This window comes from Leguminivora glycinivorella, chromosome 25, assembly GCF_023078275.1.
Source record: "Leguminivora glycinivorella isolate SPB_JAAS2020 chromosome 25, LegGlyc_1.1, whole genome shotgun sequence".
Classification (NCBI taxonomy): Eukaryota; Metazoa; Arthropoda; class Insecta; order Lepidoptera; family Tortricidae; genus Leguminivora; species Leguminivora glycinivorella.
Window position 1 is genome coordinate 29,529 of NC_062995.1, and position 66,042 is coordinate 95,570.

General features: G+C 40.0%; 4 protein-coding genes across 4 annotated transcripts; 1 reads left to right on the top strand and 3 right to left on the bottom strand.

The window, feature by feature from the left end:
* Positions 1-5,465: 5,465 nt before the first annotated feature.
* Positions 5,466-11,749, bottom strand: LOC125239316 (gastrula zinc finger protein XlCGF26.1-like). The gene is made up of 4 exons (XM_048146860.1): positions 11,226-11,749; positions 10,367-10,546; positions 9,988-10,206; positions 5,466-6,826 (listed from the first exon to the last, which is right to left on the bottom strand). The coding sequence occupies exons 1-4, from the start codon at positions 11,422-11,424 to the stop codon at positions 5,670-5,672; spliced, it is 1,755 nt and encodes a 584-aa protein (XP_048002817.1). The 5' UTR covers positions 11,425-11,749; the 3' UTR covers positions 5,466-5,669.
* Positions 11,750-20,216: 8,467 nt separating this feature from the next.
* LOC125239366 (gastrula zinc finger protein XlCGF26.1-like) lies at positions 20,217-24,447 on the bottom strand. The gene is made up of 4 exons (XM_048146927.1): positions 24,291-24,447; positions 23,400-23,579; positions 23,036-23,254; positions 20,217-21,648 (listed from the first exon to the last, which is right to left on the bottom strand). The coding sequence occupies exons 1-4, from the start codon at positions 24,337-24,339 to the stop codon at positions 20,525-20,527; spliced, it is 1,572 nt and encodes a 523-aa protein (XP_048002884.1). The 5' UTR covers positions 24,340-24,447; the 3' UTR covers positions 20,217-20,524.
* A 5,432-nt stretch (positions 24,448-29,879) lies between these two features.
* On the top strand, positions 29,880-44,967 carry LOC125239271 (zinc finger protein 665-like). Its single transcript, XM_048146807.1, has 4 exons — positions 29,880-30,070; positions 39,979-40,158; positions 40,304-40,516; positions 44,083-44,967. Exons 1-4 carry the CDS (start codon positions 30,025-30,027, stop codon positions 44,901-44,903), a joined length of 1,260 nt encoding a protein of 419 aa, XP_048002764.1. The 5' UTR covers positions 29,880-30,024; the 3' UTR covers positions 44,904-44,967.
* A 2,419-nt stretch (positions 44,968-47,386) lies between these two features.
* Positions 47,387-58,410, bottom strand: LOC125239287 (pancreatic triacylglycerol lipase-like). Its single transcript, XM_048146828.1, has 8 exons — positions 58,290-58,410; positions 57,751-57,931; positions 56,498-56,646; positions 52,360-52,461; positions 51,350-51,496; positions 49,810-50,002; positions 48,693-48,830; positions 47,387-47,864 (listed from the first exon to the last, which is right to left on the bottom strand). The coding sequence occupies exons 1-8, from the start codon at positions 58,333-58,335 to the stop codon at positions 47,807-47,809; spliced, it is 1,014 nt and encodes a 337-aa protein (XP_048002785.1). The 5' UTR covers positions 58,336-58,410; the 3' UTR covers positions 47,387-47,806.
* Between the last annotated feature and the right edge of the window lie 7,632 nt (positions 58,411-66,042).

Here is a 66,042-nt window from a genome sequence, read left to right on the forward strand (position 1 = left end):
ACTTCCCGAAGATGTGGAAGAAAGCTGCAGTCGTCATACTCAGGAAGCCGGGAAAGGACGCGTATACTACCCCAAAGTCCTACAGACCAATAGGATTGCTGCCGGTGCTGGGGAAAATATATGAAAAGATGCTTATAAATCGCATCAAACATCATATACTACCCAGGATCAGCACCCACCAGTTTGGTTTTATGCCCCAAAAAAGCACAGAAGATGCACTAGTTGCCCTCATTAAGCATATTAAATCAGGAATAGCAGAAAAGAAAATTGTTACCCTGATTTCATTGGACATTGAAGGCGCTTTTGACAGTGCCTGGTGGCCAGCAATTAAAACCAGACTGGCGGAGGAAAAGTGTCCGATAAACCTGCGCCAAGTCATCAGCAGCTACCTAAAAGACAGAGAAGTGGAAATTAGATACGCAGGGGCGCAGTTCGGCAGGAAAACGGAGAAAGGATGTGTCCAAGGATCAATAGGAGGACCAATACTATGGAACCTGCTAATAGACCCTCTTCTGAAGCAGATGAAGGACCGGGGGGTGTATTGCCAGGCGTTTGCGGATGACGTTGTGCTAGTGTTTCTCGGCAAGGAAGCCCGAGAAATCGAGAGACAAGCCAATGCAGCCCTCGAACATGTTCGGGAGTGGGGTGTCAAAAATAAGCTAACTTTTGCTCCGCACAAAACACACGCGATGGTTATCACCAAAAAGCTCAAATATGACACACCACGCCTGAGTATGGGAGGTGTGGACGTTGGAATGTCCCCAGAAATAAAAATACTCGGGCTGACCTTAGATGATAAGCTAACATTCAATGCACACGTGTCACAAGTGTGTAAAAAAGCTGCAAATATTTATAAGCAACTGACGAGAGCAGCCCGCGTAAACTGGGGACTCAGTTCAGAGGTCATCCGCACAATTTACACAGCGGCAGTGGAGCCCGTGATCCTCTATGCTGCAGCGGCATGGGCACCAGCAGCCAGGAAACTCGAAGTCCGTAAAAAGCTCAACGCCCTTCAAAGAGGATATGCCCAAAAAATGTGCAAGTCGTATCGGACAGCATCTCTGAATTCCGCACTAATACTCACGGGGACGCTCCCACTAGATCTCCGGGTACTGGAGGCAGCGTCACTGTATGAAGCCAAAAAAGGAGTTTCACCTCAATACCAGCTGGCCGATAGGGAAGTCGAAAAAATGGCACAAAAAATGTCAGCACCACATCCAGCAGAGCAAACCGGACTACAGTTCGAAAATCTGGAAGACGAGGAACAATACTCGCGTCACAGTGACTACGCAGTACGCATATTTACAGACGGGAGTAAGATTGAAGGCAAAGTGGGAGCGGCGCTGTCAATCTGGAAAGATGCCGGAGAAACCAGGGCCATCAAACTTACTCTCTCACCGTACTGTACAGTCTACCAAGCAGAACTGCTAGCAATAACCAAGGCCACAGAAGTCGCTCTGAAAAATAAAGAGACGAGCATCGGCATATACAGCGACTCAAGATCGGCACTACAGAGTGTGACCAACACAGGTTCCACCCACCCTCTGGCAGTCGAGGCCAGGAGCAATTTGAGAAATTGCAGACTTCAGAATAAAAATATATCCTTATTCTGGATAAAGGCACACGCAGGGTTGGTGGGTAATGAAAGAGCCGACGATCTCGCTAAAGACGCAGCCTTAAAAAGCAAGAAAAGGCCGGAGTACGACAAATGTCCCATATCGTATATCAAGCGAGAAATTCGTGCTGAAACCATAAAAGAATGGGAAAACAGGTACAAAATCGAAGAAACGGCCTCGACCACAAAAATTTTCTTTCCGAATGTGAAAACATCCCTCAGAACTGTGCGTAAAATCCAAATTGATGGAGTCACTACACAGCTGCTCACTGGCCATGGAGGATTCTCCTCATACTTGTACCGATTCAAGTGTAAGGAGGACCCTTCATGCATCTGCGAACCTGGGACAGAAGAAACTGTCCAGCATGTCATCCTGGATTGCCCCGTCTTTGCACTCCAAAGATTTAACTTAGAACAGTTATTGTGTATAGAGCTCAAGGCGAATAACTTGGCAGAAATTATAAAAAGTAAAGACAGATATATATTTTTAGATTATTGCAAGAAATTAGTAACTAAAGTAGTCAATAGAAACAAAGCATAGTAAGAGTATATGACTATATATATTTATATATATATAAGTATAATATACAAATTGTTAAACAGAATAGAAATAGATAAAATGCAGTACTAAAATAGAAAACTCCCTGTAATAATAAAACAAAGATATAAAAATGTAATGTAAATAAAATAAAGAAAAGTGTAAATTCCTTTCCCCCAAACGAATAAATAAATAAAGAACAAATTAGATAAGTAGTGTAGCTGAGAGCTCCCACTCAGATAAGTACGAAAGATGAAGAATGAATGAAAGATCAGTATGAAGCATGAATGTGCGAGCAGAAAAATAGCGAGAACTGGAATGAATGGAAATAGCTTAACACAGACTCCGATCATGTTGGAGGCATAGAAAAAAAAAAAAAAAAAAAAAAAAAACCTAACCTAACCTAACTCAAAACCTAACCTAACTCAAAACCTAACCTAACTCTAAACCTAACCTAACTCAAAACCTAACCTAACTCAAAACCTAACCTAACTCAAAACCTAACCTAACTCAAAACCTAACCTAACTCAAAACCTAACCTAACCACTCTATTTGTAAAAGTACCCCATGATTCGTATAAAAATTTTAATAGCGCCTTTTAACTCCGGCTTGGTTTTTTGAGTGGCGCCATCTATCGGATAAACGTTATATTTAGTTCTCAATCTTTTTTTTTTTTTTTTTTTCTACGAAACTTAAACCGGCCCGGCCTGGTATCTTTAAATCAAATTTTAATCGTCGACATTGAGGAACAATGGGGAGGCACACTCAAAGGTTATAACAGATGGCGCCACTCTATTAGAGTCTGACCAGCGAGTCGCTGCACAAGCATTTTTTCAAAATTATATATATAAAACTGACTGTTAACCTCTGTTAGGACAGAAATTCAACATTTGTCTCAGTGTATTTTTTACGGATGTTATAATGGCTAAACCGCGTCAGGAGCAGTGAAAAAAAAAAAAAAAAAAAAAAACACGAATATTCGGGTTACCAGCTAAAGATTTTTTTTGAATTTGCCGGGTTGTTTGTGCAGCGATTCGATGGCTGGACTCTAGTCCATACGTGAGAGCGAGAAGTTGATATATTTTTACTTTCTCTCACATATGAATGACACTTGCACAGGCGCCGCCTGGCGGGATAAAATGTCAGTGTGCCTCCTCATTCCGCCAACGTCAATGTTTAGGAAGGCGTCCGTGTCATAAAGACAATATTGGCCGCTGAGCAAACACATTTTTCACATTTGCCGCCTTTTATAATGTCACGAACAAAACGTGTTTTATTATTGATCACAGCCATCATGACACGACGTAAAGCGAAAGCAAAGAAAGAATAATAAATACCCTACAATTGTTAATTCTACGACAACTAGATGGCGATAGTAGTCCTTGATATCAATGGACACAATTTTATTTATTACAGTTAAAAAAAAAAAAAAAAATGCATGTTTCGTTTGGTGTACCTTTAATTTTCATTTGCTTGTACATACATACATAGATGTCGCTAGTAGGCCTATTATAATTGGCAGAACACCTAAGCAGTTTGTCTTATAACAAGATTTACAAGACAGTCATATTAGAGAGTGATATTGAACTTGCGCCTCGCCGGATCATTGCTGCAAATTAACAGTTTTTTTTTTTTTTCGGAATGGTCGATATGAATATTACCGTTTGTAAATTCTGTAAAACAATGTAATGGATTAAAACAAACATTGAACTTAAACCGTAATGTTCATGATAATTTGCATTTTTTTGAACTATCTCACTCTCAATCACTCACTCACTTTTATTGATCGCCACTCTTTTCAAACTTCCTATTTTCCGCACTTATATCGTAATGTTACAATGTAGTATTTCAGTACATATGGAGTTTTATTTCACCATAGTGCGCAAAGTAGTACATTTCTTGTCAGGTCGAAACTTCAAAGCACAGTGTTTTCAGTCAAAGGAAATAGTAAATCCGATGTACTTAGGATATGTTTAGGAAAATCAACGATAGGGGTGTGAAATACAATTATATGCCGTAGTGCAAGTTGTTCGCTAGATGTCACTGTTACCCCCGCAAACTGGGTAATGACTTGTTGTCGTAAAATGTATAAGTATTTTTTTGATGTCCAAATATTTCGCTAGATGTCGCTGTACCACCCGCAAACTAGCGAACAATATTCTATGGTTATTATTTCTAATTACATCGTAAGTTTTTGAAACTCTGTTGGTGTTTTTTGCTCTGATTTATAATGAAAAACGTCAAACCTATTTTAAAATTGCTTATTTAATGTTTTATGTGCAATAAGGAACCTTTCGAAATGGAAAGTCACATGAAAAGTTGTCGTAACTTAATAATAGATGGCGCTGCATTCGAAAATCTTGACTGATGATAACTCTATACCATACTATTCACTATACTCTATGGAATCGCCTGCTACATGCAACCTGAAGGTCAGGTAAGCCAGTACACAATATCATTCCCTTCTTCTTAGTTATTAGGCTTGTTCATAATGATGTAAAAGAAGTTCAGATGGCATCTTTGTTTGATTGTCGAGTTGATGCCGCTAATAGCTAGTGCTAATTTAATACTAATATTGGCCAATTTTAACATATCAAGTAAAGGACATGAGTCCAATAATATCAACGCTGAGGTTCAATGTTTTAACCCCTCGTATGCTTAGACACGGATCCGTGCGTGGGAATTGTAATATATTGTTCTAAAAGTCAAGGTCACTATTTCAATGATCAAAATTGACAGGCCGCACACGAGGGGTCCATCCTTTGTCGAGAGATGGCTCTCCTCCCTCGAGATTCGGAAGGCGGTTAAAAAAAAATAACAAAGGCATCGATTAACTCAACAATATGTGTGTATGTATGTCATCATAAAAATAAGTTTTATTGTATATGATTGAGCTATATTCCCGGTTACGGTACTAAGAGTTAAATAGTTTTATTTGATACTAGCTTTTGCCCGCGGCTTCTCTCGCGTTAGAAAGAGACAAAAAGTAGCCTATGTCACTCTTCATTCCTTCAACCATCTCCACTTAAAAAATCGCGTCTTTTTGTCGCTCCGCTCCGTTTTGCCGAGAAAGACGGACAAACAAACAGACACACACACTTTCCCAATTATAATATTAGTATGGACGACATTCGGAAAACTGCGGGGCACTTCTGGATGAAATATTAGCCCAGGACCGGGATGAGTGGCGTACACGAACGGAGGCCTGTGCCCAGCGGTGGGCGATTAATGGCTGAAATGATGATGATGAGTATGGATTCCTGCCTGTCATTTTAAGGATTAGTTCTATATGTAAATAAGGCTAGTTATCAACAAGATGTTTCATGTTTTATTAGAATATCTTACCATATTTTTGTAGCTTACCTGTTTTTACAATATAAATACATAAAAAAGTTTACAAAATAATATATATGTAATAATTAATAACGATGCTGTTATCACAATTTCTGTTGGCAATTTGGGTATAACTAAACATGAAACAGCCCCAGAGGGCCCGTACGTCCACACCAAGACTTTTCACAAGTGTGTAGCTTCGTGTCTCTTCAAGCTTTCTTTCTGCCTGCATCTGTACTCGCAGGAACTACACTTCCAAGGTTTATCCCCCGTGTGAGTCATCTCGTGATTTCGTAAAATATTTTTCCGCTTGCACTTGTACACACAGAAACGGCACTGAAAAGGCTTTTCTCCAGTGTGTTTCATCTCGTGGTCTCGTAGACTTGATCTCTGCCTGCACCAGAACCCACAAAAACTGCACTGAAAAGGCTTTTCCCCAGTGTGAGTCATCTCGTGATCTCGTAGATATGATTTCCACCTGCACCGGTACTCGCAATAATTACACTTCAAAGGCCTTTCCTTGTAATGGGTCATCATATGATTACGTAACTCTACAACATTCTCGCATTTGCATTTACAATATCTACACTGAAAAAATTTGTTCTCAGCGTGGCTCTTCTCGTGACTTCTTAAAGTTATTTCATGTATGCACTTGTATTCACAATATCTACACTGAGCTGTCTTCTCCCTAGTGTGCTTCATCTCGTGGAAGCGCAGGTACCTCTTCCGCCGGCACTTGTATTCGCAATAACGACACCGGAACGGCTTCAGGTCGGAGTGCGTCGTTTGATGACGCTGGAGGCTTTTCTTGGTTTTGCACTTGTAGCCACAGACACTACAGTCGAACGGCTTTTCCTCAGCGTGTGTCTTCACGTGATCGCTTAAGCCAGCCGCACGATGGGTTCTATAGTTACAGTGCTGACACCTGAACGGTTTGTCGCCGGTGTGTTTCCTCAGGTGATCTATTAAGTACGCCTTGCTCATGCACGCGTACTCGCAGTCGTTACATTTAAACACGGTTTCATCGGTGTGTCTCATCTCGTGAGTTCGCAGGGACTCTCGCTGCCGGGTCCTGTAGTGACAGTGCTTACACTTGAACGGTTTCTCGCCAGTGTGAATCATCATGTGAGTCAATAATGTCGATTTCTGCGTGCACTTGTACCCACAATCGTTACACTCGAAGAGTCTATCGCTAGATGTTGTACAGTCGCGTGTCGTCGGTCGGGAGTGTGTGTCTGCTCGGGTGGAACGCGTGGAGGGTGGTGTGGTGGGGTGAGCGCGCGCGTGTTTGTCCCGGGGAGGCCGCCCCCGCCCCGCCGCAGCGGAGACAGCAGCGGGCGCTGGAATATCATATAATTTGTTTTATAATAATTATCTTTAGGCATGCTCGGTGTCTATAGTTTCCTGTCTTGTCTTTGTTACATACGAGAGAGCGCAAACCTATTTATGTTTCTGTAATGTTCCTCTTCACTTAAGAGCCCTTATGTCCCACATACGTCTACAGGGTGTATTTTGACAGCGGCTCAGTAAGGGCAGCTATGAGATTCCGTGGTCGTACGCGAAAATGGTCTAAAGAGACCTTCCCTCGATTTCGAATTGATAAAAAGTGGCATTTTCAGATTTTGGAAAAACATACAAGTTGCGCAAAAGGGCATTTTTGACAAAAAAAAATCTATTCCAATCGATCCAATTCCTGTCTGAATCTAAAGCTTGTATGGGACCAAAAAAAATTCCGCGAAAAGCTTTTCCCATACATTTTGTATGAAAAAAAACTTTTTTTCACATGGTGTTTTTTTAATGCCAATCGATTCCATTCCTATTCAGTATCAATAGTTTCTTTGGCCTCAACTTGCGGTAATGTGCTTTTGATCCTGTTAGGAATGTGATCGACTAGGACGATTGGCGTCAAAAATCATTTTTCTCAGAAATGCCGTTTTTTTTCGCACGCTGTATGTTTTTTTACAAAATCTGTAAATGCCATTTCTCATCAATTTGAAATCGAGGGAAGGTCTCCTTAAACCATTTTCGCGTAGAACCAGAGAATCTCATATATAGCTGCTCGTACTTACCCGCTATCAAAATACACCCTGTATATCTACACTGGCTGTTTTCTGCGCGGGGCGAACGCTTCGCGAGGCCGCTCGGACAGTCTACACCCGCAATTAAGGTATTTTGAGGCTTGAATGATATGGATAAAAGTCAATATAAAAATATATTTTGACATTTAAGTATTATAGGACATGTATGAAAATTAGGATAAGTAAATACATACAATTACATATTGATATTTAGGTGTAACGAAACCAAACCGTCATGATGATACGAGTAGGTATCGGTGATATTCAGCAATGTGGTGTTTCAAATTCAAAATATCTTTATTCATGTAGGCCTAGTTAGGGTTGCAAAAAAACGGTTTTTTTTCTGGCTTGAAAAAAAAACATGAAAAAAAAAACCGTGAAAAAAAAGTTTTTTTTTCTGGAGTATGTTTTTTTCCTAAAGTACGAAATCTCAAAATTTGCTAAGTAGTTAATACTTTTATACAGTTTTTTAGACTTAATGTTAACTATTAAACGAATTTAATCAAATAACTTTAATTTCTGGTCTTATAAAATAAAACCGCCTTCAAAAATAAGCGCGTTACAAAACACGGAGAAACTAAAAAGCAAAAAATAATAAACCTTTGAATTCAGATTTCTTATCGGATTGCAATAATCTAAACATCCAAATTATAAACAAATCAATTACTTTTGTAGTCGGTACCAGACCTGTTAATCGCCTTGCTATTCCTGTTTGCACCACCCAACCATACGCAGGCTGGCACCGACTCCAAAAATAATTGATTTGTTTATAATTTGGATGTTTAGATTATTGCAATCCGATAAGAAATCTGAATTCAAAGGTTTATTATTTTTTGCTTTTTAGTTTCTCCGTGTTTTGTAACGCGCTTATTAGGGTTCCGTAGCCAAAATGGCAAAAACGGAACCCTTATAGTTTCGTCATGTCCGTCTGTCCGTCTGTCCGTCTGTCCGTCTGTCACAGCCGATTTACTCGGAAACTATAAGTACTACAGTGATGAAATTTGATGGGAATATGTGTTGTATGAACCGCTACAAAATTATGACACTAAATAGTAAAAAAAAAGAATTGGGGGTGGGGCCCCCATACATGTAACTGAGGGATGAAAATTTTTTTTTCGATGTACATACCCGTGTGGGGTATCAATGGAAAGGTCTTTTAAAATGATATAAAGTTTTCTAAAAAACATTTTTCTTAAAGTGAACGGTTTTTGAGATATCAGCTCTCAAAGTCGTAAAAAGTATGTCCCCCCCCCTCTATTTTTATAACTACGGGGTATAAAATTCTAAAAAAAATAGAGGTGATGCATGCTAATTAACTCTTTCAACGATTTTTGGTTTGATCAAAGTATCTCTTATAGTTTTTGAGATAGGTTGATTTAACTGTAATTTTGGTTAAGTTATTGGTTTATTATATTTGCTGCTACGGAACCCTTTGTGCGCGAGCCCGACTCGCACTTGGCCGGTTTTTTTGAAGGCGGTTTTATTTTTTGTTAAAAAGTTTATTTATTTGTTGATTTTTAGTGGTTCCTATTGATATTCTATGTATCAGTCCGAATATATGTACAGTAGTGAAAGAATTATCCTTTAACTCCTAACCATTGAGGAGTTGACCTTCCATCATCAGCTCAGCCACATAAAGTTATCACCATCAGGCGTAAATACTGGTATACCTTTGAAAAATACACTAAAAACACTACATGTGCCTATAACATTTGAGGAGTTCCCTCGATTTCTCCAAGATCCCATCATCAGACCCCGACTTGGTGCCAATGGGACCATCTCGGGGTTATACCTGAACGAATGAAAAAAAAAATTTTGAAAATCGGTTAATGATTCTCGGAGATATCGAATAACATACATACAAAAAAAAATTAAAAAAAAAACAGTCGAATTGAGAACCTCCTTTTTTGAAGTCGGTTAAAAAGTAACATTTACGAAATCTGTAGTTGGTAGTTATCACTACATATTTACTGTTGGAAACACCACCGCCTTTCCACGCTACACGCAGCATCGGGGATTCCCCAATAAACGTTTGTATACTGAATGTTAATTGAATTAAAATGTACGTTATTGTTATTGAAACACGTTACAACTCACGAAAAACCGTTACTGTCGTATTATTTGTTCACCTGAAAAAACCCATATTTAGAAATAAAACCATGGTGCTCGGTTTTTTTTTCATGTTTTTTTTTTCACAATTCTAAAAAAAAAAAATTTGGTTTTTTTTTCTATTTACAACCCTAGGCCTAGTTACAAGCTCTTATGAATAGTTCATTACATACGAGTATGTATATATTATGATCTTAATCTAACCTGTTCATAATAATATTGAGTCTATAATATACAATTTCATATAAAAATAATATATAATTAGGTATATGTATACATATATATACATGTGTGTTTACAAGAACCACACTCACCATGGACTGCCACCTCGGGCCTGCCCGCCGCCGCCGCCCACTCCATGCTCATGGGCACATGGATGTGCACCGCCACGTGGCGCAGCAACTCAGTCTTGGAGTGGAAGCGGTGTCCGCACAGGTCGCACACCGGCTCTCTGTCGTAGTCAGGAGTCTGGTGTACTGCTTGTTCAGTGTCCGAGTCTGCGTGTGGCGGAGTGGCGTGCCAGCCGGCGGTGTCTACAGGGAAATTACTTATGAATAATAATACATAAAACTAGAAGGTTCATATTGTAGGTTCATAGGTTGTAGGTACAGTCACCGCAATAACATTGCACGAAAAGAAGACTGCGAAAATATTTGACACAATGTTATGTGTAGAGCAGTAAATTGTAGTCACCTCTCGGCACCGGGGCGAGTACGGGGCGGTGCGGGTGCTCCGGGCCCAGCACCAGCTCGTCCTTCACCTCGTGGCCCGCGTACAGCCCGGCCAGCAGGGCCGCCGCGCTCACTCCGCACCCGGCCACGTCGTCCGCACACTCCTCTTCCTCTGCAGTGTCTGCTTCCACCTTCACCGTCACTGAAACATAATGCACATCATATAATCATAAAATACATCTTTATTAGACCATGGACACAGTATTTAATTTTTTTCTTGTGTTATTGTTCTGAGCCATTGATGATAGGACAGAGAAGAAGATAAGAAAGACATAGGCAACTATTATTGACAGTAGTATTCTAATGGCAAGTAGGTATTACATTTTTTTTTTACACTCATTTTTGTTTAATTATCCTGGTGCATTAGACCCGGCTTGTTGGGTGAAGGCCTCCTCCATCAATTTCCACATGTCACTATCTTGGGCAATTTGGATCCAACAACGATCCAATTTGGTGCAATGAAATACTCAATAGTATTTTTTACTGTCTATGAGTATATTAGAGCATAAAATACTCAATACTCCGTGTGCATGTCGAGGTCACCACGAGCACCTTCCCTCCCTTTACTGAGCCATTCATGAGGTCCATGTATTAAGTTGAAGTGTGGAGCAACTCTCGTAAGGGGTCCTTACTCACAGAATCTTTGATAAAGAAGTGATCATGAGTACTGTTAGTGCGATTTCATATTATCCGATCCGATATCGGATGTCGAAAGGATTTTAAAGGCAAAAATCAAAGATGGCGACTTAAATGTATGGGATATCGGTCCGACATCCGATATCGGATCGGATAATGTGAAAACGCACTTAGTGCGAGCTTACCTTCAAGAGTCCACTCGGCTTCCTGTTTCACACGCGCTGTTCCCTCCATCGTGCTTAAAGCCCTCGCTTTCCAATAATTATTTGTCAAACAAATAGAAAATACACAAACAAATAAAACACGAAATAACCACGCTTTCGCCGGCAAAACAAAACAATACCAATTTTTACCAGTGCAGTGCATGCAACTGACAGATGACATGACAGAGTGACAGCGCCAAAACTGACAAGTAACGTAATAGCCTCTCTAAGGGTGCGCGCACACGGGCAACAAAGTTGCTCGGCGACTTTCGTATTTGTGTGAAAAGTTGCGTCGCCCCGTGTGCGCACTTTCATACTAGGCCATGGCCGCGACAAAAAAGTCGCCGGCAACAGTTGCCCGTGTGCGCGGGGCCTAAATGCCGCGATAACCGCATGTGATTTGCGTTAACATTGCGTCTGTGGATTCGTATACAGCTGTAATTCTTAGTTAATTATTATTACTAAGAAAGTTATTATTAGCTATTATTTCAGGATTTTCTTTCATATTTACTACATATTGCAATATTACTCTTTCATTCGATTTTTATAATATTAGGTAAGGGCCCGCGCACACGGGGGCAACAGTTGCTCGGCGACTTTCGTATTTGTATGAAAAGTTGCGTCGCCTCGTGTGCGCACTTTCATACTAGGCCATGGCCGCGACAAAAAAGTCGCCGGCAACAGTTGCCCGTGTGCGCGGGCCCTAAAAGACATGGAGACAGTCCATTTTTATGTCTTTCCCATCACGGAACAATGGTGTTCCGGACCTTTGGGAGGCGTACGCGGGGCCGAAGCCAACGCGTAGAGGCCCTTTGACACTTTAATGAAATGTAAGGGGTACACCGAGCGGATGCTGCCCTTGCCCGTATCATGGGACACACGCAGAGGCAACACCCGCCAGGGTGTAAGGACTATTTGAGAGTTAATGGAATTTAAAATGAACTGGGCTATTTTGATGAAAGTGATGGACTAAATACTGGGCTATGGATAAAAAACCGCACGCCTGCCTAATAAAATGGTATCCAATTTTATTTCCGGCAGACGGTGACTCGTCCCCACAAGATGGGCCCCCACAAAAAGCGACATTCAAGATGGCTCAAGGGCAACACCGGTGTGGGAACTCAAGGGTGTTGAGAGGTGTACACCGCTTTCTGCCCAGTGGCTGTCAAGCCACTGTACCAACTCGCGTCTTATGCAAATTTTCACTTCCACCCCTGGAGCATATAGCCCTAACGACTCCACTCTGGACGGCCAGCCAAGGCAAGCCAGAGGTAGAGAGTACTGTCCCACCCACCCGCCTTACGGGTAACAGAACTCCCCAGGAGCACTCGGGTACGTGGGGTCGCTGTTCCCCAACAGCTCGCCACAAGCTGCCCTGCGTTGACTGATTGCACTGGTTAAACCAATGGGCGATGGGGTCGTCACATCCCTACGCCATTATTATTATTACTATTATTATTTGTAAAGCAGGCAGGTAGTTGTAGTAACTGATAAAGCCTGTATCCAGTTGTCGGTAGAGGTTTCAGGTGTTATGTGGAATTAGCACTGTGCTTGTCTAACTTATTCTTGAATTCGTTTACACTTTGGACCGATATTACATCCTCCGGGAGCTGATTCCAAGCTTTTACCACTTTACTACTAAAGAAATGTCTATGAGGATTGTTGTATGACCTGCGAGAGACCAGTTTATACTGATGACCTCTCAGACGGGTGTTGTTATTACGTTCTAGCATTTTATGAAAATCTTTGAGGTCATAATTTTTGGCTTCAATTTTTAACGTGTCAGGTAATTTTATAGAGCAGGTTTCTGGGCTCTATAAAATTACCGTTACGGAGTCGGGGACAAAGATAGAGATAGGGACGGGGATAAGAATAGGGATTGGGGTCGGAATAAACGGTCGGCAATCGATATCTAGGCAGTGTAAAATGCAGGTGGCTCAGTGGGAAGGTATTAAGTTCAAGTTCAAAGTGTTTATTTGTAAAACATAGGTGCAGTATACAGTGGTGGATAAAATTATAAATATGGTATCACTATGCTTTGCATTTTGGCGTACAAAAACATTGTCCTTAAGATAATTCTTACAATAACTTAACTAAGTATAAAATAAATCATAAAATATGTACAGTCTTAAAGATTCATAAAATCATTCATTAAAAAACAGAACATTTTATTATAATTTAAAAAAACAGAAAATTATATTATAATTATTAACATTCACGGGTCAAGATCATTTTTTTTTATATATACATATAATTTCATTCTTAATTACCTATAGTGTTTCACACGAAAAGAAGTCTGTGATTGAGTAAAAACATTTATCAACAAGTACTTGTGCTAGCTTATTCTAGTGTTGGCAATGATTTTATTCTATCTGGCAATTTATTATAGATTTTGCTCGCTAACCAAAATATGCTTTTACGTTTCAACGCGGTGTTTGCGCGTTCTGTGAATAGGTTTTTACCATACCTTGTACTTCTGGGAAATACTTCAGATACCGTTTTAAAGAGGCCTAAGTTTGCTTTGACGAAGAGAGCAGCTTCAAGTATATAGTCTATATACTTATAGAGGCATGGAAACGTTAATATTTTTAGTTCCTTGAAATGTGGCTCACAACTGTCTTCACGTTTGAGTCCACAAATTGCTTTTACACATTTTGAGCCTTGAAGACAGTCTTTCTGTTTGTAGAGTTCCCCCAATATATAATGCCGTAGCGTAAGGTCGATGCCACGAACCCATGGTAAGCCGTCATGACAGTCTCAACACTTGCCCGCTTGGCAAGCTTATATAAGGCGAAAGCAAATTGGTTCAATCTTTTACAAATGGCGTCGGTTTGAGATCTCCATGACAGCCCACTGTCGATTTGAAGCCCTAAAAATTTCGTTTGGTTCACTGCTTCTATTATAGATCCTTGATAAGCGCAATTAATGGTGCTGATTGGTGATCGTTGGTTAAAATGGATAATTTTCGTTTTGTTTAAGTTAATTAATAAATTATTATTTTCAAGCCATTCAATTATATGTCGCAATGTATTATTAATTTCAAGTTCATAAATATCGGCATTCCTACTCTCGATAACTACTGTGCTGTCGTCTGCAAAGAGGACCATTGGGTATTTGATATGCCGCGGGAGATCATTAATAAACAGGAGGAACAGAAGCGGCCCTAGAACGCTGCCCTGGGGAACTCCATATACAGTATTGCGTTTTGTAGATGTATAAGTTACCTGCACTTTTTTATTTACGTCTAGTTGTGTTAGCTCCGTATACTGTTCTCTATTGCTTAGAAACGACTCTGAGTTTCGTTTGATATTTCGTCATATCCATAAATATGGCGCATATTGGCCCTGTGTTATCCATGGCATTGATAACCGGATGCAGAAGGTCATACACTGCCATATCTATGGAAGTATGCTTGCGAAAGCCTTTCTGCTCGGGTGCTAGTAATTTATATTTCTCTAGAAAGCTGTACAGCGATTCGTATATGACTTTTTCGAAAATCTTAGAGAATATGGATACAAGAGCGATGGGCCTATAATTCGCCATATTAGTCTTATCATCCCTTTTATGTAGTGGTTTAATAATGGTTATTTTTAACTTCTCTGGGTAGACGCCTGACGCTATGCTAAGGTTTATTACATGACTTAAAGGCGATGCGATAATGTCTGACACATACTTAATAATTTTTGTACAAATTCCATCATGTCCTACACTGTTAGATTTTTTTAGCGACTTGATAATAGTAGTTATATCGCAAGGAATGGTAGGTCTCATGTAGATAGTTTGTGGACAGTTAACACTCACATTTTGGAATTTCGAGTGTTTGTGACTTTGTATTTGGTCAATGAAAAAGTCATTAAATGAATTCGCAACATTTTCGGCCCCAGACACAATCTTATTATCTTTCCTTACATGTATTATAGGCTCTTTTGGAAAACACTGGTTATTTTGGTTGATAACTTGCCATGTCGCCTTGGATTTATTTTCGGATGTATTTATAAAATGATTATTCTGGGAAAGTTATGTAAGTTTTATATTTTTTTTTAATTTGGCGTTATAATTTTTATGCGCAATTTTATTTGCATGCGTAGGGTTAAATCTAGACTGCCATAATAACTGTCGACATTTTTTGCTGCACAATTTGATACCTCGAGATATCCACCGAGGTTTTTTATATGTTTTTAGGGTAATGATTTTAAAGGGGAAACATAAGTTATAAAGAGACTGAAAGTCCTTTAGAAAAGCATTATATGCCATGTTAGGATCATTACTACTTATAGTTTCTGTGAAAGAAAGCTTTTCTAATTGGTTCCTAAAGCAAATTAAGTTTACATTACTGTAATCCCTTTGTTTTATTTTCCATGTGGTTATGCTACATTAGTAAGTAGGCATCGGCGAGTATCCTGCATCCGTAATAACTATTACATTCAATGTGCTGTAAGAAGATCGTTGTTTGCTTGCCTTTTATATGTTTACGTTTGCAGTAAGTATAAGCAAAATGGAAAAAATTGTAAGCGATAATGCAAGGAAGTACTTTTTACCCTACCGACCATAGCGTCGAGATACTGGCTATGTGGGTTGTATGAAGTTTCCCCAGTATAAATATTTATATAGGTAAAATACATACATATTCGTACCTACTACCTACGCTGTGGTCGCTGTGTAACAATTCTACAATCATTGCAAGAATTTATTTAAAAACAATAGTAATATGTGTAAGGTACAGTCAGCCAAAACCGGACCGTACAGCAAATAGATCAGTTACAATGGCCCTCCAGTCGAAAATTGCCCCGCTTTACCTTAATCTAAATAATCGCGGACAGATGTACCTACAAAGAAACCTACGGATCCAAATGAAAATCTTATTTTTTGTAAACGTTTCAATTTATTACGCGGGCGAAGCCGCGGGTAAAAGCTAGTTTAATATAAAAATCGATCTTAAATATTTTTTTATTATTTTTCTCAGAGTCAGAAAACCATTGTCTATCACATATATTAAGAGCGTTATAACATTTCGGCGTCGGGCGAAATTAGGTATTTTACCCGCCGCGCGAGCCCAATATGCCGACCCTTTCTAGCACGTCTTATCACTCGCTCGCACTACAATAATGGACAAAACAATCTTGATCCTTTCTATGGAATTTTGATAACAACCACAATCTACTATCTCGATATAAACTTTTGGTTTCTAATAAACATTATTTTGTACGAAAATACGAGAATATAGCGCGAAATAATATCAATTATGTTAAAATTTATTTAAAAAATTAAAGTAATAATTATAAAAGTAGATCCCATCCCAAATATTTGCTTTTGTTATATGATAAGTATTAGAGTAAAGTATAATTATATTAATATGATGATAAAATAAGACAAATACAATTCTAATTACTTCAAGGTGGTGCTCAGGGTCTGATGATGGAGTCAGATGGTGGTCACCAATACCAATGAATAATATGACTACTTATACAACTTCGTGGTTTACATGTCATTCTAGCATTTTCACTTTCACATTTCAAGTGCATATACCACGAGTATAGGTTTTCGGGTGTGCTGATTTAAAAATTAATGACCGATTTGGAATCTGACATTGCTGACTGTCACTTTGACACAAAAGTCGTCATGGGTGTCGTAAAATAGGTTTTAGGGAGTGCTGATTCCAAAATTAATGGCCAATGTGGAATCTGACATTGCTGACCGTCACTTTGACACAAAAGTCGTCATGGGTGTCGTCAAATAGGTTTGCGGGGGTGCTGATTCCAAAATTAATGAACAATGTGGAATCTGACATTGCTGACTGTCACTTTGACACAAAAGTCGTCATGGGTGTCGTAAAATAGGTTTTAGGGGGTGCTGATTCCAAAATTAATGACCAATGTGGAATCTGACATTGCTGACTGTCACTTTGACACAAAAGTCGTCATGGGTGTCTTCAAAAAGGTTTCCGGGGGTGCTGATTCCAAAATTAACGACTATTTTGGAATCTCACAGTGCTAATTGTAATTTTGACACAAAAGGAATCATGGGTGTAGTCAAATAGTTTTTAGGGGGCACTGATTCCAAAATTAATGAAATGATTTAAAAAGTAATGACCGATTTGGAACCTGACATTGCACAGTACCCCTGGAAAGGAAACCTATTTGACGACACCCATAACGACTTTTATGTCAAAGTGACAGTCAGCAATGTCAGATTCCAAATTGATCATTAATATTGAGATCAGTACCCATGAAAACCTATTTGAAGACACCCATGATCACTTTTGTGTCAAAGTGACAGTCAACAGTGTCAGATTCCAAATTGGTCATTAGTTTTCAAACACCTCCGGATACCTATTTGACGACACCCATGACGACTTTTGTGTCAAAGTGACAGTCAGCAATGTCAGATTTCAAATTGGTCACTAATTTTGGAATCAGCACCCCTAAAACCTATTTTACGACACCCATGACGACTTTTGTGTCAAAGTGACAGTCAGCAATGTCAGATTGAACATTGGTCATTAATTTTGGAATCAGCACCCCCTAAAACCTATTTTACGACACCCATGACGACTTTTGTGTCAGAGTGACAGTCAGCAATGTCAGATTGAACATTGGTCATTAATTTTGGAATCAGCACCCCCTAAAACCTATTATATGACACCTATGACGACTTTTGTGTCAAAGTGACAGTCAGCAATGTCAGATTCCAAATTGGTCATTAATTTTGGAATCAGCACCCCCTAAAACCTATTTTACGACACCCATGACGACTTTTGTGTCAGAGTGACAGTCAGCAATGTCAGATTGAACATTAGTCATTAATTTTGGAATCAGCACCTCCTAAAACCTATTTTACGACACCCATGACGACTTTTGTGTCAAAGTGACAGTCAGCAATGTCAGATTCCACATTGGTCATTAATTTTGGAATCAGCACCCCCTAAAACCTATTTTACGACACCCATGACGACTTTTGTGTCAATGTGACAGTCAGCAATGTCAGATTCCAAATTGGTCATTCATTTTGGAATCAGCACCCCCTAAAACCTATTTTACGACACCCATGACGACTTTTGTGTCAGAGTGACAGTCAGCAATGTCAGATTGAACATTAGTCATTAATTTTGGAATCAGCACCTCCTAAAACCTATTTTACGACACCCATGACGACTTTTGTGTCAAAGTGACAGTCAGCAATCTGAGGTACTACATATTCGTAATCTGAAAGTAATCAAGTCAATAATTTCAGTTATTTTGAATCGACTATGATTCCGAATTATTGGTAATAGTAATGATTGTATAGATGATTAGTGATTCCTTTACATGTAATGGTAATTTACCGTTTCACTTGATTACATTACAAGTAATCTGACACCCAGTAGTGTCAGATTACAAAGTAAAATCAAGTAATCGTGTAATCCGGAATCGATTACGATTTCCCCATCTCTGGGTTTAGTTATATGGTTCATTGGTACTGGTGACCACCATCTGGCTCCATCATCAGACCCTGAGTACCACCTCTTGTCAAAGGTCTTGTTGAGACGAACCCAACGAGCCTAAACACGAAGTCGTTTACTTACATGGTTCACTGGTACTGGTGACCACCTTCTGGCTCCATCATCAGATCCCGAGTACCATCTTGATGTGTCTTATCATCTTGACCGTATTGTAATTTTCACATTTTTATCATCACAACGTTGTAATACTTTAACATCTAAACATAACAAAGTATTACAAAAGCAAATATTTACGGATCTAGGATCAAATTCGTTGGTCGCTGTTTACACACACACAATGCGAGGATAGCCCGTGTAGAAACAAGGCGTCCGACCCACACAACAATAAATATTCTCGACGTTTGCGATGAAAACTCGGAGACCAAAGCGACATACGTCTTACCTCCTCGAGCTCCGGCGCGGCACTGAAATCGCAGGCGTCCGTCGCCGGTAAAATAGCGACAGGAAGGCTAGTTTTAAAAAAATTGGCAAAAAATCATGATAAAATATTATAACGACAAATGGATAACAGCAGTTTAAGCACATTGTGCAGATTATTTATATACTAAAATAACTTCGATAACATGTAGATTTTCGGAGAAATGATCACTTGTTTCGATGTATTTTCAAGACAAAATTGAGTTCGTTTTACTTTCAATTTCTCAATTTCAAAGGATTAAATGATAAATATTGTTTAATGGGCCTTAAGTACAAGATATTTGGAACTTAAATTTACCTCATTTATGAGAGTGATCTTATCAAATTGTACATAATAAGAGCTCCGAATTCTGTGCTTCACGCGGTTTTTCCTAAACGAGCATCAGAAAAACAATCATTACTAATTGAAAAAGCTTTTTTTTTCATATGTTTTTTATTTAACCGACAGTTAATAAGATGTTCTAACTGAAACAAGTACTTTCACTGTCTTTTAGTATGAGTAAAGTGTACAATTTTGTCGATAAATATTGTGCATTTTACAATATATCGCCTTTTTTTGTCATAGCGCTCTTAATATGTCGTTAAAAGAAAAATTCATGTATTTAAGGGTTAATGGATGAAATGATGATGATGAGATTGATGAGTATGGATTCCTGCCTGTCATTTTAAGGATTAGTTCTATATGTAAATAAAGCTAGTTATCAACAAGATGTTTCATGTTTTATTACAATATCTTACCATATTTTTGTAGCCTACCTGTTTTTACAATATAAATACATAAAAAAGTTTGTTGAACGCCTCAATAAAGATAAACACTACAAAAATAATAAATGTAATAATTAATAACGATGCTCTTATCACAATTTCAGTTGGCAACTTGGGTATAACCAAAGAGGATCGAGTATTATAGAGAATGACTGTCAAAGTAAAATAATCACAGTGCATAGACTGCCATCTCTCGACACCGGCTTAAAACTTTTGAACCTCAGTTTTGACAATTTGGGCCATATTCTTAGCTTCATATGTTTTAAAATGTCAAATATTAATATTAGCGCCATCTAGCCGAGCGTATCCCAAATAAAAGGTGTATCGCCATCTAGCTCACCGTACCTTTTTCAGTTGGTTTTGGGGTACGTTTTTTTCTTAGACTTTATCGGTCTTTACGAAGTTATATAGGTATTTGGTATAACTAAACGTGAAACAGCCCCAGAGAGCCCGTACGTCCACACCAAGACAACGTCGTACGATACACGTGCGAAAAGGAAATTCGTAACTCGTGTCGATTTAAAACACTCCCTTCGGTCGTGTTTTAATTTATCGCCACTCGTTTCGAACTTCCTTTTTTACGCACTTGTATCGTAATGTACTATTTCCGCTTGCACTTGTACACACAGAAACGGCACTGAAAAGGTTTTTCCCTAGTGAGTTTCATCTCGTGGTCTCGTAGATTTGATCTCTGCCTGCACCAGAACCCACAAACACTGCAATGGTAAGGCTTTTCCCCAGTGTGAGTCATCTCGTGGTCTCGTAGATATGATTTCAACCTGCACCGGTACTCGCAATAACTACACTGAAAAGGCTTTTCCCCTGTGTGAGTCGTCTCGTGATCTCGTAGGTTTGATTTCCGCGTGCACCGGTACTCGCAATAACTACACTGATAAGGCCTCTCCTTGTCATGGGTCATCATATGATTACGTAACTCTACAACATTCTCGCATTTGCATTTACAATATCTACACTGAAAAAGTTTGTTCTCAGTGTGGCTCTTCTCGTGATTTCTTAAAGTTATTTCATGTGTGCACTTGTATTCACAATATCTACACTGAGCTGTCTTCTCCCTAGTGTGCTTCATCTCGTGGAAGCGCAGGTACCTCTTCCGCCGGCACTTGTATTCGCAATAACGACACCGGAACGGCTTCAGGTCGGAGTGCGTCGTTTGATGACGCTGGAGGCTTTTCTTGGTTTTGCACTTGTAGCCGCAGACACTACAGTCGAACGGCTTTTCCTCAGCGTGTGTCTTCACGTGATCGCTTAAGGCAGCCGCACGATGGGTTCTATAGTTACAGCGCTCACACCTGAACGGTTTGTCGCCGGTGTGTTTCCTCAGGTGATCTATTAAGGTCGCCTTGCTCATGCACGCGTACTCGCAGTCGTTACATTTAAACGCGGTTTCATCGGCATGTCTCATTTCGTGAGTTCGCAGGGACTCTAGCTGCCGGGTCCAGTAGTGACAGTGCTTACACTTGAACGGTTTCTCGCCAGTGTGAATCATCATGTGAGTCAATAATGTCGATTTCTGCGTGCACTTGTACCCACAATCGTTACACTCGAAGAGTCTATCGCTAGATGTTGTACAGTCGCGTGTCGTCGGTCGGGAGTGTGTGTGTGCTCGGGTGGAACGCGTGGAGGGTGGTGTGGTGGGGTGAGCGCGCGCGTGTTTGTCCCGGGGAGGCCGCCCCCGCCCCGCCGCAGCGGAGACAGCAGCGGGCGCTGGAATATCATATAATTTGTTTTATAATAATTATCTTTAGGCATGCTCGGTGTCTATAGTTTCCTGTCTTGTCTTTGTTACATACGAGAGAGCGCAAACCTATTTATGTTTCTGTAATGTTCCTCTTCACTTAAGAGCCCTTATGTCCCACATACGTCTACAGGGTGTATTTTGATAGCGGGACAGTAAGGGCGGCGAAAATGGTCTAAGGAGACCTTCCCTCGATTTGAAATAGATAAAAAATGGCATTTTCAGATTTTGGAAAAAACATACAGGCTGCGCATAAAAGGCCGTTTTTGACAAAAAAAATCAATTCCAATCGATCCAATTCCTGTCTAGGATTTAAAGCTTGTATGGGACCAAAAAAAAAATTCCGCGAAAAACTTTTCCCATACATTTTGTATGAAAAAAAACTTTTTTTCACATGGTGTTTTTTTAATGCCAATCGATTCCATTCCTATTCAGTATCAATAGTTTCTTTGGGCTCAACTTGCGGTAATGTGCTTTTGATCCTGTTAGGAATGTGATCGATTGGCGTGAAAAAAACGTTTTTCTCAAAAATGCCGTTTTTGTCGCACGCTGAATGTTTTTTTTTTCCAAAATCTGTAAAAGCCATTTCTCATCAATTTGAAATCGAAGGAGAAACCTCTCCTTAGACCATTTTCGCGTAGAACCACATAATCTCAACACCGTATAGCTGCCCCTACTGACCCGCTATCAAAATACACCCTGTATATCTACACTGGCTGTTTTCTGCGCGAGGCGAACGCTTCGCGAGGCCGCTCAGAGTCTACACCCGGCAGATAAGGTATTTTGAGACTTAAATGATATGGATAAAAATCAATATAAAAAAATACGATTTGACGCTTCAGTTACATGTCCTATGGGACAGTTTCATACATGTAGATTTTCCTATAGAGGACATGTATGAAAATGAGGATAAGTAAATACATACAATAACATACTAATATTTAGGTGTAACGAAACCAAATCGTCATGCCCGCGTTATCCCAGCATTATTGCTTATTTATTATTTTTTGGGTTCTTAGTTTTTCTAGGTGTTCCAGTGAAATAATGAAATGCACGGGTTAAGCCGAGTATTATTATTATCTGACCTTCAAACCCGAAGGGTAACTAAGGTCTTATTGGGATTAGTCCGGTTTCCTCAAGATATATTCCTTCACCGAAAAGTGATTAGCAAATATCAAATGACATTTCGCACATAAGTTCCGAAAACTCATTGGTACGAGCCGGGGTTCGAACCTGCGACCTCCGGATTGAAAGTCACACGCTCTTACCGCTAGGTCACCAGCGCTTTTTTTTGCCATGATGATAAGTGTCGGTGATATTCAACAAGGATATGGTGTGTTTACAAGAACTACTCACCGCGGACTGCGACTGCCACCTCAAGCCTGCCCGCTGCCCACTCCACGCTCATCGGCACATGGATGTGCACCGCCACGTGGCGCAGCAACTCAGCCTTGGAGTGGAAGCGGTGTCCGCACAGGTCGCACACCGGCTCTCTGTCGTAGTCAGGAGTGTGGTGTACTCCTTGTTCAGTGTCCGAGTCTGCGTGTGGCGGAGTGGCGTGCCAGCCGGCGGTGTCTACAGGGAAATTACTTATGAATAATAATACATAAAACTAGAAGGTTCGTATTGTAGGTACAGTCACCGCAATAACATTGCACAAAAAGAAGACTGCGAAAATATTTGACACAATCTTATGTGTAGAGCAGTAAATTGTAGTGACCTCTCGGCACCGGGGCGAGTACGGGGCGGTGCGGGCGCTCCGGGCCCAGCACCAGCTCGTCCTTCACCTCGTGGCCCGCGTACAGCCCGGCCAGCAGGGCCGCCGCGCTCACTCCGCACCCGGCCACGTCGTCCGCACACTCCTCTTCCTCTGCAGTGTCTGCTTCAACCTTCACCGTCACTGAAACATAATGCACATCATATAATCATAAAATACATCTTTATTGGACCATGGACACAGTATTTAATTTTTTTCTTGTGTTATTGTGCTGAGCCATTGATGATAGGACAGAGAAGAAGATAAGAAAGACATAGGCAACTATTATTGACAGTAGTATTCTAATTGCAAGTAGGTATTACACTTTTTTTTTTTACACTCATTTTTGTTTAATTATCCGGGTGCATTAGACCCGGCTTGTTGGGTGAAGGCCTCCTCCATCAATTTCCACATGTCACTATCTTGGGCAATTTGGATCCAACGAATGATCGATCGAAGGATCCAACAACGATCCAATTTGGTGCAATGAAATACTCAATAGTATTTTTTACTGTCTACGAGTATATTAGAATTAGAGCATAAAATACTCAATACTCCGTGTGCATGTCGAGGTCACCACGAGCACCTTCCGTCCCTTTTCTGAGCCATTCATGAGGTCCATATATTAAGTTGAAGTGTGGAGCAACTCTCGTAAGGGGTCCTTACTCACAGAATCTTTGATAAAGAAGTGATCATGAGTACTGTTAGTGCGATTTCATATTATCCGATCCGATATCGGATGTCGAAAGGATTTTAAAGGCAAAAATCAAAGATGGCGACTTAAATGTATGGGATATCGGTCCGACATCCGATATCGGATCGGATAATGTGAAAACGCACTTAGTGCGAGCTTACCTTCAAGAGTCCACTCGGCTTCCTGTTTCACACGCGCTGTTTCCTCCATCGTGCTTAAAGCCCTCGCTTTCCAATAATTATTTGTCAAACAAATAGAAAATACACAGACAAACAAATAAAACAAGAAATAACCACGCTTTCGCCGGCAAAACAAAACAATACCAATTTTTACCAGTGCAGTGCATGCCACTGACAGATGACATGACCGTAGATTTAGAATTATTAAACTAGATTGTGGAATCACATTTTTTGCCATACTAAATTGAACCGTGGCCAGTGTTAATGAGGTTACCATAGTAGTAGTACTTTTATCTGTATATTACCTGACTTTATAACTTCTTATATTATTTTAGTGTTATATTCAAACTAGGTGAAATAATAAGCAAAACCCATATCATAGGTTTTAATTAGCAAAACATGACGTATGTGAATGACAATTTTAAATAGGCAGTTGACAATAAATAAGGATATAAATAAAGAGGTTTACTACATTCACCCCGGCCAAATATAATCCAGTAAAAACTTTGGCGCGTTACGGGTTCTACCAGATCTTCGGGGTGCGTCTGAACCTGTAGGTTCACCACTGTCTGGGCGCGGTTGCTCTGCCTCGTCTTGCAAGCTTTCCGATGGTGACTGTGAAGAAGGCGTGGCAAAAGGCGAAGCTGGAGGCGAATGTGCTGTCGGTGATGAAGGAGGTGTCGGTGATGAATGAGGTGTTATCGGTGTTGGCGAACACGATGGTACAGGCGGTGTCTGCGGTCTGTCCAACCCAACCTCCTCAGAGTCGCCGATCTCAAGAACGTCTCCCTCGTTACACCCGAGAGGCGCCAAATGTCGATTGGACACAGTGGTCTCACGACCGTCCAAAGTCCGAACGTACGAATATGTGGGATTAGTTTCTAGCACTTCTACCTCTTCGACTAGCGGATGGTATTTCGTCTTTCTATCGAAACGTCGCATTAGGACTTTACTCGAATCCGTTAGCCATGTTGGTATTGAGTCTCCGTTTGCTGATCTTCGAGTATGGCGAAACATTCTTTCGTGTGGCGTACAGTTGGTACTGGTACATAGAAGCGATCGTATAGAGTGCAATGCCTGTGGTAGAACTGCTTCCCATGCTTCAATTGGCAAATTTTTGGTTTTTAATGCCAACTGTATCGCTTTCCAGAGCGTATAATTTAGCTTTTCAACTTGGCCGTTGCCTTGAGGATTGTACGGCGTTGTACGACTTGTAGCTACTTGTCTGGAGTGAAGATATTCTTTTACTTCTGCCGATAAAAATGACGTTCCACGATCTGAGTGCACATAGCCCGGCGTGCCAAACATGCTAAAAATTGTATCTAAATGCTTAATTACAGTTTTCGCGCTAATATCGGAACATGGAAATGCGAATGGAAATCGTGAGTACTCATCAATCACTGTCAAAATGTATTTGTTATTAGTTTTTGATGGCACTGGCCCCTTAAAATCCATACTTAGCCTTTCAAAAGCCGAGGTGGCTTTAATAAGTTTATTTTGCTCATTTGCCTTTAAAAATGTAGGCTTTATCTCTGAACAAATGCGACACTGCTTCGTCATACTTCTTATCTCCTCAATGGAGTAGGCTAAGTTCTTGGAGCGAACCCAATGTGCCATTCTTGTTACTCCTGGATGACAGAGTGCCTCGTGGAGAGATCGCAGTCTGGCGGATGCGTCGATAGTACCACAGACGCGAGAGAGGGCGTCCGCTACGTGGTTCTGCGTGCCAGGCCTGTACACGATGTCATATTTATATGGAGATAGCTCTAGACGCCAGCGTTGGATTTTCTCGTTTTTGATTTTACTTGCGTGTTTCTTATCAAACATGAAAGAGACAGAGCGCTGATCAGTTACGAGCATAAATTGTTTTCCAATTAGAAAATGCCGCCATTTCTTCAAGGATTCGACGATTGCGTAAGCTTCCTTCTCAATGGCCGAATGGTTTTGTTCACTTCGATTGAGAGTTCTCGAATAAAATGCTACAGGCCTGCCGGCTTGTGAAAGTGTTGCCGCAATTGAGTGCTCAGACGCATCTGTCTCCACCGTAAAAGGCACTTTATCGTCAATGGCGTGAACACATGATTTTACTATATAGTTTTTAAGTTCTTCAAACTGTTTCATCAAATTTCCAGTCAGTGGAAATGTTTTCATGTTTGCAAGCTCGTGAACTTTTTCTGAAAAGTTTGGTATCCACTTTGAGTAGTGGGCGAACATACCTAAAGCTCTACGCATACTAGGCAAATCATGTGGTGGTGGCAAGTTTAAGAGAGGTTCTAGCCGGGAGCTGTCAGGCTTAATGACGTTGTTGGCGATAGTGTAACCAAGTATATTGATTGAGGTTTGTTTGTAAATTGACTTGCTTTCATTTATGGTTAATCCATACTTCTCAGCAGCCTTGAGAAAATTTCTCAAATTTGTGTCATGTTCTTCAGGTGTCTTGCCGCATATTGTTATGTCATCAAGATAAGCAAATGTGCCAGTTAATTTTTCTGCCCGTATAAGCCAATCGATGGTTCTCTGGAAGCTGGAAACTCCATTAGTAACACCGAACGGGATCCGTCGGAATTGATATAGATTTCCGGCGGCTTCGAAGGCAGTAAAATGTCTTTCCTCTGGCAATATCGGCACCTGGTGATAAGCGCTTTTTAAGTCTATAGCGCTAAAGACAGAGTATGTCGCTACTTTTGAAATTAATTCTTCAATGCTGGGGAGTGGATAAGCATCTAGTTCAGTGTACCGATTGATTGTTCTTGAGTAGTCGATTACAAGACGTTTCTTATGAGTCGCAGATTTAGTAATTAGTACTTGCGCTCGCCATGGTGACCTACTTTCTTCTATGATGCCTCCCTTCAAAAGGTTCTTTACCTCGTTTTCAATGAAACATCGATCATCGTTACTGTATCGCCGTGACTTGATGGCGATTGGTTTGTATCCTGGAGTTAAGTTTCCGAATAGGGGTACTGCAGGCACAGATGCTTCGGTCACGTTACAAACAATTAATGGCTCTCTGGGGCCGCCAAACTCGAATTCTACAGAGGAATGCTGACTAAGTACGTCAAGTCCTATAATCACGTCGGCACATAGGTCTTCTACTATTTGTAATTTCACATTTTCGTATGAGTGCTTACCCAATGTAAGAGTGATATTAACTTCTCCTTTACATGCGCGCTATGACTTCGTTGAGCCATCGTTATAGTTTGCTTACTTGGCTTACTCTTCATTGAGCTTAATTCAGCGAATTCTGAACTCATATAGCTATGTGCACTGCCGCTATCTAGCAAGACTTCAGCTTTGATACCTTTGATATATGTAGGCACAATCGTTCGGCGTAAAGATGATGGTGAAGCGGCGACGATATTTTCACTGACATCATTCGTATCGAATACCGCAGCGCTGGTTGTGTTCCTGCTTCGACAAACGCTAGCATAATGTCCCTTCTTGTTGCAAAGTTGACAAGAGGTGTCGAAAGCGGGACAAGTTTTGCGTGCGTGCACGCGTCCTCCACAGTAAAAACATTTACGATTTGAGCGATTGGGGAGGGTTGGTGTGGCAGCGGAGACGGCTTCACTAGAGGTGGGAGTATTCCGAAAGTTTTCGCTAATCGCATTCACAGGAGCAGGATTATTATAATGTCGTGTGTTGACTTCTGCCATCTCTAAGGAGCGAGCTTGGTTGTGAGCTTCATCCAACGTTAGGCTAAGGTTTTCAAGAAGTCTTTCTCTTATTTTTGTTGAAGAAATTCCTGCTATGAAGGCATCGCGAATGTTATCGTCTCGGTTTTTATTACTGTCGACAGCAGTGAAGTTACAATCTTTAGATAAATGTTTTAGAGCTTGAACATATGTGTCGATGGTTTCATCGCTGTTCTGTTTTCGAGTGGCGAGAGCGTGTCGTGCGTACAGGATGTTTTGGGGTTTGATAAAAATACCATCTAGTACGTCAATCGCTTGTTCAAACGTCTGGCACTCGCTTACAAAGTCATAGATATTCGGAGATAAGTGGTTAATTAGTATGTTTAATTTTACCGGATCGGATGTAAGAACTTGCACCGCAAGGAAGTTGTTAAAGGTTTTCTTCCAATGCTTCCATTCTGTGGTAGCGGTGCTTTTTGATGGATCCCCTTCAAACCGTTCCGGGCGTAAGTATTTATCCATGCTTAAAAGTCGTTTTGTTTGCTAATTAAATTGAAATAATAAGCAAAACCCATATCATAGGTTTTAATTAGCAAAACATGACGTATGTGAATGACAATTTTAAATAGGCAGTTGACAATAAATAAGGATATAAATAAAGAGGTTTACTACACCCAAAATAAATAGCACATATGGTTATAGACGGTCAAGCAAATCTTGTACCTACTACAATAAGGGTGCGCGCCCACGGGCGATCAAGTTGCTCGGCGATTTTCGTATTCCTATGAAAAGTTGCGTGGCTTCGTAAGCGCACTTTCATACTAGGCCATGGTCGCGACAAAAAAAGTCGCTGCCAAAAGTTGCCTGTGTGCGCGCTCTCTAAGGCGGCAATTTTAGCATGGTAAAGCCTGACCAGAAATATGACTAGTTACGCGGCATGTTGCGAAATTTCATCAGAACTATTTCCTTCATTATATACTGAGGTAACATGGCGCGTAGTTATATACTTCTGGGCAGGCTTTACCATGCTAAACTAAAATACAGACCTATCACCGCAATACATTAGAATAACAGTGCCCTCTTGGCAATAGTCATAAGCATAGAGTATATTGAATAGTATGGTATATCGAATTTACTATTTCCTTTTAGATTAGATGCAACAGTTGCTCGGCGAATTTTTTGTCTCTGTCGTCACCCCTTGCGACAATTTCCAAGGTGCGCACACGGGAACGACAGCGACACAACCACAGACTACTAAGAAGATATTACCATAGACTAATTCTATAATCTTTGGATACTACGGGCGCAATTTTTTCTTTTTTCATGAAATTGAGAGCCTATCAAAAATGGTGTTTTGGTACTTCAGAATGAGTGTTTAAAATTTTTGATGAACTGGTTAGAATTTTACAACCCGGCATCGTTTTTTCTCAATGTTGTCGGAATATTCTTTTAAATTCTTGTCATATAAAATCGGTCTTTCCTCTACTTCTTCAATTAAACGACAAATATCAATGTCGTCTTCAACAATCTGAGTTTAAAATTATATTTTTTTCGACTAATAACACACGTTCGCCCAGGCCAGGCCAGTGATAACTGTCAAAATGACAACCGACCGGCGACTGTTTTGTCGCCGTGTGCGCACTTGCATTGAAACCAATAGGGAAGGAGACAGTTGCGTCGCAGGCCTGTCGCCGAACCCTGCGACAAAAAAGTTGCGTCGCAACGTGTGCGCACCTTCATACTAGCCCATAGACCGAGTGACGGAGACAAAAAAGTTGCGTCGTCCGTCTGTGGGGGGCCTGAAAACACCGTGGTGATAGCACTGCTAACGCTAATGACATGCGAATATCGCGGCGTTTAGAGAGGCCATTACGATACTTGTCAGTTTTGACAGTTTTGGCGCTGTCACTCTGACAAATGTCAAGTTCATGCACAGGCTCGTAAACTCGTAATTTGTATTATTTATCAATTAGATAATAAATAACCGCGTTGTAATATAATACAATTTGTATTACTACTATTACTAGTAAACTACGCGATTAAATTGTGTAGTTTTGCCTATTTGTTTGAGGGCTTTACGCAGAATGGAGGGCACAGCGCGCGTGAAGCAGGAGGCCGAGTGGACTGAAGGTGAGCTCGCACGCACAGTACTCATGTTCACTTCTTTATCAAAGATTCTGTGAGTAAGGACCCCTTACGAGAGTTGCTCCACACTTCAACTTAATACATGGACCTTATGAATGGCTCAGAAAAGGGACGGAAGGTGCTCGTGGTGACCTCGACATGCACACGGTGTAATATTAGTATTTAAAATAAACAACAACCATGACAAGCTTGGTCTAAGAATGATTTATTCAACTGTTAAATCATAGACACGAAACCATAAAGTCAAAGACAAAACTAAACATACTCTACATCTCCCTTTTCAACATAAAGTACAAACTAAAAAGAACTGCAGACATAATCGTTAAGACGTCTAGGAGGTCTAACATCTCTGTTGTTAGATCTTCTGAGTGGTAGAGAAGCAGGTCTTCTATAGCACTCGTTGACGGCATCTCAGTCTCAGGAGCTAGAGCTGGAGGTAGGTCAGCGGCTGGCGGCTGCTGAACAGCAATCTGAGACCACGCCGACTGTGCATGCGGTTGATCAGGTTTTCTACCTTTATCCAATTTGATGAACCACGAGTTTCTAGTCTTTAAATTTCCATAATAATCTTTTATTATTATAGATCGTGGGTTGTTGGTGATTTTGTAGACTGTACCTGGTTTCCAAATAGTGCTATTCTCGTTTTCTTTATACACTATATTTTGCCCCTCTTTGAAAATGTCATTTCTATGTCTTGTGTGTTGATCATAGTACAATTTGTTTTGATTACTATTATTCAGTAAACTATCTTGAATGTCACTATGCAGTTTTGGTTTTAAGAGCACATTGTTTATAGGAAGTTTAGTTTTACAGAGTCTATTGAACAACAACTGAGAAGGTGAAGTTTTTAGACTAATGATTGGGGTATTTCTATATTCTAACAGAAATAACTCAATATCAGTTTTTGTTTCAGCTGCTTTCTTTAGAAACCCTTTGCAAGTCTGGACTGCCTTTTCTGCTGCTCCATTGCTTTGATGATAATGAGGACTAGAAAACACAATTTTGAAACCCCACTCTTTGCTGAAATTTCGGAATGTTAATGAATTGAAAGGCATATTATCAGAATATAATACTTCCGGTATACCATGTGTTGAAAATATGCATTTCAAGACGGAAATGGTTGCTTCAGCTGTTTTACTGTTGAGTTTGTGTAGCTCAATCCACTTTGAATAGTGGTCAAATAAAGTGAAATAATCATTGTTACTGTACTGTAATATGTCTACGGAAACATGCTGAAAAGGCAGTTCTGGTATTTCTCTCACTATCATTGGTTCTTTCATATTGTTGCTGGAATGCTTAAGGCACACACTACATTCAGAAATGAACTTGTCTATGTCAGAAAACATATTTTTCCAGTAAAATAATGTTTTCGCTCGAGCTTTGGTCTTGCTCATGCCGAAATGACACTCGTGCAGTTTTGTCAACATGAGATTTTGTAAAGACGTGGGAACGTAAAGCCTGTTGTCTATAAATATCAAATCATCTTCAAAACAAATTGTTTTTCGGATGTCGTAATAGTATTTCAGTTCAGTCGGTACCTTAGATACAGAAGCTGGCCATCCTTTCTTGAAGAAATCAATTAATTTGGATGCTACAGGATTAGGGATTGCAATCCGGTCTGATATCCAATCCGGCCGGATCCGGCCGGATTTTGGTCCCAATCCGGCGGATCCGGCCGGATCCGGCCGGATTGGCCTTGAGGATTAAAAGTACCCAAATAGTAACTTTTTTTGTATGTTTTCAGCATAATATGAGAAATATGATGGTATTTTGCTTCACGATTAATAAACCAAAAGTTGAAAGCTTATAAATCAACATTTTTACCAGGTAACAAGTAAATTTTACTAAAATAATCAGTCGCGAATAAAATCGTTCTTTTTAAACTTTCATAGGATAACAAAATTAATTTTACTGTATTGTTTTACAGTAATACCTATAGAGCTTTTAAGATACAATTAAGAACGGACATTATAACATTACCTACAGCATGCACTATGAGATAACTATTTAAAAAAAGATAATCATGTTTTGTCTTATTTTACAGTTAACTTTTCTCACACGCAAAGAAGAACTAAAAAAACTACAGTAGCTAAATTAAAGTCATCAAGAGTAATTGACCTTAGTATTATTTGCTATTGCTGAAACCACAATCTTACTGGATACCTTTTAAAAATGTTCATATTTAAGCTTTGAATTGTTTTTTTATGATTCTTGTAGCTATGTGCCCTCATACTTCTTATATCATGCTGAAAACGTTGTTGTTCTTGTAGTCCTACGTCAACACAGAGATGCCAAGGGCCTTCTCAAGCTCGCGCCATGCCTTCCTATCTTCAGCTACCTTCGTGGCCTCGCTCCAGCTCGACCCGGTCGCTCGTAGTTCATCCTCAACGGACCGCTTCCATGGTTTACAGGGCGCCCGGAGCCAAGGATCCTTCCAGCGGCAGGCGATTTCCAGCCGAAAGAAATGGTTGCGTTATTTCGTTAGAGGGAACTCTTGGAATTGTGTGCTACCAATGTACTTTTTGTGTCGCGGTTTCCTCACTAATGGGTGTTTGCTGGCATATACTCAATAGGTCTTGATTTCGGATGGTGTTTGGTCAGAAAACGCGAAGGATCGACCTCAGTGACATGTTAACGAAAAGTTTTGTCGTATGGCCCTTTGTCACTCTCCACTATTCCACATTTTGCATCCAAGCAAACAATTGCACAGATTTCACTACAGATTCAAAGACGGAAAGTTGACGCGTCACTTGAGCACATTATTTTACTTCCAAACGGCCTAGTATAGTAATGCAAAAAACATTCGTATTAAATTATGTTTTGATTGGAAATCAGACCGGATTGCAATCCCCTGTTGAGGTACGTTCAAATGTTAGCGTAAATGTTATTTTTTTGTTACTATTCTAACATATTAAATTACATTACCGGATCCGGTACCGGATCCGGCGAATTTCACCGGATCCGGTAGCATGAAAAAAGCACCGGATCCGGCCGGATTACCGGATCCGCCGGACCGGATTGCAATCCCTATACAGGATCTAATTGTATTTCTTGTTTGAATTGCGATAATATCTCATCTGAAACGTTGACACTGTGAATCACAACATTGAGATCACTGTCACAATCTTGACTAGCCGTGGAGCAGGCTCGACTTATGCATTTGGGTACCTGTAGCCTTACCATGACTTTTTTAAGTGAAAAAATACGTTACGTTTTCAGTGAGAGTTACGGAAAATGTATGGAAAAACTGAACAGCGCTCCAAGCGGAAACGCTCACGTACTAAAATTTTCATCGGTACCATAAGTTATTAACGTGTTTACTCCGAGTTTTTAATACGTTCCTAACTTTACAGCTAAGGCGCTCTCTTTCTGATTGTATGGAGTCAATAGAACCAGAACTATTTGACAGTCTCTAGTGAAAACTCAATACTTTACGTGAGTAATCATGACAGTCACTAACGTAAAAGTAAACCACCAATTCACTCTGATGTGTCATTACTGTCAAATTATATAACAATCCCACAACATTTTCACGATTATATTTGCAATTTTAAATGCAATTATGACTAATATGTATTAATGTATAATATTACGTGAAATTAAAGAACAGCTTAAATGTAGCAGTTAGTCAGTAGTTCGATAAAAAGATAAACCAGTGATGAACCAGTGCTTGATACTTTTACAAAGGTAATGAGTAAGGTTTATTATTCATCATTTTGTACTGTTTAGCTACAGTTGAGATGATTATATTGGTTGCTTTCAGAAAAAGAAGATATTATTGAAAACAATATTTCCATGCCAGCCGTCAGCAAACCCAACGTAGAAGATTGTTCAAATTGATAATGAATGAGGCAATTAAGAATCAACTGATGATTACCTACAGCAGCAGGCAGTACCAATTGATGGGCATGTTAGTTCCTCAATGCACAATACTTGTACCTATAGTCACCATAACACCATATCTCGTGGGTATATATTAGAAGTGAACCAAAGGAAAAACTTCAAAAAAATTATCCTATTACTGAAATAAAGTATCTCATTCTGTGACTTTGTTTATTTTGTAAAATTCTTGAGTAACAGGCTAAGTATTTAATAAATTGACGTGAAACGAAAACTAAAAACCTAAATAAAATTCAGCGTTTACGTACATATCAAACATCAATTACAACGACATCGACATACATAGGTAACGACAAAGTCTAAGGTATAGAACTTTTGAAGGCGATTAGGCCATTATGGGGTGTATATGAAGATTATAATTTGATACAAAAGTGAGTAGAAAAAGCATTTTGAAACAAGTAAAAATTGTATCTGATTTTTTGGCAGGGCACGTAGCCAAATGCACAAACGATTATGATAACATCGTTATCGTAGCTTAGCTATCTCTATCACTTTTCCGTATTGACATGACAGAGCTAGACTGAATTTCGATCGGCGTTTAGCGCATAGATTTAAAGTCCATGGTTTAGCGTCAACGATTGACATTTCAGCTAAGTCCTTGTGTCAAAATTGGCAAAGCTAATTTTTTTTTTAATTTATTGGGAGCATTGGCAACTTGGCCATCAGCGCAAACATACAATATTTAATACAACGTACAGCAGAAGAAACAATTACAGGAATAACAATTACTTTGTTACTCATAAAAGTAATATTGCACATATTGAAATGCTTATGACTAAGTACCTTTATACTATAATAATGAAAAGAAGTATTTTTGAACAATTACAAATTATTTACAAAGCGCCAATAGTGTGCATAATAAATTCATAAATTATAGGGTTTATAACAGCCTTCAAGTTCATTTCCCGGTTCTTTGCTTGGCTGAAAATCCCGGGAATTCCCGGTACTTTCGGTACCGGTATTTCCCGGGAGCAAACCCTAATAGGGATAGGGGTAGGGTTAGGGATAGGGATAGGGGTAATTGGTCGGCAATCGGTAATTGTAAGCGATAATGCGAGAACGTACTTTTTACTAGTTTTTACCCACCGACAATAGTGCCGAGATACGGAGCTATGTGAGTTCTGTTGTACAATATGTAGTTTCCTCAGTGTATATAGAATACATACCTACTCGTACCCACTACCTACGCTGTGGTCGCTGTGTAACATTTGTACAACCACTGCAAGCATTTCTTTTTTAAAAACAATAGTAATATGAGTAATCGAAAAAAACGCAGACAAACGTCTGCATAGAAACCTACGGATCCAAATGAAAATTTTATTATTTGTATATATGTTTGAATAAGAATTCTTTTTAGTACCCGAGCGAAACCGCGGGCAAAAGCTAATTCTATATAAGATGCTATGTACCCTTTTTCTGTAAAAAATATTTCTATTTCTTTACTACTCGAGAACATCACAAATAAACAAAGTCAATAAAATTAATGAAATACTTTATTTTAGTAACAGGATTATTTTTTGGAGTTGATGTTTTTTCCTTTATTGGAGCACTTCTATATATATACCTGTGATGATCATGGCCAATAATACCATTAAGTGCATCGCGGAACAAAAACACCTATAAATTGGTACTGCTCCCCTCTGCTGCCCTAAGGTTTTGAGTAGCGTAACTGCCAGAGTGCCACAGTATTAATATCAATTGAACCATCTTCCATGTTGACTGAATACCATACGGGTTTGTTCGGAAATATTGATTTCAATCATAGCTTCCGTCATCTTTCTGAAACCAAAAACTGCTTTGAGCATTATAATCATCTCAATTGTAAATAGTACAATATGATGGCCAAAAATAACTCATTACCTTATTTGATTTGTTCACTGGCTTATCTTTTTATTCAATTTTAGCTAATCTTGAATTTCACGTAATATTATAAATTAATGCAATATGTTAGTCATAATTTTATTTAAAACTGCAAATATAATCGTGAAAATTCCGTGTGATTTTTGTATAACTTGACAGAAATGTCACGTCAGAATGACTTGGCCTATGGTTTGAGGCCTACTACCGAATACCGAAGTTATCGAAATGTGGACATGCGTCTCTTTTACTCTTATCAGTATAAAGTGAAAGAGAAAGAATCCCTCAGTGCGTATGTTTCGAAATTTGCAGTAGACCCTATATTGACAGATTTCGATAGGTAAATTACATTTACTTATGATTTTAGTTCCATCGCGTAAACACCAGAGGCGTAGCATTCGCCTATAGTTCTTTCTTCGTTTATTGATAAACTTAGAAAGGGATAGAAGCAGCTTCTTTGGCGTGAAGTTAGGCACAATATATTGTAAACAAACGTAAACTCACTTACTTTCTGAGTAAAGTAATACGGCTCTCACTTGGGCAGCCCATGGTAACGGTACTGGAACATGCTTCATGGTTAGAGCGTGCGCAGACAGAGAGCGGTCTGCGTTCTGTCAGAGTTCCGCGTTCTGGTGACCGTTGACCGCTCAAGAGTTCCAACGCACACAGGCGGCGTTCAAATTCTCGCGTTCTAGTTTCGTTTTATGTAAATAATATAATTTAATTTAATTTATTATTATTATTGGTTGTTATACATTTTTATTTTTGATTATAAGAATTATTGAGTTATCGAATTATTTGATATATCAGTGCACAGTGAAATTGTTTTAAGTAAATGTATATCCTTGATTTAATTTAATTTAATATAAGTACCTAAGTTTTCATTGTAATTTTCTTTTCTTTCTTTCTTTTCTTTTGTGAATATGTGTATCTATGGACTAAAGTTGCCTGAAATAAATGATTTAATAATAATTATGTCTTTGTACATGCAACATGTCACTGAAAAGTTCGTTTTCCTATGAAGAACTATTGCTCAAAAATTCCACCTATTAAATTCTCCTTACAGATGAACAGCGATTCGATATTTTTATTCGCATGTCGATGAATAGTTTCATTAATTGAGAAAAAATAAAGGCTGGCTGTAATTTTAGGGCATTGTAATTATTTATTAAGGATAAAATAAACATAACAGCATTTCGTCGTGTACTATCCGTAGATTCGACCTCAGAAATCCTGCTTTTTCCTAACCAATTCATTATTTTTTCTGTGTTTCCAACCTCAGACATCCCCGCGTTCCGGCGTTCTCTGTCTCGGCGGGAAAAGAACGCTAGAACGCGGCGTTCCGCTTTGACCGTCGCGGGCAGACTGCCCGCTGTGTGCGTTGTTGCTACAGACTCGGTACATTCTAAAGAACGCAGAACTCTGAACGCGGAACGCAGAACTCCAGACCGCTCTCTGTCTGCGCACGCTCTTAGTTTTATTCTCTGTAAGCGAGTTGACGGAATGTCATGTAGGTCTTTTTTCATTATTGAAATCAGAGGTAAATGATCCGTCAGCATGATAACTTTTTGGCCATAAATAAATGAGTGAAACTTTTTACATGAATATAATACGGCAAGAAATTCTTTCTCTATCTGACCATAATTTATTTCGGTTTCTGTTAACGATTTTGAGGCATAATAAACAGGTTTGTTATCCTGCAAGAGAACACAGCCTATACCTGTCTTGCTCGAGTCAGTTTGAATCACGATCTCTTTACTGGGATCAAAAGTCTGCAGAACTGGATTACTTAGTCGATAAGATAGTCTTAATTCGCTCAAACGCATCAGTATGAATTTTTTGCCAGTCAAATGTCGTGTTTTTCTTTAGTAAATCTCTTAATGGGCTAGTAATTGAAGCCAAATTGGGAATATACGGTCGTAAATAGTTAATGAGACCTAAGAGTCTTTGTAAATCTGATTTGTCATTGGGCCTGTCAAATGAAAAAAATGAAAATGAAAATGAAATATTTATTTTTCAAGTAGGCATATTATAAAGTTAGTTATAGCCCTTATTGCGTCATCGTCAGGTCGAACTGTACCATTTTCAAATATTTGCCCTAAGTACTTAACTTGTCTAATCATGAATTGAAATTTCTTTTTAACCGACTTCAAAAAAGGAGGAGGAGGAGGATTTTTTTTTGTATGTATGTTATTCGATATCTCCGAGAATCATGGACCGATTTTCAAAATTTTTTTTTCATTCGATCAGGTATAACCCCGAGATGGTCCCATTGGCACCAAGTCGGGGTCTGATGATGGGATCTTGGAGAAATCGAGGGAACTCCTCAAATGTTATAGGCACATGTAATGTTTTTAGTGTATTTTTCAAAGGTACACCAGTATTTACGCCTGATGGTGATAACTTTATGTGGCTGAGCTGATGATGGAAGGTCAACTCCTCAATGGTTAGGAGTTAAAGGATAATTCTTTCACTACTGTACATATATTCGGACTGATACATAGAATATCAATAGGAACCACTAAAAATCAACAACACACGTATCTCGCGATAAAATTGGTGTGGATCCGGCATTTCCTGCGATGCAGAACGTTTCAGTGTATAATTTGCCGTTAACTTCAATGTTCATTGTTGCTAATCCTTTGACGTCTGTTTTGTATCCATGCCAGCTCTCTAGCGTTGAGATGGTTTTTCTGAGTGGACCTGGGTGTGAGAACTGACCTTTTCATGAATATGTACGGGTAATATGTTGACATCTGCTCCTGGGTCAAGTTTAAATTGCACTGGATTGTTTCCGGGCAGTATTACCTTTTGGAACCACGCCAATGAGTTGACAGACATGTCTGAAGTCACAGATTCTACATAGTAATCTGAATAGTCTTCCACAGTTACCTCGTTTGATGTAATTTTCTTACAGTTGACACATGTTTTATTGTACGCCGGGCATTGACCGTAGGTATGATGGTACCCACAGTTAGAACAGGTTTTCTGGGAGCTTCTAGGCTTCGTTACTGCATTGACGTCAGGTTTGTTGTCAGTTATATCTCTGACATGGGCATCCGTGATTTCCGATATTCTGAACAATGACACTACATCATCCAGGGTTGGGTCTCCTTTCTTTATCAGCTTTTTCTGACAATCCGTGTCACTCATACCTAATACGAGACGGTCCCTTAAAATTTCATCTTTCTTTTTGAAATCACAATCATTGCATAATTGTTTTACGTCAGTCAGATAGTTGTCAAAGGTTTCTCCTATTTTCTGATTTCTATTATAAAATAGGTATCTAGAATGAAGTATGTTTTTCTTGGGGTTGCAGTATTTTTCAAATACCTTTAATGTATCTTCGAGAGTTTTTACATCTTCCGACTTTACATCTAGAGTGTTGTAGACGGCAAGGGCCTCCTCACCAATGAGATTTAGCAGGAGCGAGACTTTTCTTGCCTCTATGACTTCGGATAGACCCGCGGCATTCAAGTATATATCGAATGATTGCCTGAATTTTTTAAAGTTCTCACTTAGGTTTCCCACCAGGGATAACTTGGAAGGTAAATGGTATCCTGTAGCCATACTTGACTGCGCCATGTAATATTAGTATTTAAAATAAACAACAACCATGACTAGCTTGGTCTAAGAATGATTTATTCAACTGTTAAATCATAGACACGAAACCTTAAAGTCAAAGACAAAACTAAACATACTCTACACACGGAGTATTGAGTATTTTATGCTCTAATATACTCATATACTCGTAGACAGTAAAAGAGTATTTCATTGCACCAAATTGGATCATTGTTGGATCCTTCGATCGATCATTCGTTGGATCCAAATTGCCCAAGATAGTGACATGTGGAAATTGATGGAGGACGCCTTCACCCAACAAGCCGGGTCTAATGCACCAGGATAATTAAACAAAAATGAGTGTAAAAAAAGTGTAATACCTACTTGCAATTAGAATACTACTGTCAATAATAGTTGCCTATGTCTTTCTTATCTTCTTCTCTGTCCTATCATCAATGGCTCAGCACAATAACACAAGAAAAAAATTAAATACTGTGTCCATGGTCTAATAAAGATGTATTTTATGACCTATATATCTCAGTCTTGTTGATTATATGATGTGCATTATGTTTCAGTGACGGTGAAGGTGGAAGCAGACACTGCAGAGGAAGAGGAGTGTGCGGACGACGTGGCCGGGTGCGGAGTGAGCGCGGCGGCCCTGCTGGCCGGGCTGTACGCGGGCCACGAGGTGAAGGACGAGCTGGTGCTGGGCCCGGAGCGCCCGCACCGCCCCGTACTCGCCCCGGTGCCGAGAGGTCACTACAATTTACTGCTCTACACATAAGATTGTGTCAAATATTTTCGCAGTCTTCTTTTTGTGCAATGTTATTGCGGTGACTGTACCTACAATACGAACCTTCTAGTTTTATGTATTATTATTCATAAGTAATTTCCCTGTAGACACCGCCGGCTGGCACGCCACTCCGCCACACGCAGCCTCGGACACTGAACAAGGAGTACACCACACTCCTGACTACGACAGAGAGCCGGTGTGCGACCTGTGCGGACACCGCTTCCACTCCAAGGCTGAGTTGCTGCGCCACGTGGCGGTGCACATCCATTTGCCGATGAGCGTGGAGTGGGCAGCGGGCAGGCCTAAGGTGGCAGTCCATGGTGAGTACTTCTTGTAAACACACCAATACCTACACAGTAGTAGAGATCTTGTATATGTGTTCGTTTTTATCAGACTATCTACTGTAAAATTTGTGTGTGTGTGGAGATTTGATCGAGACCTTTAAAATCATTCAAGGGTACTATGACTGTCCAGAACTAGTCGACCTGTTCACTCGAAATTCAAACACGCGCACAAGAGGACACAACATAAAACTTGTAACAACAAAGCACAAAACAAATATCGGTAAAAACTTCATTACAAACAGAATAGTGCAAGCTTGGAACAAATTACCCTCTGAAGTTGTGAACTCTACCAGTGTTAATCAATTTAAAAATAGACTAGACAAACTATCTAAGAAGTGAAATCGAGCAAAGTGAACTATGATTTAGACGTACCAGCATCAGCTGCCTGTCTAAAACTAAATAACAATAAAAGGATTGTAAAATCACACAATAGATCAATTTGTGCCGTTTATTTCATTGAAATGTCAAAACCGTTCAGGCTGTACTCAAAATGAAGTAAAATTTATTAACAACAAAGTGTGGAATAGTTTGCCCGAAACCGTAATCAGTGCACCGACAGTGAACTCACTTAAAAACAGACTCAATAAATATTTGTTGTCCAGACAAAACACAAGTGCGGGACATTGTCATTGATGTGCTCGTATCAGCTGTCTGTGCATTAACAAACAATAATAATTATGATGCAAAACATACATGGCACATGCTATTATTAGCACGCCTAACGAAGACATTTAACTGTCCGTCGGCGGAAATAATTCGTGTATAGGCGAATTTTGGCATAATTGTAGGGAATGGTGTTCTAATCCACATACTCAAAGTACTGATGGGTAGGGGAGGAGCTAACGGGTGGAGGGGGGTTTAAAGGTCCCTTTTTTTAGTTTTTCGCAAATAACTCTTAAACTGTGGCACATAGCAAAAAATGTTCTGAAACACAAGTAATCTTCATAAAATTCTCTACAAAAAAGTCTTATACACTTTTTATCTGGGACCAATCGTTCATGAGATATGGAAGGGAAAAGATGGACAATAAAGGAATAAACTCATTTGTTTATGAACAATACGTTTAATTCTTATAGAGACGCGGTAGCGTGTCAAGCCAGCTTCAAGTAACAAAAGTAGTAAGCAGCATCGTGTGTAATATTACACGATCCGTTTGGAGCCACATTTGACCCCCTTTTAACTCAAAAACTATTTCACATAAACGTGTTATAATGCAACGTAAAAAGAAACCAACGCGCGTAGTAAAAGTATGAGCTATAAGCGCTCCTCAATAAGCCCGGTACTAGCAGCCCGCCTTAGTGCGTTTTCACATTATCAGATCCGATATCGGATGTCGGAAGGATTTCAAAGGCGAATATCCAAGACGGCTTAGACGGCGCCTTAAATGTACGGGATATCGGTCCTACTTCCGATATCGGATCGGATAATGTGAAAACGCACTTATCCCGCGCGCGCGCGCAGCCCTTTATAAGCCACCGCGCGGTCGGCGCTCGCTCATCCCAGTCGTCCTCAAAACGTCGACGTAAGACCGCCCCACAAGGATGGGGCGCGACCAAATACAGTCCTCACAGCGCCCAGCGCGGAAGGGGCTACTCACACCCCAGCAGGGGTGTTGAACGACATTTACAGCAGCGCTCGCTCAGTTTGTCTCGCGCAGCGATCCGATCATATTGTAGCTGACTTGACGAGCAAAGCATCACGACCGCCCGGTATTGCTTTGATGGGATAAATTCATAAATAAAATTCCTAACTATCTTCCGTCTCTACTTCGATGGGAGCTCCGTTAGTGCATACTCCCGAGCATACACCACAGACACTGGAGCAGGCAATTCCTGCTTTTCGGCAGCCGCAGCGCACCCCACACCCAGTCTTGCATCGGCAAAATATAGTTTTGAGAATGGAGTCAGGTGCCACTGGGTCGTTGGTTGTCACTGGCTTTAATATGCCATCGCCTCTTCTAGTTCATCCCCATTCACCTACTGGTGGTAAATAAATTGTTCGTTAAATACAAAAATATTTGTACGCCTTTTTTTCGGATTCAATTAGTAAAATTTTCCTAAAATAGAGGTAAGTTTAGCACGTCTCATTCAATATTCAAGCAGGCGTACAAATATTTTGTATTTAACATACAATTTATTTACCACCTACTGAATGGGCATGAACTAGAAGAGGCAATGGCATATTAAAGCCAGTGACAACCAACGACCCAGTGGCACCGTCATACCGGGCGGTCGTGATGCTTTGCTCGTCAAGTCAGCTACAATGTGATCGGATCGCTGCGCGAGGCAAACTGACCGAGCGCTGCTGTAATGTCGTTCAACACCCCTGCTGGGGTGTGAGTAGCCCCTTCCGCGCTGGGCGCTGTGAGGGCTGTATCCGGTCGCGCCCCATCCTTGTGGGGCGGTCTTACGTCGACGTTTTAAGGACGACTGGGATGAGCGAGCGCCGGCCGCGCGGTGGCTTATAAAGAGCTGCGCGCGCGCGCGGGGTAAGTGTGTTTTCACATTATCCGATCCGATATCGGAAGTAGGACCGATATCCCGTACATTTAAGGCGCCGTCTAAGCCGTCTTGGATTTTTGCCTTTGAAATCCTTCCGACATCCGATATCGGATCGGATAATGTGAAAACGCACTAAGGCGGGCTGCTAGTACCGGGCTTATTGAGGAGCGCTTATAGCTCATACTTTTACTACGCGCGTTGGTTTCTTTTTACGTTGCATTATAACACGTTTATGTGAAATAGTTTTTGAGTTAGAAGGGGGTCAAATGTGGCTCCAAACGGTTCGTGTAATATTACACACGATGCTGCTTACTACTTTTGTTACTTGAAGCTGGCTTGACACGCTACCGCGTCTCTATAAGAATTAAACGTATTGTTCATAAACAAATGAGTTTATTCCTTTATTGTCCATCTTTTCCCTTCCATATCTCATGAACGATTGGTCCCAGATAAAAAGTGTATAAGACTTTTTTGTAGAGAATTTTATGAAGATTACTTGTGTTTCAGAACATTTTTTGCTATGTGCCACAGTTTAAGAGTTATTCGCGAAAAACTAAAAAAAGGGACCTTTACACCCCCCTCCACCCGTTAGCTCCTCCCCTACCCATCAGTACTTTGAGTATGTAGATTAAAACACCATTCCCTACAACTATGCCAAAATTCGCCTATACACGAATTATTTCCCGCGAGATAGGCTTCATTGAGTGTGCTATATTCGCAGATATTTATCACAGATAATTTAGGGCCGGTCGCCGCGAGCTACTCGGCACAGGTCGATTCACAAGAGCTGGCACGGAGAGATTTAACAAATGAACATTACGTGTGTACACCACATTAACCAATAAAATAGTGGCTCTCAAAATATATCGATACAGTATCGCTCGTTCAATGAGAGTTTCGTTCATTCCTTTCGTGCAAGCTCTCGTCTATCAACTTTCAAACAAATGAGATGGCCTGTATGTTGTATAATGGTTTGGTTTCTTTACACCTATGTAAATATCAGCTATTGTATTGTCCCAAAATACTTAAATGTCATTATAGGTGGTGTGGCGGCGGGCGGCGCGGGGCGGGGGCGCGCGCTCCGGGGGACACACGCGCGCGCTCACCCCGTCACACCACGCTCCACGCCTTCCACCCGAGCACACACACACTCCCGACCGACGACACGCGGCTATACAAAGTCTGGCGATAAACTCTTCGAGTGTAACGATTGTGGGTACAAGTGCACGCGGAAATCATCATTATTCACTCACCGGATGATTCACACTGGCGAGAAACCGTACAGGTGTAAGCATTGTAACTACAGGACCCGGCAGCGAGCATCCCTGCGAACTCACGAGATGAGACACACCCATGAAACCGCGTTTAAATGTAACCACTGCGAGTACACAAGCATAAGCAGGAGAAACTTAATAGATCACCTGAGGAAACACACCGGTGACAAACCTTACAGGTGTAAGCACTGTAACTATAGAACCCATCGTGCGGCTCGCTTAAGCGATCACGTGAAGACACACACTGAGGAAAAGCCGTTCGACTGTAGTGTCTGCGGCTACAAGTGCAAAACCAAAAGAATCCTGCAGCTTCATCAAACGACGCACTCCGACCTGAAGCCGTTCCAGTGTCGTTTTTGCGAATACAAGTGCCGGCGGAAGAGTTACCTGCGCTTTCACGAGAAGAAGCACACTAGGGAAAATACAGCTCAGTGTAGATATTGTGAATTCAAATGCGAGAATGTTGTAGAGTTACGTAATCATATGATGACCCATGTCACCCATGACAAGGAAAGGCCTTTGAAGTGTTGCATGTTTACTAATAAGCAAGTTATAATAATAAACTTACCCGTTTTTAGGGTTCCGTAGTCAACTAGGAACCCTTATAGTTTCGCCATGTCTGTCTGTCCGTCCGTCCGTCCGTCCGTCCGTCCGTCCGCGGATAATCTCAGTAACCGTAAGCACTAGAAAGCTGAAATTTGGTACCAATATGTATATCAATCACGCCAACAAAGTGCAAAAATTCTTCGGCAGCCTTTCGTGGGAGCTTCCGTTACATGGCAACCAGGTGCTGGAACAATATTCCACCACCTCTCAGAAACCTGCAAAGTTTATCAAGTTTCAAAATTAAGCTCAAATTACTCACACTTCAACACCAGCGGCAACAGGAAGCTTTGAAATATGACACCAGTTTCTGTTAATTACCCTGATTAACATATGATAGACATGTTGCATGTTTACTTATAAGCAAGTTATAATAATAAACTTACCCGTTTTTACTGTCCTCTCTTCATAACTATTGTTTGTTGTTTATTTTATTGTGTTCACATTAAGCTTTATTGTATTTCTCCTCCATTAAATTAACATGTTGTGTCATGTCATCTACCTGTGCGCGGTTACTTTTCTTTCATGTAGCTGTTTTTCTTTAATATTTCCATGTGTAAGAATGCAAATCCAGGCCCATTTCATGGTTAACTGTAGAAACTCACATTAACGGCAAAATAACATAATTCTCTGGCTTCTTCTTTTAGAAATATTTGTACACAGGACTAATTATGTAGCACTTTAATACTTAATGTAAGTTTTAATATTAAAATGTAGGTATATGAGTGAAATGGTTCAATTTTGTTATTTTGAACTCATTGGCACGCTGTGCGACCTGACCGGCCATTTTTATTTATTTATTGTGTCAATATGTGTAAACCTACCCGCAGTCCAGATGGCGCTGATTACCGCCTCGCAATAGTGGGTGCGTTCAGATATGCCGGAAGGGCAGGCCGCATAGCTGCGTTCGTGGCCCACAAACTGGTCTCGCCGGAAGATCAGCGCTGACCCCTAGGGGTCAGCATTTACGCTGAGGCGGGACCATTTCGTGGTAAACACGACATATTTTAGTTTCTTATATTTTTTTTTGTAATTATGAATTACTTATGTAAATAATTTATGTGTTTACCATGAATAAACCATTGAATCTGAATCTGAATCTGAAAATAAAAAATGAAAAAAAATGTTTTATTAGGGTACCCCCCCTACATGTAAAGTGGGGGCTGATATTTTTTTTCATTCCAACCCCAACGTGTGATATATTGTTGGATCTAGGAAAATTGTTTTGAACTTGATAGGTTCAGCAGTTTTTGAGAAAAATACGGAAAACTACGGAACCCTACACTGAGCGTGGCCCGACACGCTCTTGGCCGGTTTTACTGTCCTCTCTTCATAACTATTGTTTGTTGTTTATTTTATTGTGTTCACATTAAGCTATATTGTATTTCTCCTCCATTAAATTAACATGTTGTGTCATGTCATCTGTGCGTGGTTACTTTTCTTTCATGTAGCTGTTTTTCTTTATATTTCCATGTGTAAGAATGCAAATCCAGGCCCATTTCATGGTTAATTGTAGGAACTCACATTAACGGCAAAATAACATAATTCTCTGGCTTCTTCTTTTAGAAATATTTGTACACAGGACTAATTATGTAGCACTGTACCTACTCGTAATACTTAATGTAAGTTTAAATGTTAAACTGTAGGTATATGAGTGAAATGGTTCAATTTTGTTATTTCTAACTCGTTGGCACGCTGTGCGACCTGACTGGCCATTTTATTAATTATTTATTTATTGTGTCAATATGTAAACCTACCCGCAGTCCAGATGGCGCTGATCACCGCCTCGCAATAGTGGGTGCGTTCAGATATGTCGGAAGGGCAGGCCGCATAGCTGCGTTCGTGGCCCACAAACTGGTCTCGCCGGAAGATCAGCGCTGACCCCTAGGGGTCAGCATTTACGCTGAGGCGGGACCATTTCGTGGTAAACATGACATATTTTAGTTTCTTATCTTATTTTTTTTTTGTTATTATGAATTACTTATGTAAATAATTTACGTGTTTACCATGAATAAACTATTGAATCTGAATCTGAAGTGTAGTTATTGCGAGTACCGGTGCAGGTGGAAATCAAAAGTACGCACACTGGGGAAAAGCCTTTTCAGTGTAGTTTGTGTGTGTACTCGACTACTCGTGCAAGCGGAAATTACGTTTAAAACTTCACGAGACGACTCACGCGGGGGAAAGACCTTGGAAGTGTAGTTTCTGCGAGTACAGATGCACGCAGAGAACATGAAGAGACACGCAGCTACACACTCGTGAAAAGTCTTGGTGTGGTCGCATGCGGGCTCTCTGAGGCTGTATCACGTTTAGTTACACGTTATTACATCAGAAATGCCAACAGAAATGCTGATAACATGGTTTTAAATGTTGCACATTTATTCTACTATTTGTTCACGTTTGATGTATTATTTTTCAATATAATTAATGTTTTTTCTTTATTGAGGACTTCAATAAAACAAAACATGAAACATTTAGTTAATAACTAGCTTTATTTACATACTGAACTAATCCCTAAAATGACAGAAAGGAATATTACTTAGTTAAAATCCTTTAACCGCCTCCGGGAACATAGCTCAATCATATAAAATACAACATATTATTTTTATGATCACATACATACTTTTGGTAATAATTAGGGCCAGTAGCACAAAATCGTACATACATCGCATCTTGTAGTTAATCAAACATTTGTTAAGAACTGACAGCTGCCGCCATTTTGATTTTTGTCGTGTATTCGACCAACTACCACATAACATTTACATGTATAAGTATGTATAATAATTATGTTCTACTTAGTATTCCTGCAACTCGTAGTTTTCATCTGCCTAATGTCTTAGGGGAATTATAGAGACATTACTTATAATATATGTCGGTGTTTGTCAATCTTAGCCGCGAGAGAAGGGCGGGGCGGGGTTGGTCTGCAAATAGAAGATTCCGGAAGACCTGTGAAGAAGAGTGTCAATTGTAAAGGTATATTAAAACTTACACGTATGAGGCTGTTATGTGCGAAAAAAGTGCCAATTGTGCGTGTGATGACTGTGATGCCAAATCTATAGTCAATCGCGTTGCAGAATTTGTGCGCGAAGCGTGATACTAACAAATAATATTCGACCGGGAAGATATAATTCTTACTTATTTTTTTACTTTTGAAAAATTAACGCGTTACAAGGGATGTCTTTTTACTAAATAATCATTAATTTTCATGTAATTCTTGTAAAGCATTTAATTACTTTAGGAGACTTGGTTACATTTTGGTGTCGTGACCACGATACTTCCTAAAAAGCTTATCACCCAGTTTTAGGTCTCAGGCTGCCCTTCTGCAATTCTGCAGGATGCCTTTCGGGGGGAGGGGGAGGGACAGATAGAAACAGCCACTTATCCAGTCTTAGACCTCATTCCTCCCACCTGGAGAGTGCTCGACAGCATAGGCAGCCAGTCATTAGTACCAGGATAGGAACAGTGATGAAGGGTAGGTACTGGTCTTACCCAGTCTTGAGCTGGAATCCCCCCCATCTGGAGAGAGCCCCACTGCAAGCATTTCCTGGATATAACACCATGGGCCCGTTTCTCAAAAGATACAAGTCTTGTATTACAAGTGTGTTTCCATGGAAACCCATAGGATTTGACAGTTCTCGCACTTGTAATACAAGGCTTATACCTTTCGAGAAACGGGCCCCTGGATATGAGGTTCATCAGTTGGAACAGTAATGGAGGGTAGATAGAAGCAGTTTCTTATTAAGTCTAGTGAACAGTAAGGGGAGATAATGTTACCCAGTCTTGGGGCGGAGTCCCCCCATCTGGAGCGAGCCCCACAGCAGGCAGTTGCCGGTCATGGCGCCGGGGAAGGTGGCGCAGCGGGTGCCCGTGAAGCCGCCGGTGGCCAGCGACTCCGCGAAGTAGTGGAGGCATCTGCAAACAATCAGGTTCTTAGTTCTGCTTTCTCTAAAAAAAATCGACTAGTGTAAGGCCTAAGTGCACGCTTATATTGGACGGGCAGCGGGGCGTGGGGCAAACAATTGAAGCTCATAAAAGTGTCGTGAGTCGACGCGGCGTGCGCGCACGCGGCTGAGCCCGCCCGCTGCACGCCCCGCCGAACCTAACGCCCAAGACGTACGTACAAGAAACTATTTAAAGTATTCAACTTATGTACAGTGCCACTCTTGGTATTAATAGGGTTGAAAGAAAATGAAATTGTGATATTGTAAGGACAGCCAGCTCACACCACAATAGAACTCATCCCTTACAGTCGACTTCTACGACACCCATGAAAGGGGGTAGTGAAATTCTCAACCCGTCACCACGGGACAACGGGACGGAGTTTTTAGTGTTGCCTCATGCAACTCCGGCTCTGGGATTGCTTGCTAATGCTGATCGCGGTAGATGCTGAACTTCATGCTAAGGTTCATGCATAGGTCTAAGGAGCTACAGCGTAAGCGTGGTCATGGTATGAGCTCTTACCTGTCGTGGTGTGAGGTCTACCTGTGGTGTGACGCCCTACCTGTGGTGTGAGGTGTACCTGTGGTGTGACGCACTACCTGTGGTGTGAGGTGTACCTGTCGTGGTGTGAGGTCTACCTATGGTGTGACGCCCGACCTGTGGTGTGAGGTTCTACCTGTCGTGGTGTGACGCCCTACCTGTGGTGTGAGGTGTACCTGTCGTGGTGTGAGGTCTACCTATGGTGTGACGCCCGACCTGTGGTGTGAGGTTCTACCTGTCGTGGTGTGAGGTCTACCTGTGGTGTGACGCCCTACCTGTGGTGTGAGGTCCTACCTGTCGTGGTGTGAGGTCTACCTGTGGTGTGACGCCCTACCTGTGGTGTGAGGTGTACCTGTCGTGGTGTGAGGTCTACCCGTGGTGTGAGGTGTACCTGTGTGGGTGCGAGGCTCACCTGTCGTGGTCGCAGACGGGCTCGCTGCAGCCGGGCATGTTGACGCCGCCGTTGGGGTAGAAGTCGACGTGGCCCAGCGTGGCGATGTACCCGAGGATGCCGGCGTTGGTGTGGATCACCTCGGTGTACGCGCCGTCGTCGGCCCGGAAGCGGTTGTTGTTCGTCAGCCAGCCGGGGAGCGCCGGGTCCAGAGCTGGAAAATAAATTCATATTTTAAAAAACCGGTCAAGTGCGAGTTGGACTCGCCCACCGAGGGCTCCGTACAAACTTTCAAACTCCCCAGTTAAAATAATCTCATGTTTTCACATAACTCTAACGACTTGACTAGAAGACAAAAGTATAGGTACTAATGAGCATTATTGTGTATAGCGCCATCTCTCGGTGAATTCGCTAACTAATTTGCGCGACCATAGTATGTTGGTTTTTCAGGGATTATTCTTTATAATGTTAACCGATTTAAACAATTTTTACTTTATTGGAAAGAAGATGATTTACGTAACATCTCGTATTAATTTGAAGTACTATGTACATCCGCAAAGGTGGGTAAATTAAAAGTAAAAATGTGAAAAGTTTTTTGTGAATAAAAAAAAAAGTTTTTAAGATACAAACACGATTATATTTTTCCTGTAATATATAGCATAAAACCAATGTTTCCTAAAATTTTCATAATTTTTCGTTGGTAAACTTCGGAGATAAGGGGGGGAACGGTATTTTTTTTTACATTTTCCTTCAAAATTCTTTTTTTTTCCACAACAAAAAAATTATAAAAAATAGTTTATTTACGTTCAATTTAAGCTCTTTCTAACGATACCTCACTTGACCTAGTAACTTGAAATTTACAGTTTGCCCCCCTTTCATTTTGGCCATTTTCTACAATTGAAATTAATAATTTAAAAAAAATTATACCTTCTATTTGTAGAGGTTCACAATATTCACAACTATTCCAAATTTCAAGTTGATAGCATTAGTAGTTCTCGAGATATTTAGGAATGTGACAGACGGACAGACAGACGGACAGAGTCGCACCATAAGGGTTCCTGTTGTACCTTTTTGGTACGGAACCCTAAAAATGGTAAATTCTTATATCTTCCGGGGCCATGATATACTTCGAACCATGGAGATCTTTTTGAAATTACCCCCTATCCCTACGACTCTAAGATCCGTCTGATATTCAGGTGCTTCTCGACCATCTCCACGTATCGGATGATGAGGCTCATGGGTAGCTCTGAAGTCCACCGGTTCCAGGTAAGTTGCTCCAAACTTCTTTCTCTGTCAGGCAAGGGCGTGACACTCGTGCATTAAGTGTCTGAGAGTGAAAAATTAATGCCTTAGGTGGGACTTGAACTCACAGACTCTGGATCGATACTCCAGCTGCACTCTGAGCCACTAAGACTACCAACCTCAACCAAGTCAGCCAAATTTTCACACGCTGAGGTTCCTGCCACGATGCCTGATGGTAGCGAGTGAGACTCACTAGTGATGTAAGCGGCATTGCCGTTGAGGTGCCTGCCTATGATGCCGGCCTGGTGTAGTGACTCACCGGTGATGTAAGCTGCCCTGCCGTTGAGGTGCCTGCCTATGATGCCGGCCTTGTGGCCGCCAAGCGAGTGCCCGATGAGGTGCAACTGCGCGGGAGTCGTCCCGGTCGACGCCATCAGCCAGTTGATGAAGCGCGCCACACTCTCACCTGGAGTATATATATAATCAATACCAATACAAAGCATTTAATCATAATAACCAAACAATACAGATACATTTGGATAGTTAAAAACACAGGACAAATAATGTTTACCACGACATGGTCCCGCTTCAGCATAATGCTAACCATAAAGTCAGCGCTCGGTGAAGGAAAACAACGTGAGAAAACCGGACTAATTCCAATTAGGCCTAGTTAACCCTTCGGGTTGGAGGTCAGATCAGATGGCAGTCGCTTTCGTAAAAACTAGTGTCAGTGATACTGAGCATAAGGTAAACTGTCTGAGGTGACAGCATTGGTGACTTTCAGATACTGAACATAATCTACCCATAGTGACTGCCAGATACTGAGCATAAGGTAAGCTGCCTGAGGTGACAGTGCGTGTGTCTGATACTAGTCATAAGGTAAGCTACCTGAGGTGACAGTGCTTTTATATAGATCTTTCACGAAACACTAAGTAGCTTCAAACGATTATCTTTACAATGTATTCAACAAGCACATTATTTGTAATAGATATTTTCACTTGTATTACTTAGTGATGTATACCGATACCACTCAAATACCAGTAAACAATATATTGAATGTTATAACACTTTTAACTGATAATGTTTAGGTTAAGATAGTTAAATTAAGGAGACTGTAAGTCTACAATATTAGTAATTTACACTGTAACAATTGTCATAATATGAGACTGTTTGTTTCTTAAGAAATAAAATAAACAAATAAATAAATATATGATACTGGTCATAAGGTAAGCTACCTGAGGTGACAGTGCTTGTGTCTGATACTGGTCATAAGGTAAGCTGCCTCAAGTAACAGTGTTTGTGTCAGGTACTGAACGTAAGGTAAGCTACCTGAGGTGACGGTGTTGGTGACCGCCGCTATGTAGTTGATGGTGCCGGCGCCCGCGCTCCAGTCCACGGAGATCACGTTCACATCCTCGGCGGCCAGGAACGCTGCAACGTGAACAAGCCATCACCACTGTATTCCAAATATCAAGCAAACTGTTCACAAAACGGGAAACCACTGATCCAGGAGTGTGGAACCGAATGTTACCTGACAATAAGAACACATTGACGTTGCCAAGTATATTGTTAGGACGTTTGTTTCTCGAATTCCTCGGTCTACAGCCGAGCAGATCTTCAGAGCCTTCAGAGCGTTTGGCTTTCCAAACCAGTTTCTTATTATTATTATTTTTTATACCACGTCGGTGGCAAACAGGTATACGGCCCGCCTGATGGAAAGCGGTCACCGTAACCTATGGACGCCTGCAACTCAAGGGGTGTCACATGCGTGTTGCCGACCCATTAGAAACTTGTACACTTCTTTTTGAAGAACCCCATACTGTAGTTATTATTATTATTATTATTTAATTATTATAATAAAAGGTAACAATGGTATAAATATACAGTGCTCCACAAAACTATGTTATAAGTTTGACTGTGGAGTCAAGAAATCAAATACTTCTAAGGTTAACAGTCAGATATCATCAAAATTGACATTTGAGAAACATTAAGGTGGCTCGCTTTCCATACAAAAAACATCTACCATTTATTTAGTCACCGCACACTACAACTAAATAAAAATATGCCTACTATACATTATCCGTCGTCGCGGTAGTGAATGAAATACATTGTTTCATACAGAAATCATGGACAAATCCATGTGAATTTTTTATTAATTTTACGTAAATTTGCGTGCCAAATTTTGTGTACAGACACAGAGCCGTCATATTTCGCGCATTTTTAGTTGACATTGTCATCAGTGACATTTGGCTCTTGACAAGTAATTATTTAAATATATTGGTTTAGTTAACTCAAGCAGACTCAGAAATAATGACGCATTTTGTCAACAAAGATACATATCGTGTATTTCGACACTGCTAATGTAAATCGAAATGGCGTCTCGGTCAAACGACCGACTATGCTTATGCAGAAGATCGTGGGTTCGAGTCCGAAGTTTTTTTTTAATCATTTGAACTTTTATGGATTTATTAAGTATTTTTTATTTTTTTAATGGAATATTTGACTATTACTATATTGCTTTCCTATTTTTTATTTTCATACAAAAATACAATACAATCCTTTATTATGCCTTTGTTGATAAAATAAAATATTACACGTCTGGTATAATACATTATACATAGGTCATAGTGTGGGCATAGTATTACTAAAGTATTGCATTTACTGAGCTGGTTGACCTATGTTATTGTTGTGTGAATGTTTTTCTTCAACAACTAAATGGTTATATACAAGAATATGGGTAGCTTTTGCACATTGTAATTTTTCCTCAGTCACCCGTTGTCCACGAACGCTGTAAAGTGTTTGAAACATCGGGATGAATTTTAAACTCATTATACGCGATTTAATCCGTTTTCATAGTTTTTATTTCATGAGTAACTATCGCGGTAACTGAAGACAATATTAACTAAGTAAATGGTTACAAATAATAATTATCATCAATATAATCTGGTCCAGGCAGGCAATTATGGTCGCGCGATAAATGATAAAACATCTGGCCGTCCCAATAATCGCACTTACTAATAGTGCGACAGGGACGGCCTGATATTTTATCGTCTATCGCGCGACCATGCTACCCGTGCTGTACTAGCTTTTGCCCGCGGCTTCGCTTGCGTTAGAAAGAGACAAAAGTAGCATATGTCACTCTCCATCCCTTCAACTATCTCCACTTAAAAAACATATCAATCCGTCGCTCCGTTTGGCCGTGAAAGACGGACAAACAAACAAACACACATTATCTTTGGTGAAACAACGAATTCTTCCACTTCAGATTATAGAGTAACCAGCTTTTCCCATTTATAATAAACTAGCTTTTGACCGCGGCTTCGCTCGCGTAAGAAAGAGACAAAAAGTAGCCTATGTCACTCTCCATCCCTTCAACTAAATCCCCTTAAATAATCACGTCAATTCGTCGCTCCGGTTTTGCCGTGAAAGACGGACAAACAAACAGACACACACCCTTTCCCATTTGTAATATTAGTATGGATTTGACATTATTATTTATATTTAAATAATTATATATGTATAGCCCAATTTCGTCAGTAACAGCGTGTTATGTAATGGCGTCGTTGGTGAATAGTCGTCTGTCACGCCGTGAAGGTGCGTTCGATTCCCAGGATTCTATAAACTTTTTGTATTTTTTTGGATATAAATTTCGTATTTTTTATTGACCGAGCAAGAATGGAGAGCCGAAGGTATCAATTTTATCTTAGAGAACATATTGATTTTTTTATTGTCATTTTGATTTTCTATTTATTAAGTTGAGATATAAAACACAACTTTTAATACCCTCGCTAAATATAATATTTTATCGAAATTACTCCTTAGATAAAAAAAGTCCACTTGAGTTTTTAAAGCATTACGTTACTCAGTTAACTATTGCATTTTCATTTACTAATTTAAGATTTCAAAAGCGATTTGAATACCCTTGCTCCATCGAAAATAAACAATTAGAAAAAAAAATCATTCGAATCGTAGTTTAGAAACTAAAATTTATCTATACTTTTTTGGAATTTTTAAAAATATCAGATTAGGATAATTATGTTAGAAATTCTGAGTTCGACGAACCCAAAAATTATTACTATGTAAGAGAATAGGTTTTTAATCTTTTTTGTGGAAAACGCTCAGTAACTACTGTACGAGTACATATACATTTATGTATAATAATAAAACAAAAAATAGTGTCTCATAGTGTTGTGTTCCTGCCGGTGAGTAAGGCTGCCAGAGCTCAACGAGGGTGTGGGGTGCTGACGACGGGAGGACTTACGGAACTAATTTGTTCCGTCTATTGTCCTTTGAGTCGTCGGCAACCCAAACCCTCCTTTGAACTTGTACACTCCTTTTGCTGTGCACACGCAGCAAAGGGGAGTGTACAAGTTTCTAATGGGGCGGCAACGCGCATGCGACACTCTTTGAGTTGCAGGCGTCCATAGGTTACGGTGACCGCTTTCCATCAGGCGGACCGTATGCTTGTTTGCCACCGACGTAGTATTAAAAAAAAAAGAGAAAAAGTCCTGGATTCGAACCCAGTACTTCCATGCAAATCATGCGATGGCACGTATTTACCGCAAGGCTATTTAAACAAGCTGTAGCCGCGTGAAATTATCGACTAGAAGGAATACAAAAACACTGTTTGTATGTGTGAGTGGTACTTAAAAATAGTGTAAAATAGTAAATTTATCTACATTAAGGGGATTAACGTTACAATGAGAAGTTGAATGTTTGTTGTAATACGTCAATTTTAATATTAAATGTTCGCGAAGCATAACTGAAAGTATATAACCCTCCACCGGAACCCTCCTTGGAACTTGTACACTCCTTTTTGCTGTGTACTTAACACAGCAAAAGGGAATGTACAAGTTTCTAATGGGGTGGCAACGCGCATGTGACACTGTTTGAGTTGCAGGCGTCCATAGGTTACGGTGACCGCTTTACATCAGGCGGGCCGTATACTTGTTTGCCACCGACGTAGTATAAAAAAAAAAAAAATATAAATGCCTGTACACTCCACAAAAAAAATAAGACTGGTAATTTGCAGATTAACGCCATCTAACGCAGCCTGAGCTTCGGGTAACCTAAGCGAGCCACCTTAAAATAACATAAACATAAATGCAGGAAGACGATCCCTTATAGAGTTTCTAAGAGTTCATCGGGAATACCTCGACAGGGAAGTTCATTCCACAGCCGGAGCGTTCATGGGAGGAAATTCTTCTGAAACCGCACGGTGCGCGACCATTTAGGTTGCAAGGTGTGTGGATGAGCGCCCTGTCGATGGCGAGCGGTGCGATGATGAAAAGTGGCCGTTGGCATCATGTCAAACAGTTCTTCAGAACACAACCCATTGTACAGGCGATAGAACACACATAAGGAGGCGAAGTCTCTCCTTAGACTTGAGGGTTCAATACCGACTGTGAGATTGCGATTGTCGACTGTCTTGGGTTGTTCCTTGAACAGTAGCACGAAGAGCTGATACCTGGCACGAGCACGGAGTTGACGTTGCCGAGGATGTTGTCGGTCCAGCCGTGCAGGATGAAGATGGTCCGCCGGTTCCGGTTGTAGTTGGTGCTGCCCAGGAGTCCGTCGGCGCCCAGCAGCAGGGGCTGGCTCACCGTCGGGTTGTTCCTGGGACACAAAGATATCTCATCATAGGCGCCCTTCAGTTAATACGTAAGCTCTCCCCCAATTCCCCTTGTCAGCAAAAGTAAACAAAGCTCCTAACCCCCCAACTAAGCGTTAAAATCAATTTATATGGCTTTGATGCTTTGCTGTTGATAATCGATGTATTCAGTGGTGTCAATATAATACCAGAAATGAATTAAGAATCCTCGATTTATACGCAAGCGATACGAAACTTGTGCTAGTAACTTTCATGATAAAGATAAAAGATGTTTCGTGATTTATGAAAAGTTACAAGTCAGATTTTCAACGTCGCTGCGATTACATTTATAAATACGAACCTCTGTAATTCATTGAACATCAACAACCTATTGTAGGTGACTGATAAGACGCGACACAATAAATTTATCAATCGTGCCGATAAGATATAGATCTCCTAGCAACGACGATATGACGATCATAGATTAGTATACTGAATCAGAGATAAGAAAAATTTGGAGAATAAATAAATAACAACGTAAATATTTTTTGAATATTTATCTAAGAAGTAGATTTTTTTGGCGTAGATTGATTACGAATGACAAAATTTGCGATCGGATATTGAAGATATTTGTCTTCCTGGTTACTTAGCCATAACGAATTAAGGAAGAAGCGTACCGACACAACTGCTTAAGCTTCGCGTCTCGTTGAAGCTATCCTCTCTATCGCTCTCCTGTGTGCGTAGCCGAATGCACTAACGCTCACGATAATATCTCTATCTATCTCTATCGCTCTTGCGTATTGGCGCGACAGAGCCAGACTACCTTTCTGCGGCGTTTCGATTTCGTTTCGCGTCGCAGAAATGCCATTCGGCTACGGGGCCTGATGGTGTGGACGATTTGTAAAGGAGGATAACGCAAACGCATCTTTATCTCCTGAAGTTGTCAGGTGTCCATGGGCGGAAGGAATCGCTTATAAAATAAAAACGAGTGTGTACCTGGTGAAGAGATGGTAAGTGTTGTGCGCGTCGGGCTGGAACCTGGCAGCCTCCCTGAGGTCGGAGGCCTTGAGCCAGGTGTCCACCGAGTGAGCCCCGCCAGCTCGCCGCACAGGCAGGAAGCGAGTGTGTACCTGGTGAAGAGATGGTAAGTGTTGTGTGCGTCGGGCTGGAACCTGGCAGCCTCCCTGAGGTCGGAGGCCTTGAGCCAGGTGTCCACCAGGTGAACCGCGCCGTCGCGCCGCACGGGCAGGTACCGCTCGCCCTCGCCGTTGTACTTCAGCAGCACCGGGTCGGAGATGTCGGTGGGCAGAGCTGCGAGGGAAAAAAACAGTCGGGATGTTATTTATTTTAAAAAAATAGGCTTAGTCTTGGCCACAGACTAATCAAAGGCAAAGACGTGGCCTACAATGGAGTGAGCTCGCCCAGAAGATGCCTGTTGACTCTTGATTTGAAGGTAACTAAAACTATTGTGTGCAATTCAGAATGTGCAGAATGCGATCAGGAAGAATCGCCACTGTCCACGACTGCCACCGAGTGAAAAGTGAGATTGAAATTGAAATTAAAGTATGAAATTACTATTAACTATTATGGATAAGATGCGATTTTACTTTCCATTTTCGACGAATCAAGAGAGCTTTTTACCTGTTGGTGTGGTGAAAAGTAAACCTACCTGCACCAGCAGCTATGGCGCCCAAAAGCACGACTAAGAGCTTCATGCTGACTGATCGAAAGACCAACTTGGTTTGCCGACGCGAACACCGACAACTGATTTTAAAACTATCTGAAACGTTATCTCTACGTTTTTATTAACTAAATTCTATTGTTTTAATCGGATTAAAAATAATAATAACACATGAGATAGATATATTAATGGTTTAATGTATAAGTGGGAAAGAATAGGCGTAATTTATTTTTTAGAACATAGATTAGATATTTTTCAAGTTTGGTGACGTAAAAGATAAGCAGCTGTTTTCCAATGTAATCAATTACCATGTTTTTTTCTAGATTTTCTAGATTATACTAATTTTTTAGGCCCAAAATAACCAATTGTTTTGAAAGAGATAACAAATTTGAAATGAATAAAGAAATAACTATAAAATTTTATAGTTTTAACCTAAATTTAAAAGTACCCATGAAATAAAACTAAACTTTAACAAAATAACAAAACTATCTCTAACTAAAACTAACATGCCGTGCACGCTGGCAGCATTTCCTCTCTGCCAGCGCTAGTCTGATTGTTGGTCGAGGAAGCTGCCAGCTCTGCGGACACTGTTAACTCCCTTAAAGAGCTGAAGAGCGTTCGGACCCCGGTAAGGTTTCAACACTTTCGACGCTTTCGTTGGTGAGCAATTCCCGTTAAGTTTGTACATTTGGATCACGTCTCCGATTTGGATAAAAATTGGTATGCTGATAGAGTCCACGATGCTGAGCAAGATCCACTAGGTTTCCCAAAATGACCTAGGTTGATTGTATGAAACTTTCCTTTTTTGTTACCGAAAATGTATAGAAATCTGGTAACAAAAAAGGAAGGTTTTATACAAACTACAAAGGAAATTTTGGGAAACCTAGTGGATCTTGCTCAGCATCATGGACTCTATCAGCATACCAATTTTTATCAAAATCGGAGACGTCATCCAAATGTACAAACTTAACGGGAATTGCTCTGGTACAAAATTATATTCGAGTCCCAAACGAGTGTGGTGTGGAGCCGATTAAATGAAACACATGTACGATTCCGTAGACGACTGTATTAAGACTGTCTATACAATGTGGCATGCAAACTTAACTCTATGTCTATACTATACTATAAACTACGTACACACCTCATCTGGGGGGTGGTTGAAAAAAATAAATTGAATGTATACATTTCAATTTTTTTTAAACACACAATAAAAGGACATGAGCTTCATTATGTATTATTACGAGTGGAAATACTTTTCCTTAATATTAAAAAAAAATCAATGTAATTATACTGTAAGCTACTACAATTCTAGTTGTTACATCATTAGGTATTTAACAATACAATGTAAAAAAAAATTCGTATAAGCAATAATGTATGACCTATTGTCACATATTGAAAGGCTTAGTCCTATTTTTATGAACAAGATCAACCTTGTCATCTAATTCTAACTTAACATTTATTCCAGTATCCTCGATTACTTTATAAGGTCCTTTAAAAAGGTTATCGAATTTTTTGCCGGTTTCAGATTTAACTAAAACCAGATCACCCTTTTTATAAGTAACCGAATTTACTGACTTATCATAGAAACATTTTCGCAACTCTTTAGTTCTTAACAAATTTTCCTTAGCGTCTTTATGAGCTAACTGTAGTCTATATTTCAGTTCCAATGCATAATTATCAGGGTTATATATAGGTTCAACAGCTTTAATCAGATTACTAGGAGTTTTACACTTTTTTCCGAAAACCAACTCAAATGGGGAATAATTTGTGGCTGAATTTATTGTTGTATTAAAAGCGAAACACCAGAACGGTAACCAGTGGCTCCACGTATCGGGATGTCCATCGCACTGAGCTCGCATAAACGCAGCTAGGTGTTTGTGCATGTTTTCCAACGCACCTATGGATTGGTGGTGATACGCGGTCGAATTAAACTTATTTATTCCTAACAACTTACACACTTCATCCATAGTAGCTGACATGAACTCCGCCCCGCGGTCTGTCGACATCGCGTCGGGAATCCCGTATCTTAATATAAAGTTATTCACTAAGGCTCTTGCTACACTAACTGCATCCTTACGTTGCAATGGGTAAGCTTCAATATATTTGCTTAACTCACATTGCAGCGTTAGGATGTACTTGTTACCTTCAGTGTCCGTGTCCAGCGGTCCTAGGATATCGAGGTATAATTTCTCGAATGCTGACGCTGCTGTAGTTGTGATAGCCATTGGTTGTCGTATGTTTTTAGAGTGTTTCGTTACTTGGCATTTACTGCATTTTTTCACGAAGTTTCTAACATCACTCTCTAAACTCGGCCAATAATATTTAGATTGTATGTTACTTACCATTCGGCGAACGCCGGCATGTCCGCTCGTTGGTAGTAAATGATAGTCGTTAATGATAACTCGTCTCTCATCCTTGTCATCTATTCTTATTATATTTCCTAGTATTTTTATTCTTGGTCCGGACCAATTTTTAATCGACTTTATTTCATTTAACAAAGTTTTTATGAATAACGCGTTTTTAATATCTTTTACTATACATAACTCGTCTACTTTTATTTGTTTACAAAAATCACTTAACATATTCACAAATACGGCTCGCGTGAAGTGTGACATATAGTTAAGGTTTATGTAAAGACGTAATTTACTCTCGGCGTACGCAAAACAATCTTTTTCTCTTGTAATTAATTCTTTTTTTCTTAACTTTCTTAACTCTTCTTCAGATTCAAACAACATTTCTATGCAGTTATTAGGTTTTCTTAATATTTCCGCAATTCTTGGTTGATCAGGCCTTGAATTCTCGGATGTACTAAGATTACCACGTATGTCATCACTTGGTGTATTACTTTGTATTAACTTTCTACTCTGTGCTCTCGTCATAACAGTAACTTGCTCGCTCATATTTTTTAACTCGTCCGATGTAATTGTAATTCGACTTAATGCATCCGCTGCAACGTTTGTTTTTCCCTTTATGTATACTATTTTATAATTATATTCCTCCAATTGAATTATAAGCTTTATCAACCTGCTTGATGGGTCTTTCATGCTATAAAGATACAGAAGTGGCTTGTGATCCGTCATGATTGTAAACTGTTTTCCGAACAAATAAGGTCTAAAATAGCGAATACTCCAAGTAATTGCTAAAAGCTCTTTCTGAATGACTGGGTAATTTAACTCGGCCTTATTCAAGGGCCTGCTAGCGTAAGCTATAGGTCTCATATCTTTGTTACAAAGTACGGAACCGATTGACCTTGCAGATGCGTCAGTTTGTAAAATATATTCATTATCTGGGGAAAAATCTGGGTATTGTAAAATTGGCGGTGTTATGAGTTTTGTTTTTAATTTGCTAAAGGCATTTTGGCATTCGTCTGTCCATTTAAATTCTACATTTTTCCTACATAATTTGTTTAATGGTAGTGTTATCTCTGCGAAATTTGGGATAAATCTTCGGTAGTAATTGCAAAACGCTACGAAGCGTCTAACCTCGTCACTGTTGGATGGTGTTGGGTAATTTTCTAAAACTTTTGTTTTCTGTGGATCGGGTAACACACCTTCTGCTGAAACTATGTGTCCTAAATATAGTAACTGTTTTCAGGAATTCGCATTTTTGTGGGTTAATTTTAAGGTTAACTTTCCGTAATCTCTCCAATACATCAGTTAAGTTTCTATTATGCTGGTCCATATTTCTACCGAAAACAATTAGGTCGTCCATATATACAAAGCACTTTTCGTAAGAAAGGCCTGACATTGCTATTGACATTACACGTGAAAATGCACTTGCACTCAGTTTTAGGCCCATGGGGAGTCTTTTCATGCGGAATTGACCTTGGCTTGTTGAAAATGAAGTGATATTTCTGCTATCCTCATTCAAGGATGTTTGGTAGTAAGACTGTTGTAAATCAAGATGACTAAAATATATTGCACCGGATAGGGAATCTAAAATATCTAAAATATTTGGAAGGGGGAATTTATCGTCTTGAATAACATTATTTACTTTTCGGTAGTCTATGACTAATCTCCACTTTTTGTTATTGTCTTCAGATTTTTTAGGTACTAAAAGTATGGGACTATTCCAGTCGCTATTCGATTCCTCTATTATATCATCTTTGATCATTTGTTCGACCTGTTTATTAATTTCTGACTTCATTGACGCTGGTATCCTATAAGGTTTTGTATAAATGGGTTTAGTGTTTGGTTTCAAAATGATGCTTTGGCTCAATATATTGGTAGTTCCTAACTTGTCACCGTCCAAGTAAAAAACGTCGGCGTATTTTGCACATATTGACTCTATTAGTTTACGATCTGTGTCATTTAAATGATTGAACTTTATTAACGACAGTAACCTTTTCACTCTTTCTAGCCCATTTTCTGATTTTTTAAAATTGCAAATATCATAATTATCCAAATTTTCCAAAACGGGTTCGAAAATAGGTAACTTTATATCTTCGTTCCCTGTGTTTAAAATTCGTACCGGTATTCTACCCTGCTTAACTTTACTTATACTCCCCGCTAAAAATATATTTTCGGCTAATTTCCTTGAGTTTACGACATAAACTTTTCCTAAATCGAATGATTTTACTTTAATTAAATGTGATGATTCACTTCTAGCCGATAATGACAAAAAAGTTTCGCTATCGCTGCCTCTTTGTATTTGTAACACACACCTTTCGTTCCCACGGTGTAAAGTGAGTTCGTCAGTCGTAAGGTCTATAATTGCACTATAAGTTCTCATAAAGTCAAGTCCGAGAACACCGTTCGCATGACATGGCATATCATGATCCTGCAATATATGAAATCTATGTACAAATGATATTGTATTACCGTAGTTTAAAGTCACGTCAGCAACATGTGTACTTATGATACTACTGTAAGAGGTTTCGCATTCAGAATGAAACCTTTTACAGCAGTCATGGTCGCTGACTGGCAGTCCCTGATTTAAAATTGGAACAGTATAAGAACGTCAAGGAAAACAGACACTTCAAAGGGGCATTCATATAGAAGCAGCGATTGAGAGTGAACGGTTGTACTTAGCTCCTAAAATATAAAAAAATATTGATTCAAAGCGTTGTTTAAATGTTTGGATGCTCTCCACTGATAGGCCGACTCTCTTACATGGTGGAGGCGCGGGGTATTGGTGTATGATATGATGGAGCTGACGTTGACGCAATTGGCGTTGACGCCCCTGTTATTGTATAGGAGCTACATAGTGTTTCCTTATCAGGTATTGTGGTTGGCAATGAAATTGAAACACTTTCAGTGAGTGGTATATTTAACTGAGGGGATTTGTCGGTCAGCGACCGACAAATCCCCTCAGAGGTTAGAGTTTGAAGTGGTAACAGACCACAAAGCATTGGTATGGCTTCGCACCCGCAGAGACATGAATGGACGTTTAGCAAGATGGGCATTAGCTATACAACCATGGAACTTCAAAATTGTATATTGTAAGGGCAAAGATAATATTCATGCAGATTTCCTTAGTCGGAATCCACTTTATGATGACACGCAGGAAAAGCCCACAGAGCAACCAGACGGCTTGTGCCTATATAGTTTTCGAAAAAGCGACATAGAACAAAAACAACAAGAAGATATGTTTTGTAAAAATATTTTAAAGAAAATGAACGGTGAAAGACATTACAAAACCTATCATGTAAAAAATGGGTTATTATGTAAGAAAACATGGGTCGACAACACTCTACGTGATGTTGTAGTACTACCTGAGAATTTATTTTCAGATTGTATGCAGGAGTTGCATGACAACGCATGGGGCGGTGCACATTTTGGCTTATTCAAAACACTGAAGAAATTCAAACTACGCTACTACATTGAAAACGCGGAGAAGAAAATAGACAACTATATTAAATCATGCATAAAATGCCAAGAGAAAAATATGAAACATACAAAAGCTCCACTCGTGAATGTGAAGGTGAATAATTTTGGCCAACAGGTGGCATTAGATATATTAGGCCCATTCTGCAAATCCAATGAAGGCCATCGTTATGTAATTGGAGCAATAGAATACCTCAGTAAATATGCAATATGCAAAGCCGTTCCTAGAGTAACAGCTGATGTTATATCCCAGTTCCTTATTGAATACATTTTCTGCAATCTAGGCGGAGTTAAATCTATTCTTACAGATCAAGGCTCGGTGTTTACATCAAAGATAGTGCAAAGAACAGTAGAAGATTATGGTGCTAAGCTTCGCCATACGACTGCATTTAATCCAAAAGCGAATGGGTTAATTGAGAGGCTTTTTAAGACTCTGAATATATCTTTGTCAAAATATGTCCAAGACAATCAAAAGGATTGGTCAGTGTATCTGCCAAAAATCATATTTTCTTACAATGCTTCGGTACAATCATCGACAGGACTGTCACCGTATAACATAGTTTATGGCAGAGAACCATGCTTAAGCATGGATATGGAGCTCAATATTAAGGAGGGAGAAAATCATACCTTAGAAGACAAAGCGAACCATATAAAAGACTTACAGAAGTTGGCAGCGGCAAGAATCGCTAAAGTTCAAGCGAAGCAAAAGATATACTACGATAAAAAAACTAAATTTACGCAATTTGCCCAAAATGACCTGGTTATGGTATTAAAACCTAGACGTATAACAGGACGAAGTCTTAAACTTTGTAGACTGTACAAAGGCCCTTATAGAATAATCCAAAAGCTAACTGAAGTTAACTATATCATTCAGCGTCTATCGTCAAAAGGAAAGGCTAGAAAAGAAATTGTACATATAGATAAACTTAAGAAATTCTATCCTAGGTCCATAGGTTAGGTTTAGGTTATAGGTCATTAGTAATCCATCGTAAGTTAATTTTAGTCTTTTCAACCGCATACATTGAATTAGAAATAAAAAAATAATAAGCTAAAATAATAAAGTAAAATAACAATTGACAGAAAATTTGCAATTGCATATGGTGTTGAAAAGGTTAATTTTGTACATAGTAGCCAATGCTCAGAGTGCATTTTGAATAGTGGAGTGCAGTACATGGTTTGGGAAATTTATTTATTAATTTATTATACAATTATTGATAACTGATTGCTCAAATTTATTCCATAATGTTTTCCTATAGCTACCAATAAGGTTAAGTTATATAAAAACATGTAAACTGTGGAATAAAACACACCCCAAACTGTAAATATTTAATAAATAGATATAATTGTTTAAAGTTATAGAGTAATACGTCACAACACCCTTATAATTTCCTGACTACAAAGAACAATGTTCATACACATTTCTTTTACATGTATCAAGACAAGGCCGACTAGATGACCAGTTGATCCAGCTGTTCACGGTGTGGCGAGATGGCTGGCGGTCATATGCAACCCCCACTTCGTCGTCATCACCAACGTGCAGCGCACTGCAGCTGCAGCAATCTTCATGAGCCGTTCGGGCTCCACTTCACTTCGCAACCGGCGCGGCGGGAAGATTGGCGGCCATGAGAAGCCCCCACTTCAACGCCACCGCCAACAAGAATCGGCATCTTCAAAATTTATTATGTTTTTTCATGTGAAATAAACGTTTTGCCTTGTTTTTTTACTTGAAGTTAGGTGAATTTGCTAACAGCTGTCATGTCAATGTCATCTAGTCATGGCCACAGACAATTAGCTGTCAGAAAGTTCAAAATAAAAGGGTTTAGTCGATGGGCAGGGGTTAGGTTTTTGCCATTGGTTTTCCTAACCATAGACCATATCTGACTAATTTGCGAGGACCTTGGCTATAGTCCAACTAT

Bases quoted from the DNA above. Each gene is read 5' to 3' on its own strand.
- LOC125239316 (XM_048146860.1), bottom strand. From the start codon at position 11,424: ATGTCATCTGTCAGTTGCATGCACTGCACTGGTAAAAATTGGTATTGT. The intron at 10,547-11,225 runs GTAAGCTCGCAC...ATTATGTTTCAG, and splicing joins AGCCGAGTGGACTCTTGAAG to TGACGGTGAAGGTGGAAGCA. The intron at 6,827-9,987 runs GTGAGTGTGGTT...ATGATATTCCAG, and splicing joins GCCCGAGGTGGCAGTCCATG to CGCCCGCTGCTGTCTCCGCT.
- LOC125239366 (XM_048146927.1), bottom strand. From the start codon at position 24,339: ATGGAGGAAACAGCGCGTGTGAAACAGGAAGCCGAGTGGACTCTTGAA. The intron at 23,580-24,290 runs GTAAGCTCGCAC...ATTATGTTTCAG, and splicing joins AGCCGAGTGGACTCTTGAAG to TGACGGTGAAGGTTGAAGCA. The intron at 21,649-23,035 runs GTGAGTAGTTCT...ATGATATTCCAG, and splicing joins GGTGGCAGTCGCAGTCCGCG to CGCCCGCTGCTGTCTCCGCT.
- LOC125239287 (XM_048146828.1), bottom strand. From the start codon at position 58,335: ATGAAGCTCTTAGTCGTGCTTTTGGGCGCCATAGCTGCTGGTGCAG. The intron at 52,462-56,497 runs GTATCAGCTCTT...TTCACGTTGCAG, and splicing joins CAACTCCGTGCTCGTGCCAG to CGTTCCTGGCCGCCGAGGAT. The intron at 50,003-51,349 runs GTGAGTCACTAC...TTTATTTTCCAG, and splicing joins CAGGGCAGCTTACATCACCG to CTCTGGACCCGGCGCTCCCC.
- LOC125239271 (XM_048146807.1), top strand. From the start codon at position 30,025: ATGGAGGGCACAGCGCGCGTGAAGCAGGAGGCCGAGTGGACTGAAG. The intron at 30,071-39,978 runs GTGAGCTCGCAC...ATTATGTTTCAG, and splicing joins GGAGGCCGAGTGGACTGAAG to TGACGGTGAAGGTGGAAGCA. The intron at 40,517-44,082 runs GTGAGTACTTCT...ATGTCATTATAG, and splicing joins GCCTAAGGTGGCAGTCCATG to GTGGTGTGGCGGCGGGCGGC.